Source organism: Miscanthus floridulus, chromosome 11 (assembly GCF_019320115.1).
Source record: "Miscanthus floridulus cultivar M001 chromosome 11, ASM1932011v1, whole genome shotgun sequence".
NCBI lineage: Eukaryota > Viridiplantae > Streptophyta > Magnoliopsida > Poales > Poaceae > Miscanthus > Miscanthus floridulus.
Genome location: NC_089590.1, coordinates 55,165,813 through 55,223,751, shown reverse-complemented (window position 1 = coordinate 55,223,751; position 57,939 = coordinate 55,165,813). Strand labels below are relative to the sequence as shown.

At 45.5% G+C, this 57,939-nt stretch overlaps 3 protein-coding genes and 2 pseudogenes across 6 annotated transcripts; 1 reads left to right on the top strand and 4 right to left on the bottom strand.

The window, feature by feature from the left end:
- The first annotated feature begins 14,065 nt into the window (after positions 1-14,065).
- On the top strand, positions 14,066-18,679 carry LOC136490791 (protein JOKA2-like). Of its 3 annotated transcripts, XM_066486983.1 has the most exons (8): positions 14,067-14,373; positions 15,394-16,522; positions 16,604-16,742; positions 16,814-16,904; positions 17,016-17,231; positions 17,328-17,480; positions 17,568-18,215; positions 18,290-18,679. In XM_066486983.1, exons 1-8 carry the CDS (start codon positions 14,293-14,295, stop codon positions 18,389-18,391), a joined length of 2,559 nt encoding a protein of 852 aa, XP_066343080.1. In that variant the 5' UTR covers positions 14,067-14,292; the 3' UTR covers positions 18,392-18,679. The 3 variants fall into 3 exon arrangements, with proteins under 3 accessions (XP_066343081.1, XP_066343080.1, XP_066343079.1); XM_066486984.1 differs by having other exon boundaries at positions 14,066-14,373; positions 15,394-16,742; positions 18,306-18,679; XM_066486982.1 differs by having other exon boundaries at positions 15,394-16,742.
- Positions 18,680-22,230: 3,551 nt separating this feature from the next.
- On the bottom strand, positions 22,231-25,393 carry LOC136493138 (plant intracellular Ras-group-related LRR protein 3-like). Its single transcript, XM_066489187.1, has 3 exons — positions 24,540-25,393; positions 23,204-23,370; positions 22,231-23,132 (listed from the first exon to the last, which is right to left on the bottom strand). Exons 1-3 carry the CDS (start codon positions 25,260-25,262, stop codon positions 22,490-22,492), a joined length of 1,533 nt encoding a protein of 510 aa, XP_066345284.1. The 5' UTR covers positions 25,263-25,393; the 3' UTR covers positions 22,231-22,489.
- A 2,499-nt stretch (positions 25,394-27,892) lies between these two features.
- LOC136490790 (PI-PLC X domain-containing protein At5g67130-like) lies at positions 27,893-36,990 on the bottom strand. Of its 2 annotated transcripts, XM_066486980.1 has the most exons (8): positions 36,834-36,984; positions 36,633-36,734; positions 36,290-36,412; positions 36,064-36,201; positions 30,175-30,478; positions 28,766-28,986; positions 28,599-28,685; positions 27,893-28,401 (listed from the first exon to the last, which is right to left on the bottom strand). In XM_066486980.1, exons 1-8 carry the CDS (start codon positions 36,915-36,917, stop codon positions 28,189-28,191), a joined length of 1,272 nt encoding a protein of 423 aa, XP_066343077.1. In that variant the 5' UTR covers positions 36,918-36,984; the 3' UTR covers positions 27,893-28,188. The 2 variants fall into 2 exon arrangements, with proteins under 2 accessions (XP_066343077.1, XP_066343078.1); XM_066486981.1 differs by lacking the exon at positions 36,633-36,734 and having other exon boundaries at positions 27,901-28,401; positions 36,834-36,990.
- Positions 36,991-39,644: 2,654 nt separating this feature from the next.
- Positions 39,645-45,450, bottom strand: LOC136490789 (C2 and GRAM domain-containing protein At5g50170-like; annotated as a pseudogene).
- Positions 45,451-45,572: 122 nt separating this feature from the next.
- LOC136490788 (protein FAR1-RELATED SEQUENCE 6-like) lies at positions 45,573-51,201 on the bottom strand (annotated as a pseudogene).
- Positions 51,202-57,939: the final 6,738 nt, after the last annotated feature.

The window sequence follows — 57,939 nt, the reverse complement described above, 5'->3', positions numbered from 1 at the left end:
TGTAGGATTGAATGCACAGTGCTGTGTTTTTAGGCAATTTTCTTGCAGTACTTCAAAAGCTCCTTTATAATGTGGGAATCGAAGGATCGGATGTTTGCATGTAATTGGGTTAGTTTAGGAAGGAGGGATGGAGAGCAAAATTTACCACTAGCACTTGTGGTAGGTTCTCTTACATGGCTCATTATATTCAAACTTTGCTAGGATATGTTTTTTACATTGTTCTTGATGCATTCAAGTATAACTAAAAGCTATTGGTTGCTTAGGAGATACTCCTTTTATCTGATTGTCGTGGAGTGAATAAATTTGCCACCTAAAAAAACTATTGTTGCCAACCAGGCAAAGTATTGTTTGTCCATAGGCAAAGAAATGTATAGTGTTTCATTTTAACAAAAAGAAAAATACTAGACATGCTGTATAGTTTTCAGTTAAAGGAAATTTACTATTTTTAGTCAAGCAGGTGGAGGGCGTGCATGACCGGAGGGCTGGGTGCTCTGTTAATCTTCTTGTCGGGTACCATAAAATGGGGTACCCCGAGCATATACCAAAAGAGTCACTTAAATCACATCAACAACGAAGCCAGAAGGTAATCCATGGGTTCATCACCAGGCCCCATTCGAGCCCACCGCCTCTTCGCCTCACCTTAGGCCTCGCACGGGAGGTCTCGACACCCTGACAAAATCTCCACCTCATGTAAGGCCTCTCACGGGAGGCCTCGTCAAGAAGCCAATCTCCGTCTCGCCCGAGGCCCCCGTGCGTCCAGCCTCAAATGAGACAGCTATTCTCCGTATCGCTCAAGGCTGGCTTGTCAATAACCCGTCGCTCCCGCCTCGACCAGTCTTCCCGACAGCATGTCACGTCCTATTAATACGTCAACCACTCCTGCAATCTAGCCAGATGACGGCTCGACACCACAGAGCAGGCCAATGAGACAAGGAGTCACATCAACGCCATACCGGCTGGGATAAGGCGCAGCGAGGATTACCGGCCACTGTGTTCTAGGCGCTGTGCCCACGATCAGTGCCTGAACTGCACTGTGCCTCGTAACCCCCGCCTCAAAGACAACGTAGCATGGGAAATCTGGCCCGGGTCATCATCGCCTTCCGAACCAGCGCACCAGGTCAACCGCTCCCTCCGGGCCTCGGCACTCTACGCCAAGGTCTTAGCTATCTCGGGATTCACATCTGCCGAGGCCCCCCACCATGGTTTAGCCTCGGCACCAACCGAGTCTCGGCTTCACGCGCCGACAATCTATAGTGACCCGCACATCGACCTGCCGCGCCCGCTTCGAGGTAGCCCTAGAGCTCCCATGACGCACAGGATCAGATGTGACCAGCACATCACCCTAGCGCTTCAAGGACAGACCACTCCAGCGATCACACCGCCATAGGAACAGGCTACAGGGCACGGACACACCACCTCTGTTCGCACGACGCCGTATAGTTAGCACATGTACTATCCTTGTCCTCCCTTCAACTATAAAAGGAAAGGACTTGGGCCATTTCTAGGGGAGGGACACACATGCGCACAAGCAACACCCTATAATACACACATTCCCCCACTGCCTGAGAGCAACGTCTCAAGCAACCCGCATCGCTCCACGTCGAGACCTGGATTAGCTCCCTCTCTCACCAGCTTGTACCCCCTGCTACAAGCACCCCAGTGCAAGGAATACAAGATTGATTTCTCAGACTAGACGTAGGGCACCAATTGCCTGAACCAGTATAAGCCTTGTGTCTCTTTGCATCACCATCCGGAATCGGGAACATGCAGTACAAATTTACTAGTTGGTTGAGGATCCCCCGGTCCGAAACACCGACACTTCTCTAGATACATTGCTTTCCCTTAGGTTGTGCATGCTTCCTTCACCAGGTCTTAGCCAGATCAAGGACGGCCGAGAGGTCACCAAGTATCTCATTAACTAATAAAATGTGTGCGCAGCTACAAGCCTACAACTCCTCATCTACAGGTCAGTTTACTCTTGCATATCCTAGATATTGGATGATATGCCTCTTTTTAGTGTGTTAGTATACTTTGCCTAGACTCAGTTTTGCCTGTTCCCAATGTGCTACTTAATGGCCCTCATCCACAGTTAATGATGGTTCTAGATTGATTCAACTAGGTTAGGCATTTGGTGTGGGATAAATAGATAGTTCATGTTTTTTAAAAAAAGAAATTGGCTTTGGCTGCTTATAACTTTTAGAGCAATATGATTAGTAATCGATTAGCAATGGCCAACATATATGGTGTTCTGGTAGGCACTTCATTCATTTGGCCATCATAATATAGGATGTTGCTCTCTACTCTTCATTGTCAGGTTCCTGATTAGGGCCATCTTCTTATGAAAAGAGGCAAGGCCATCTACTTATGAAAAGAGTCAATAGACTCTCTCAAAAAAATCAAGATCATTATACCCCATTATACCCTACAATTATTAGTCATAGTTGCAGTCATTAATAGCAACAGGATGGGTTGATGTATATGCCTTGGTTAAGTGTTGCTACTGATAAGGGATGTACAAGAGTTGGGTTGATGTACATTGCTTGCAATAGGAATTTACACCAAATACACATTAAGGTTTTTCAGTCCATTTGTATGTTTAGTAGACTGACAGCACCATGGCATTGCTTTCATATGCATGTTGTTTTTTGGCCCGAGTAACAGAATGCTATTGTCACCCATTATGACATATCAACAGCTAGGGCATCATCAAGGCAAACACTGGAGGCCTTATCCAGCAAGGTGCATCTAACAGTGTCACTTCACCTTCTGCACCTTAGGTATTCTCCTCAACCCTGCTTAAAGATGGCAACGGGGCCTCGATACCCGATACCCGACGGGTATTTGATCCATTACGGGATGGGGATGGGATCATATCTTTACCCACGGGCATCTAAATGGGCAAGAATCCATCCCTGACGGGTATAGCGGGTACGAGAATGTTCCCTGTTTACCCGTCCCCGTTACCCATTGGGGAACCCGACTATTTGAGCTGTCATACGAGTATTAGGCCCAAAGAAGCTTAACATAGGTATTTTGGCCCAAATATGAACAATCATATATATAGTTTGTGTGTTCTAGGAACCCTAGTTCAATTTTTCCTCACTATCTCCGCCAGCAGCACAAGCACGCCTGCCTCACGAGCGCTCGTGCCCCTCGCTTCCTTAGTTCGGTCTCTCTGCCACCTTTGCTCGTCCTCCTCGTAACCTCGCTCCTTCTCCTTAGCATCTTCAAGACTCCGACACTTATACCCAGGTGAAAAGAAACATCTCCGATTGCAAAGCTGCGCCCCCAAGTGTCCTTGTTTATCAGGTATGCAGTACCCGTTGGGTATCTGTTACCCTGACCGATGCTCGACGGGTACGGGGATGGGCAAGAATCTATACCCGAGATAGTTAACGGGGACGGGGATGGGATGAATTCTCCATAGCGGGGAAGAGAACGTTCTGACGATACTCGACGGGTATATCCTCGTTGCCATCCTTAACCCTGCTCACTGTCTCCAACAACGGTTACCCAAAATACAAGACTCATTCCACATTTGGATAGCGCTACAGGCAAAAGGTTTAATACCCATTTTCGGTCTTCTTCAACAACAAGACCCAAAAGAGAATCCTTTCTACAAATGGGTCTCCAGGAGAGAGAATACTCAGATTTGGGTTATATCTCTTCTGACACCCAAAATGAGTCTTCTATATAGGCACTTTGTTGGAGGCTATAGGTATTCTGTTGGAGACCTATTTTGGGTTTGGGTCTCCTGTTGGAGACAGCCTTTATGATTTTGTATAAAGACCTGCCAGCTATTGTGTCAACCAAATATCTAATCCTATTTTGATTGCGCTAGGAAAAAAGTCCAAAAAGAATTGCACGATAGGACTTTTGGAGAGGACTCCAAAACAAATATATGGTTCTACTAAACTATATATCATTGGCTAAGCACAGTCACACAGTCACACATTTTGAAGTTAATTTGCTACAGTTTCATCACATTAACAAGGTTTTGATTCAGTTACAATCCTCTAAACTAATGCCCTAATAGCCCTAAAAATTTTGATGACACATACAAGGTTATAGTGCACACCCATAGCATGTTCTAGGTTGGGAATTTTGTGTCTATAAACCTGCACTTCTGTTTTTCAGTAGAGATTCATACGGTATTAGGAGGACCATGAGCTTTGAACTAGAAAATAATCTTCTACTTTTTTCAAGCCCTTACATGTATGTGTGTCTTATCAAAGTGTTTCTTCCTTGTACGATGGTTCGATTTCATTGGCCCATTTAAAGAAAGTCTCAGTGATGCCCTCTCAAATTTGCATGTATGTAGATGTCCTTTGCTGGCTGTAGAGTGCAAATAAAAAAGCAATGGAAATATGAAAAGGAAGGTTGAATGAGCATGTTCCAAATGTAAATTGCTACAGTTCAAGAAAAAGTTTCCCCTTACATGGGTTCCTATTGAATTTACCGAACCATATTTTGAATAAGCCAATTGCTTTTAGTAGATTTAGTTATAGAGATTGATCATGGCCCTGGTAAAAGATCCTAGCTTACAGATTGGATTTGACCATGTATGTTTATGGTAGTGCATCATAGATTTCCTCATATATTGCACTATTAGTTTGAAGGTGGATCCGAAAGGCTTGCAATTCACAAAGGTCATATCTCCACTGCAATCTAAACAGCTTAGGTATTGATGGTGGACAATCATCGAAGTGAAATACAAGTTGTTCTTGCAAGACGTTTGACCATACAAAGTCTCTCGGTTACCTATGCATGTACTCAAATCAAAACCATGGTGCACATGAGACATTTCTTTCATATATGTATTAGCTGGAAAATATATAGGATCATGTGAATTTAAAAACCTATAGCAACACATGCACACGAACCTATCCACTTGCAATCTAAATAGCTTAGGTATTGATGGTGGACAATCATTGAAGTGAACTACAAGCTGTTCTTGCAAGACGTTTGACCATACAAAGTGTTTCGGTTATCTATGTATGTAGTCAAATGGAAACCATGGTGCACATAAGACATTTCTTTCATATATGTATTAGCTGAAAAATTTATAGGATTGTTAGAATTTGATATGTATTAGCTAAAAAATTTGACCATACAAAGTGTTTCGGTTATCTATGCATGTAGTCAAATGGAAACCATGGTGCACATAAGACATTTCTTTCATATATGTATTAGCTGAAAAATTTATAGGATCATTAGAATTTGATATGTATTAGCTAAAAAATTTATAGGATTGTTGAATTTGATATGTATTAGCTGAAAATTTATAGGATCGTTCAATTTGAAAACCCGTAGCAACCACGAGCACGAACCTATTATTTAAAATATGAAGAAGGGTGACCTTGGTTTACCAGTCCTGTATGAATGCATACATTGATGATTGCAAACCATCAATGAGAATTTTAGCCATGCCAAAAATTCAATTTGTAATATTCATAATCCGAACATCACGCTCGCATTATCGTTTTTTGTAACATTTTCCTCCTTAACCGATGACCAATGGCTCTCAATGTCGCTGCATCAAACCTGTCCTCCCCTAATCGTACCGTTGTGGTACTACCATGGTTGCTCCGCCGCGCCCATCACTCAAAATCCTCCCCTAATCCCATCGCTTAGGCACTACTACCGCTGCTCCATCTATCACTCAGTATGGGTTGAATCATGAATGCTCCAGCACCCTCCTAAAAACATTTAGCTCAAAATTCTTGCAAAATTCTCCATTTCTCCTCAATTGTCGACAGAATAAATATACTGCATTAATAGCTATATCTAAATGAGAAATGATCATCATCGGTTAAGGTGTCCTGATATAACTCCTTCATTTAAAATCATAAATGTCTATTAATAGAAAATACAATTCCCATTCTAGCAAAACTGAAGAGTATCCCATGAAACAGAATTATGGGCTTAAAGGCAAGGTGTCCTAAGGCAGATGTGGACCATTTCCATAGCTTGCTTGCTAGGATTTTGTGGCATGGATTGACGAAAAAACAGATTGCTTCTCTATAAGTAGTGCTTATAGGCTGGGGATGGTGCTTCGTGACCTTGTTGAGCAGGGTATTTAGAATTGAAACTAATCTAGTTCTTTGTTGCCTGTCGCGGGGCATGTGATTCTGTACTTGCCAATGTATGCCATGTTTGTCACTGTCTCCTCAAGACATCTATGTACTCTGGTTAGTCCTGTCGACTTAGTGTCATATTTGTTGCTTCTTGGAAATGCTCGGTTGTTGTGGTTATCTTGTCAATTGTTTGATTGCTGTCGAGGTACATCCAATTTAAGTCCTTCCTGATGTTTGAATTAAATATTTGTTGAGATTGTGATTACTTGAGTTCACTCAAAAATCAATATAACATGTTTTTCAAAATGGTTAGGTTCTGCAGTAGAATAATGGTTAGATGATGGCATGATGCTCTAGGCGGGGAGGGGAGGAGGAGTTGAAGGGTTGGTGGGCGCCGTTGTGGGGGTGCTGCGGAGTCGCTGGTGATGTGCAGCACCGGCGCCGTGGGTGTTGATGACGACGATCACAAGGAGGACAGCGATGAGGAGCAGATCGAGATTGGGCAGCCCACGAACGTGCCACACGTCTCGCACATCACCTACGACCGTTTCGACGGCTTCCTCGGCCTCCCCGCCGACCTCGAACCAGACGTACCACGGCGCACGCCTAGTGCCAGGTGAGCTCGCCACTGTCGTGCCGTGCGAATGATTAAGCGTTGATTACCTTTTTTGTCTCTTGGATTTTTCCCTTGATTTGTAGTTTTGTGTGCCTTGTTTTTTCGATTGCTTCCGTGACTGAATTGTAGCTTTCTGATGAAGTGGGCATTGGCCAAACATGCTGCGTGAAAAATGGTGTGTTCCTAAATTTAGTTTGAGTGGCGCACTACACTTTATAGAAGTTTTCAGGGGGACATTTCTAAGCAAGCTGATGGAAGTGAGCTGTATTTTGTTTTCAGGTTGACTTCATATATTGTCTTCAAATTTGTAGACTGGATAGCTCTTGGATAGTTGGATCTTGGTCCAATTAATGAATTATATTAAGGTGCTTCACTAGACTGCTATATCATCGTCTTTTTTTGTAGGAATGAAATGTTCAGTGATCATATCGAGCTTTGAGGACGGCGCGATGAGGACAAGCTCGGCAAGGGCGGTCCGGGCGTCGTGCGACTGCACGCATAGGTGGTGAACGTGGATCCTTAAGGCGTGAAAAAATAAGAAAAATATTATATAGAGAATTTTTTAGCCTTAGATATTAACTGATATCAACAGCACAATACTTAGATATCAACTGATATCAACAGCAGGAACGAAACGTCAATTGCTTTTGAGTTTAGCTGTATGTTCTGAGCATCAACATAACCCCTTTTTTCTAACACTGATTGGGTGATAAGCAGATTCTACTAGAATATCATTTTTGAATGTAGGGATTATAAATCATGTACTGCATATTAGCATATTTTTTAGTGCTACTTGTGTATAAAAGTATAGAAGTAAAATACTTTCTCATTCACTATCTATCTATTTTGGTTGTGCAGGTGCTCTTCCTATCCGTGTATTGGGTCATTGGCTTCTATAGTTGCACATTTCAGAAGGTGTAGAACACTTCAATATAGTACAGTTCAGTTTATTCAGTCAGCACGAGAGGATGGGTTATCTACTCAATACTTCAGTAGTTAGAATATCATCCATGGAATCTGCTGACACGCTTGTTTTTGTTAGTGTTTTATAGGCATACCATCTGTAGTTGAAGACGAAGGAAAGGGAAGCACCATCAATGCGGTTTGGGCTTTGCGAACGATTCAACCTGGCCAAAGAGGCGTCGAAACTACTGATCATCTGGTGTCCAACGAGAAGGTCCTACCTTGGATGAAGGGACAATATGTTTAGTGTCCGCTCGTAACTGAGAGAGGCTGACGGTAGTTTTTACAAAAGTTATAGCTCCTCAACCAAACACACCCAAAAGCAGGGCTGATGGTGCCGTGAAATTTAAACACGCTAAAAGCTGCTTTTGGTTATACAATATATAAGACATCAATCTTAATAAATCTGATTTTTTGTTTTATTTTTTATATAAATTTTCACTTCTTATTTTACAGTATATGTTTGTGTGGAATAGATCTAAAGCAGCATATATTTACACGGTAAGTATAATATACTTTGTTTTAAGGTTTTATGAGAGATTTTTCAAGACACGTAGTATTAACCATGTGACAGGCACTAATATTTACATATATACTCCAACTTGTGTATAGGATGGCATGGAGTTTGTGGATTTATTGGCGCACGAAAGAAACAGATATCAGAGATTTATTCCCGCTAATATAAAACATTATCGTAGCCGCATCATGGAAATGTCTACACTATAGAGTTTGTGAGCATGCGACGCCGTGCTCTTCGTAACTGTGTTAATTTTATGAACTTTGCTTCTTGGATTAAATATCATTTTAATGTCTGTATTTAATTTCACAGTATTATTATCTTATCGTGCGATCCGTGTGTTTTTAGTACAAAAGTTTAGTTGTCCCATAGCAACGCACGGGCACGCTACCTAATAAACGTTATAAAAATACCTTTTGCCATATTTAGTTAACTCGCCATTTATTTTGCACAGATCGGAATGAGCCCTTGTTTAGTTGAGGGGAAAGTTGGAATTTGGCTACTGTAGCACTTTCGTTTTTATTTGGCAATTAGTGTTCAATCATGAACTAAATAGACTCAAAACGTTCGTCTCACAATTTCTCACCAAACTGTGTAATTAGTTTTTTTCATCTACATTTAATGCTCCATGCATGTATCGCAAGATTCGATGTGATGGATATTGTAGCACTTTTTTGAAACTTTTTTTGCAACTAAACACGGGCTGAATTAGTTCTAGTGGTGCCAAGTCTCTCGCCACAGCAGCCTTGTGAGGCTTGCGAGGTTGTTTCGATTCAACACATACTTGGCATTTAGAACCTTTGATCAAATCAAATTTTAAGATTAAATTTAAACCAGCTAAGCGAGTCATACAACCAAAATTAATATGACATAAACGCGAATGCCAAACATTTATCTTATTATCACATACATCAGTTAAAGACAAGTGGAACAAGCCTCTGCTCTCATAGCATTTTCCCACAAATGTTTCATACTCAGAAAGTACGCACTTATTCGATTCAAACACAAGTTTATAATCATCACGACAAAACAGAGAACCACTAATCAAATTCTTCCTTATTGAGGGGACATGCTGCACATTCTTTAGCTGCACAGTCTTCCCTGAAATAAGCTTCAGATCGACTGTACCAACACCACATACAGCCGCATACGTCTCGTTCCCCATCAACAAGGAGGAAGTCCGCCCGACCTGATAAGAAGAAAACAAAGATATATCAGCACACACATGAATATTAGCTCATGTGTCAACCCACCAATCAAGTGAATGACAAACTAAAAGAACCGTAGATAATAAATTATCATACCCCGATGTTCCTCCATCAGCCTCAATCATGTTTGCAGATTTCTTCTTGGGCTTACACTTGCCATCCGGGCAATTCTTAACATAATGCCCAGGCTTGCCACAAGTGAAACAATTCCCTTTTTTCTTGTTCTTGTTCTTCTTCTTAAAAGGTGTAGTGTTCTTTTGTTTGAGTTCTTGCTGGAATTTCTTCTTGTGGGAGTGTTGAGGATTTTTCTGCACCACATGGACACTAGAACCTCCCTCAACAGTTTTCTTGCCAAGGACGTCCTTTGCTCTCGCCTTCTCTTCAACATCCAAAGAGTCAATGAGGTCGGCAATGCCAAACTCCGTCTCTTATATTTTAGATAAGTAGCAAAATTTGTCCAAGCCTGTGGTAGCTTTGTAATAATACAGCCTGCCACAAACTTATCTGGCAATACACAACAAAAAATTTTGAGCTCTTTTACCAGTGTTTGTATCTCATAAGCTTGTTCTACTATAGAATGATCATCAACCATCCTGTAGTCATGAAACTGCTCCATGAAATACAACTTACTACCAGTATTAGAAACTCCATATTTGACCTCAAGTGTATCCCACATCCCTTTATCAGCCTGTAGCGGCACATATGCATCAACTATGGAGTCTCCTAGCACGCTCAAAATTACAAGCCTTAAACGTAGTATCGTCTTGTTTGAACGCACCGTCCTCATTAGGAGTATGCGGCCCAACAACCCTAGGTTCAACGACAAAATAGCAGTGCATAGCAGTCAACTATAGAATGCACCTCTGCCGCCACCTCTTGTAATTAGTCCTCTTAAAGACATTTGGTTTCAGCATACTCGCAAAGCCAACTATCGAGAATTACCTATCAGGTTTTGGATTGTTAGAATTTTAGACAATTTTAGTAATAATTTAATCCATAAAATAGCAATAATCAAAAGGTTTGTGACATCGTGTATGTGCTTGTATGATCTTAGTGACATGAACATGTAGATGATACTAATAATCATGATTTTAATCGTTGACGATAGGGGATAAATTAGAACATACCCAGTGGCACCAAAGCAGGTTGCGCTAGTCGATATAGCGCATGTTGGAGTAGTCGTCCCGCTCGATGCAGTACAGAGAGGTTACAGTGTCGATCTCCCGTCACCGCCACGAACGCTGGGAAGAAAATGAAGTTGCCGAACGATGGAGCAGTGGCGTGATCTCTCCAAAAAAAACCTGATGGCCACCCTTCACCCGAGTAGATGAACACGAAGACGACCCGGTTTCAGAGGCCTGCTCTCCCTATTCCCGTGCTTGTAGGAACCAGGACGGAGAAGCCTTGGATGCAGTGCAAGTGTGGAGACTTGTGTGTATTAGAGACTAAGCCAACTGAATGTTGAAGTGCGTCTTTCTTTTATCTCGGGCCAGCAGGGAGCGGAGAGGGTGCGACACCAGCGGGAGAGGAAGCGTAGGAACTAGGACGGAGAAGCCTTGGATGCAGTGGAAGTGTGGAGACTTATGTGTATTAGAGACTAAGCCAACTGAATGTTGAAGTGTGTCTTTCTTTTATCTCGGGCCAGCAGGGAGCGGAGAGGGCGCGACACCAGCGGGAGAGGAAGCGAAGGAGGCGCGACGCTACGGGAGCCCGTTATTACCGCATTAACTTTCTCAATTGGGGGCAGAAACTCCCGTCACTTGGTAACTCCTGCCCATAAATGGCTTGAGTGGGAAAACTTTTCATGTTCTGCACCGCTTGCGTCGCATCGGCCATGGCACGGCATGGCCACGCCTCCACTCAACCATACAATGTAGGCAGACAGAGCCCGCACATATAAGTCGAGTCGACGTCCAGTCAATATCCCTTATGAGACTAAATAATACTCCCTCTGTTCCTTAATATAAGACATATAGATTTGTAAAGAAAATTCTAAAATATAGGTATGTATCAGCTCCCATGCCGATTAGTTTGGAAACCTTTCCACCGTACATAGCACATGCCCCAACTAATTCCTTAGATTTAGGAAGCAATCTGATTAGGAGAGAGAAGATGGTCTGATTTTTCTTTTTTTCCTCGGTCTCACATCCTTTCCCAAGCCGTGCGTTAATATTGATGCTAAAAACTATATGGCTTATATTAAGGAACGGAGGGAGTATTACGCACATTATTTAATACGGGCCTTAGAATTTATTTGATTTAATTAGATAATATATGGGTCTGGCCCACATTAAATCTAACATGGTTCCCTTCCAAAATTTGTCATACCAATGATTTGACAAACCATGATTTTAGCTAGTATTTAGTTTGCTATCAAAATTTGTCAAACTCTCATATTTGGTTTGCCAAATATATGACAATGTTTTTATCTCACTTTTGACTTGCTAAATCTTGACATGACAGATTTTGGATACCAGTCGAGCAGGCCCAATAACCCACTCGAAGCACCTACATCGGCGTATCGCTTGTCGGCCTGTTCGGTTGGCTGGTTCGTATCGTTGCTGGTTCGTGAAGAAGTACTACTGGCTGGTTTGTGTGAGAGAAAAATACTATTCCGACTGGAAATTTACGATCGTTTACGACAAGCCACAGCCAAACAAACGGGTTGTGTAGGCCTAAATGCCTAATCGCTTGCAGGAGCAGCTGCAATCACCAACAGACACTCAAACACAACTTATAAAAATGCTGCAGTTGTTATCATGAATGAGCATTACTCTGCCCATACCACATCTAACTCGTTGTCATCCCTGACCCTGATTACCTGAACATGCGAACCCCCTTCACAGGAATCAGACACACGAAAAAAGTGTTTGGATCGTATCCCTGATCCCTGTACTTATCTGCTCCTCGAGTTGGTACTTTTTTTTAAACCCGTAGACAAGCTTTATTGATCGAGAATAGTAACATCACTGATAAGAAATGAACAATAAAACTAGGGGAATCATTATCTCGAATACAGTTTTCTTTTGTGAACGTAGCTTGCCTAGCTAATTCATATGCCACCTGATTAGCTTCCCTGCATGAATGCTCAATAGAAATCTTCTGGAATCCGTTCCAAACAATGTTACATTCATCATATATTGCGGCAGCTGAATTAGCCGTAAACATTCCTCATAATTTCAACCACTTTTATACAATCGGATTGAACAATCAGCGATTACCTTCAATATGTTGGGCTAACATCAACTCTTCCTTTAGAGCATACGCTTCCGCCATTGGGGCATCTACCAGGTGAGGAATATAGGCCCCGTTCGCTTCGCTGAAAAAACAAGCTGAAATATTGTTCCGGCTGATTTGTTGTGAGAGAAAACAACTGAAAAAAAACAAGCTAAAAAAGATAGATTATAAAAGAAGCGAACATGGTCATTAATGTTTGTCGCCGCAATCATTCCTCTAGAACTATCTCTGATTATCGCGCCTGTACTTCCGCACCCATTCATCATCATAGGATACATCAATATTTAATATAATATAATCTTTTGGAGGTTTCCTCAAACTTTAGCGTATCTTCGGCCGCGTTTAGTTCATCAGCCGTTTCGGCGCCGCCCAAAACACAGGTACACTGTAGCTACAGTACAATTTGTTTTTGTTTGGTAATAATTGTCCAATCGTTAACTAATTAGGCTCAAAACGTTCGTCTCGCAGAGTACAACCAAACTGTGTAATTAGTTTTTGATTTCATCAACATTTAGTACTCCATGTATCATAAGTTTGATGTGACAGGGAATCTTCTTTTTGTATAGTGCCAAATTCTGGAAATGGGGGAACTAAACATGGTCTTCTTCGTTCTTTTTCCTACTGCCAACTTGAAGTTCTTTGTTAGAGATACAATAGAGAGACCTGAACTTAATGGGCGCTGAATATTTTCCCCGTGCACTAGCTGCCTTCTTTCCCACCACAAGAACCAGCCTCCCGTTAACGCTGACACAAAAAGAAGCCATGCAGTCAGTTCGTTTCATCGTAAATGATTGTTGATTATTTATAGCTGGCTGGTTTGATGTGAGAAAAAAAAATACTATTTCAACTTATAATCTACACTCGTAAACGAGCAAGCGAACAGGCTGACGCATATTTCCAGTCCCGGTCCCTATCCGCGTCCCACCGTCTGACCGTTGGGTGCACGCTTCGACAAGAGTGGGATATTTATTGTAAATCAAAACTACTACCTCACCCAGGAGAACTCCAAAATCACACGGCACACAACCAGAGCACTGTCCAATAGGGATGAAAACGGATCGGATACGGACGGATATCACCGATATTACATTTGTTTTCATATTTCTGTCCGGATTCAGATTCGAATACGGATAGTGTCTCGGATAGGATACGATTGGATATCGACATTATAAATATGCAATTTGAGCATTCGGATACGGATACGAATACGGTATCGGATATTGGATATCCAGACTCGAATACGAACAGATCTCAACCCCTCTAAACAGATTCGGCCGTACACTGTCCAAGGCACCAAGCAATGCTGCAATAGCCACGCTTCTCCCACCGACGGGTGGGACCTAACATCCGACGAGGACCCAGTCGTGATACCCGAAAACTCCAGCGGCAAAACGGCGAAAATGTCACTCCGCCCCACGTCCTTCCCGTGGAAGGAAACTGAAAAAGGAAAAACGCCTCGGCCCCCCTTCTCCTCCTTTGCGGCTCTGCCTGCCTCGCCACACCCACACCCACAACTCCACCGCTTCCGCCCTCCGCTCGATTATCCAAGGTTTCCTCAACTGCCTCCGGCCTCCTCGTCGCGAGACGAGGGCCCGTCCCTCCCCACCCCCCCCCCCCCCCCCCCCCCCCCCTGCCTTCGCTGGGATCCGAGGGGGGTGGTCCGTCCGTTCCGCGATGGATGCTCGTAGGTACCACCAGCGATACCCACAACCCTACGGGTGGCCGCGCGTCGACGCGTGGGATCTCGTCGTCAAGGTGAGGTTTTGGGCTGCATTGTCCTCGCGCTACTGTTCCTGTGTGTGTCGTCTATGGTCGCGGGGGTGGTCGCGGAGGAAAGGAGGGGAATGCCGCGGGTAGGGTTTGGCGGTTCGTCGTGTAAAGCAGGGTTTTCCCCTCTCCGTAGATCGTAGTGTTGTTGTTTTGTTTTTTTTTTTTTGTTCCAACGATTTTTCTTTTTAGTTAATGGATGGATCCTAGTGATCTGAAACCCTCCCTGGATAGGGATGAAGGTGCGGCCTGGTTGGTATGATCAGATGAACTATTAATGTTCACCACGCTGGCAGAGTAGAGGTTTTGCGTCTCCAAGATCAGATTTTTTTTATTTAATCTTGATCCCGTTAATAAAAGAGGCCGGGAGGATTCTGGCTAATCTACACTGAGCACGGATCTTTTTTTTTTATCTGGGATTTGATATAGATAGATGAGTTGAATCATAGTAGTGTGAATGTTTTATCTTTGGGATTTTTTATGGTGAAGTTTCATTGTTAAGGGTGTGGCACAACGACAGATTACACAGCATCGCAGATGTTTGGTGGCAGATGAGGTCAATATACACTGGCATGTTCCAGTAAGCCCTTAATATTATTGTTTAAGACTCCTAACGCCTCTTGGAACATTCCATCTTTGTTCTGTGTAGCTAAATTTTGATAAATATATCTTAACTATTTCCTATGGTTAAGCGTGTAGTTATTCTTGATCAATCAATTTGGTAACAGTTGTTTCTTAGTGGTGTGATAATGTTTGATTAAAAGCAGTAGATTAGTTTATCTTATTTTAAGTGTTGGTCATCTGGTGTTCTTATTAACTTCACAAATATGTTGATTACAAGGTATTTATGTTTTTATTAATACATTAAGTTTAGCATTTGGATAGTGAATTGACTCAACCACAGTCCACCAGCTTTCATATCTGCCCACTCTAAAGTCTAAAGGAGTAATTGAATGTGCTACCCCATGTGTTTCTGTGAATCTCATTATAGTTTCAACTGGTTTTCAGGTCAAATATGGTGACACTTTGAAGCGTTTCAATGCTTCTGTGAATGGTTCACACTTTGATCATGATCTGCTTGCCCTTCGCTTGAAGATTGCAACTGCCTTTAAGTTCAGTCCTGACACTGAATTCATTCTCACCTATACTGATGAGGATGGAGATGATGTCATGCTGGATGATGATAATGATCTACGTGATGCTGTTGTTAATCAGAAACTAAACCCTCTTAGGATTATTGTTCAATTGAAGGGCAGCAATGTTGGGGCAGCTCAGACAAAACAGCACACCACAGATCTCAAATCTCCTAGGTCAACATCTCTCGAAGATCAACTAGCTCAGGTGAAATCAGCTATTGATGAAGCTTTAAAGTTTGTACCTGAGCAAATTCCTGCTGTCTTTGCAAAACTATCTCACGACTTGCGCTCTAGAGCTGCATTATCTGCACCTTCATTGGCTGAATTGCTGGACCGTTTTGCTAAACTGATAGCACGAAGCAGCAACATGCAGCCTTCTGCTGGCTCTGGAGTTGGTTCACAAAAATTGGGAAATTCAGAGGCTAAGCTTGAATCTGCACCTATGACAGTTTCAGCTTCCGAGCCCTCAGACATGCAAAATTCTGGGACACCTGAAAATGGTCTTAAGAGTGTGCTATTGGAGAATCCCACTGCTAAAATTGATCAGGTGTCATTATGTCCTTCAGTTGAGGATTCACTGGTTTTTACTAGCTTAGGTGGAATGAAATCTGAACTCAAGCGGAGTGCTGATAATGAAATAAAGATAAAAACCGATGCTCGCAGTAAGGGCAAATCTGTCATATCCTCTGTGCCACCTGCTTCCACCACATCTCATGGTGCTCCTACACAACGACCTGTTCCTGTGCCATCTATGCTTGAAAACAAACTAATATATGGAACAAACCCAACCTATACATCCTGCGGATCCAATGGAACAGCTAATGGTGGTTTGCGATCGCTATTCCCTCCTCCACCTGCAGTCTTCCATCCTCGCTCACCGGTTTCACCCCCTTACAATCCTATCTTTGGAACCAATGGAAAAACTAGTGGCGGTATGCTCTCAACTTTCTCCCCTCCACCCAACATCTATGGTCCTTTTGAGTACCCACCTTCGTCTGTTGGTACGTGCTTTCCTAACCTCTACCCTATTGGGAGTTCACATGATCATATGGCCTCTTTGCATCGTAATGTACCCAATCCAGAAGAGAAATCTTTTGGTAGTTCTTACAGAGGTCTTGGTGCCAATTACGGGAGCATCCCACAGCGCGAACAACATAGATGGGTACAATGTGATGGATGTGGAGTGACACCGATTGTTGGGCCTCGTTACAAGTCTAATGTGTAAGTTATTAACTTCAGTACTAGTCTTAAATATAGTTTCTATTTATTCTGACATGCTTCCTTGCTGACAGTAAAGAAGACTATGATCTGTGTGGGGCTTGTTTTTCTCACATTGGCAATGAGGCTGAATATACCAGAATGGACAGTCCTGCTTCAAGATGTGTAAGTTTGAGTGGCACTTAGTTGGCTCTATGAGTATCCATTACTGTATAGTATCTATGCAATAGTAAGAGTGATAGGATTCCACCTTACGTTGTTTGACGCTGTCATCAGAACATAAAGATTCTTGAGCGGGTTCCGGCGGCAAAAACAAACTCTCTCTTCATCAAGGATGTTACTGTCCCTGATGGAACACCAATGGCACCGTCACATCCATTTACCAAGATTTGGCGGGTACGTAACAATGGGTCTACTAGGTGGCCGTATGGCACCCAACTTGTCTGGGTTGGTGGAGATCACTTGGCATCCCCATGTTCAGTCAGACTAGCGGTATGTACTTGCTATATGAATTTAGCATCTGTGTAAACTGAGCGCAGGATGGGACGCAAATTCATTAAGTCTCACTTATATTTGATGTGCATGCAGATTTCGGTAAATGGGAGGATAAATCCGTGCGAAGAGACTGATGTAACCGTTGACTTCCTTGCCCCTGCAAGGCCTGGTAGGTACATATCTTACTGGAGATTGGCACTACCCTCAGGTCAGAGATTTGGTCAGCAAATTTGGGTTCATATTAAGGTTGTTACTCTACCATTGCCTGCTTTTGTCCTTGTCACATTGATGCTTACATTTATCTGATCATTGACATGTTAAATTTGAGGGCAGGTGGAGCAGCCTATTCAATCTAGTGGCCGCAAGCAGGCTGCTGCAATGAGCCTGAATCAGCTCCCAGAAGCCAACAGCACAAAATTAAAGCCTTTCACAATTGATCTTGAAACAAACAGTGTTTCCTCAGAACCTTTCTATGGATGCCCTGGAATCCCAGAAGCCAACAGCACAAAACTGAAGCCTTTCATACTTGATCTCGAGACAAACAGTGTGTCCTCTGAACCTTTGAGATGCCCTTTAAGCTTTCGGGAAACCATGAAACTCGAGGAATCTAGGCCTGCTCCTGGTGATATGTCCTCTGTCCCAACAATAGTTGAGCCGGTGCAAAATCCTGTCACTGATGTTTCTGCCAAATCTTTATTGGCTTCAATACCTGATGTTGTGCCTGCATCTGAAGCCTTTCCCCAGCCCAACCCTGTGCCTATGCTTCCTGTTAGCTCATCTGCTCCTGTTCCAGCAGCACCCTTGCCTGAACAGATCATCAACCACCTGGAGGAGAAGCTGATGACTGAGCTGGAGGGTCTGGGCTTCATGCAGGCTGACCTGAACAAGAAGATACTCCGGCAGAACAACTACGACCTGGAGCAGTCTGTTGCCCATCTCTGTGGCTATGATGAGTGGGATGCTCTTGAGTTATCTGAGCTGGTAAGACCATATATGTCCATCCTATATTGACACTATTGTGAATTTTCTGAACCTCGGTGTCTGATTGCCTCTAGGGATTTGGTGACGCAGAGATGAACAAGGAGGTGGTTGACAACAGCGACGAAGAAGGATTCATCGTGGCAGATCTTGTGACCAAGGCAGCAAATGATCATTAATGGATGATGGCTGTCTCGGTGTCTCCTGTCTGCTATTCCTAGTACAATATAGATGTAAATAAGTAGTGGTATGCTTGAATAAGCGAGGCATGTTGCCTGAACCTTGTGGGGGGGCATGCGATGTGGTTTAATGATCACGTATGCACTATGCACTATCTTAAAGCAGGATAAGTTACTAGGTGTGCTATTATGTTACCGTAATCCTTTTATTAAAGCATGTTAACTTAGTAGGTGAACTCCTGCTATTATGTTACCGTAGTTGCAGTTTTATTATGTGTTGCAGTTTCATTATGTGCCCTTATCGCGAATGTCTTTGATTTCTTCGTGCTGTTCTTAAATTCATTCAGTACCGACAGACAAATTACTATTTTTCCCCTTTCACCTTTTTTTCCTGAGATGGTTTCCGAAACGTTTTTTCAAAAAAAAAAAAAAAAGTTCGTTGAGAGTTGAGACTGCATTAAGAAACAGAAATAAGTTGATTTTGATGACGTCCATATGGTACATTGATACTAGGGGAGAATCAACTCATACACCTGTTAAAAAGTCAATCTACAAGGTTTGTTACGAGTAACTTAGATAATACCACTCCGTCTTGGCTTGGTTGTCCTTCGACTACCAATATCTATGAAATATTATTGTTTTAAATTTACATATTATAAGTATTTCATGGTAAAACTAGTACGTAATATGATTGATGTGTAGTCGGTCATGTAAAACTGTAAATATTTATGGACAATTAAAATAATTTGAATTAGAACAAATCTTAAAATGTCAAACATTTATGACTGTTGATACTCGAATGATATACAGATTATAAGTCGTTTTGATTTTTTTACATCCATTTTATTATATATGTAGACATACATCTATCTATATTATAAAAGAGCGAAGGAATTGAAAATAGCCTCTCACCCTAATACCTCCTACCCACATAAACTCTTGTCCCTTAGATCTACTTTAAAATTGGATCTAACGCATCTAAAATTTTCACCGTGATTTAACGAGTGAACCCAGCCGAAAAACTGATAAACGTCTACGCGTGTTTCTCTGTTGCGATCTCCTCTTGCCTCCATTTTTTTTCACCTACGAGAACTTTACCCACCCGTGTAGCCACGCCCGCCGCCTCCACAAAAATTGCCCAATCCCAATCACATCGCCTCTTCGATCTCCCTACCATCCAGAGCCGCCGGCCACGATGCCTCTTCCTTCTGTCTCCCTAGCGGAGAGAGAGCCGAGGTCTCCATCGCGCTTGCCTAAGAGGGCGCGGGCTTCGACGACGCCGATGCTGTGGACGCCTAGGATTGGTTGCCGCAGCCGTAGCAAAAGGAAACCTTACACAATTGGCGAAACACGCGTGCCAACAGGTTGATCGAGGGGGACGCCGCTCAACGCGGCTCTACGCCTCTACACGCCACCGGCCGCCGGGCAGCTGATCTGTGAGCGCGAATACAAGACGCAAGGAAGGGAGCTCATCGCCGATCGCTACGCACGCAGAGAGGAGGACGCCTAATCATGCCTAGCAAATCACATCGACATCCTGGGCGCAGGTGATGTTGCAGGCTAATCACATTCCTCCACATCTACAAGGAGGAGAGAGATGTCCAGCTGGTCAACTCCGTGCCCACGTCACCAGTGCCAGGAGCAGAAGGAGGCGCCTGAGCCAAACGGAGTAGCGTCTGATGATTGAAGAGCGCTTCATCAACGTGGAGGAGCACAACGACTCCATGTGCTGCGGTAACCTTCTTGCCATGCCGAGCTGCCTAACGGAGGCCATGACATCTACATCGACGAAGCCGACAAGGCAATTTGGCTAGGGGTGACCTTCAGGATGAAGGCAACATCGTTGTTTTCTTCAATCGCCCGTAAACTCTTTAGTTTGTTCAGTAAAAAATTTAAGTGTTCAACGCATCTACTACGTGCTTTGAGCATGCATAACAAGCTAGCGTGTTTTTCTTTTGTCCGTCTGGCTCCCCTCCCGTCGCATATTCATGTTTTTGCCTCATTGGCTGCCTATACTCCATATGTGGTGACGTCATGACTAATCTCTCCTGCAGCATTGCGGCCGAACGAGGGAAGCATCGAGGCATGCAATTTTTTGAACGAGTAATGTATTTGGAAAAAATATTTTGAGCTTTGTGATCTTGTTTTACCTTGATAATTTTATATCCAATGGTAAAAAAAAATTATAATGCTTGATCAGTATCTATTAACTAAATGCTAATAAATTTATAATAATTTTCATGAATCCAAAGGTAAGGTTGACGAGTACATGCTTGCCTATTGTCGAGGGCACAGAACTTGAATCCAAATGTAAGGTTGATGAGTCGCCATCAAACAACGAGTTTTTTTTTGTGACTTATCAAACAACGAGGTTCTGCACATGCTTGCCTGTTGTCAAGGTCACAGAACTTGCTGATAGACGGCACCCATGCCTCCGCTGAAGAAATAATCATTATAAAGGTTGGTTGGTGTCCGAGAAATCTTAGTTTTTTCTTCTTCTTCAGCTTAGGGCACCCGGAGCACTGTGGTTGTCCTCATTGCCTGTAGGCAATGGAGGATGGTATATGTATGCGATTTCCGTGATTCAAGCCTATTACACATGGTCACTGCACAAATATTAATCATTCGGAGGTGATTTCATAGAGTTTGCAGGTAGGTGGTTTCTTCAGACGCGAGTTGTCATTCAATCGGCTACCGGGAGGAGATCGTGATTTGGCTGAACCAACAAATACTACTGGTAGTCTTTATGTTCCTTGACCTGTGGTTTATAATACTTGATCGATTTCTATTAAATAAATGCTAATAAATTTGTATTGGTTTTCATGAATTCAAAGTTAAGGTTGATGAGTCGCCATAAAACAAATAAAGAGGTTCTGCACATGCTGGCCAATTATCGAGAACACGAAACTTGCTGATAGGCTGCACCATGCCCCCGCTAAGGTGGAACAGTGTTTTCATGTCCAAAAATTCTAAGGCTCTGTTCGCTTATCTTATAATCCGTCTTTTTCAGCTTTTTTTTTAGCCGGAACAGTATTTTTCTCTCACGACAAATCAGCCAGAACAGTATTTTAGTTTATTTTTTTAGCGAAGCGAACGGGGCATATGGTTGTCCTCGTAGTCTGTAGGCAATATAATGTATGATGACATGTATGCGATTTCTATCATTCGAGCCTATCACGCATGGACATTGCACACATGTTATTATTCAGAGGTGATTTCGTTGAATCTTTGCAGGCAGGTGGTTACTTCATATGTGAGTCGTCGTCTATTAGGCTACCGGGAGAAATCGTGATTTGGCTGAAGCAACAAATATATTGGTAACCTATATGTTTCGAACATATGGTTTATGTATTATTTTTAGCATTTGATTTTATGCAAGTCACGGCGTCTATTCGAAGCAATGATAATTTATACCGCACTGAATGTGCAAGGCTACATAGGAGAGACGACGTACAATTTATTAGGTTACTTGGAGAAGATAGTGAATTTTGACCAAGAGAAGATCGTGAATTTTGGCTGCTTATCATACCATGATTTGATAGATTAGGCTGTTAATAAATTTATGGCTTGGTAATTTTAATGTGTATGTATATTGATTACAAGCTCTAGGTCTAACATTGTTAGTCTTTAATCTTATACTGTATATATGACTTTTTTTTATAGACATGTGCGTGTCGCCTTGCATTTCCACTAGTTATATCTAAATACATAGTAAAATCGATGTAAAAAAAAAGTCAAAACAACTTCTAGTTCAGAACAGGAGGGAGTACATTGGATTAAGATGATTTCGACATCTGAACGACCAGAAAACATCAAATGGAACGGATGGGCGAGCTGAGTACATGGAACAAAAATTCACAGCGAGGGCGAAACCCAAATACCTGAATACAGGTTTATCTCTTCACACCGTTCATCTTGAGTGTACTCTCAAGTCCTATAAAACTTTTTATACTGTTATTTAATGGAGTAGAAACAGAGCAAAACCGTATGACAGACTCACCAGGAACACATCAATTTCCTAGTAATAAAGTTTTGGTAAAACATTAGTTGTATGTACATGACACGCATACACACACTAGGCGAAGGAAGCATCAGTTATCAAAACTGCTGGTCCAGGTATGCATCTTTCTCTGACTTGTTCCCACCAAGGTACCCTACCAAACTCCCAGAAACGCCCGTGACCCAGGAGACGCTGCGATCCAGCCAAGCCTTAGGAGTCGATGACGCTTGTGGGGTCTCTGCTGCAATGCGCTTCTGTTCTTCCTCGAGCAAGATGTCCAGCCACCTCTTTGACATGTACTCTTTCACTGCATCCACACCCTTGTTCACAATGGCCTCTGGTGGCATGGCCAGGGGGTTCTGCTCTAGGTTGAGCTTCTCCAGTTTATCCAGCCGACCAAATGTGTCAGGGAGAGCATGAATTTGGTTATTGCTCAGGTCAAGTTCACGCAGATTCAGCAAGTCACCAAACGAAGAGGGAAGCTCCTTCAAGTCACTGAAGTTGCTGCTAAGGTTGAGAATTTCAAGACTGCTAAGCTTCGCGAAGGCAGATGGCAGACCGCATAGTTCATTGAAATGGGCATCCAGGAGGTACAGTGACGTCATCTCACAGACAGATGATGGAAGAGAACGCAATTTGTTCATGTGGATCCAGAGCTTTCGCAGATTTACCAGCTCATAACCAATGTTTGTTGGCAGATAAGCGAGGCCATTGTAGCTCACATCAAGCTCAACTAGCAACCTGAAGTTTGATATCAATCGGTTGGATAGTATAATTTACAAGCCAAAGAAAAGAACCATAGTTTTATCTACCTGCACTTGGAGATGCTATCTGGCAATGCCCTGAGCCTATTACTTGACACATTCAGAATCTTCAGATTGGATAGCAGTCCAATGGTATCAGGAAGGGAAATCAATGCATTGGCAGCGAGACAAAGCCCTTCAAGATGATCAAGTCCTCCTATAGCATCTGGAATAACCTACAGTGACATTGAAACAGAAATTTATTAATCAATCAAGCATGGGAACAAAAACTGTAATTGACAGAATGTATACAAATCCTGTCGTGGAATTACAACTCAAAACCCTTCAGAACCTATTGGTTAATTAGTACTTGAGAAAGATGGTGAGCATTTTGTAGATAACGTTTGCTTGTCTTTTTTTTTAATGATGATATGTCAAAACAAATTACACAAGATATAAAGATCACATGCGCATACAGACAAGCAATATTGCAAAGTATAAAAAAGGAACAGAAGTTAGTTCTATTCCAAACTATGATTTACAAATTCTAAACTGAGCAAGAAATCCATGGATTTTATGATAGAATTAAACTAATATGTACAAAGATGGACACACTTTATAGTCAATCATATAAGCAAACCGTTTGCATTATGTATCAGTTTCATCAGGTATAATGCAGTTTCAGCCTGATACCACTTGATACTTTATTTTTGCAAGAATATTCAAATTCAGCTACTGTCACCCAAATATTACATGATTTCAATCTCAGTATTAACACCTGCATAGCCTAATTATTTTCACCCAAAATATACCTGCTCCTTGTCCTGAGGAAAAATATTCACTCAAACACATGAATATCCAATTTAGTATTTAATAATCAAATAAGAACTGTTGGGAAATATAAACAACTCATTCACTTCTTTTTGCAGTTAACAAAATGTAACTAGGAGTTTTTTCCGTATCATAAAATTTGTCAACTCATTCGCCCATTTTTTACAGTAAACAAAGTGTAACTAGCGCTCTAGCAGTTTGTTCCATGCGTGCACAGATCACAAAGGTAATATCAAATTTGGAAGTGGCTGCGTAGGCACTTATCCTACATACCTGGTCTTAAAACAGTAGCAATCAGGCATGCTGCATACCATACACATAATCACTATCATTCCGTTGTTATGCAAAAAAAAAAAAAAAAAAAAAAAAAAACAATCAGCCATCACATGGTCCGGTTCATCCATTTGCAGGCCATAAAAAAACAGTGGAATATAACAATGCTCATCCACAAGACCACGACTAACACCCGAAAAATAGCATTTCATGGTTCATAGACAGAAGGCACTGGCCTAGGTGCTCTAAACAAATAGTAGTAGATCGATCTTAACATACATGAAGATGCCCAGTTTGTTACCTCGAGCTGGTTGCGCGAGACGTCGAGCACACGGAGCCCCAGGATCCTCCCGAACGCCTCGGGCAGTTGGCAAAGCTGGCGGTCGACGAGGCGCACGCTCTCCACCGGCCTGCCCTCCTCGGCCTGCTTGAGCACCGCCACCACCTCCTCCTGCACCGCGGCGTCCCCGCCCTCAGGCCCCGCGGACGCCGGCACTTCACCCTTCCCGCTCCCCGCCGCCTCGTCGTCATCCAGGTCCGTCCCCTCCATCGCGGAGCGGTACACCCTCTCGAGCCTGGCCTCGGCCTCGTGCAGCAGGGCCTCGTAGGCGTCGTGGGTCTCCTCGAGGCGCACGACCGCGCGGCAGGCCTCGGCGTCTGCCTCGGGGATCCGCGCGTCCCCGGCCTCGGCGGCGGCCACGATGGCGCGGGAGGAGTCGACGAGCTCGTGGTCGGGGCGTGGGCCGAGCACCTGGAGCGCGGCGCGCGCGGCGGAGACGTCGGCGACAGCGCGCGTCATGGCGCGGAGCACGGACGGGTGGCGCAGCCCCGGCATGCGCTCGACGAGCTCGAACTCCCCCGCGGACGGGGAGGACGGCGTCGTCCGCGGGGACGGGGTGTGTACGGGCGCGGGCGGCTGCTCGATGTCGAACTCCGAGGTGGGGGCCCTGTTGGGCTTGGCGAGGGTGGGGATGCGGGAGAGCACGTAGGAGAGGATCGGGTGCGTCTGCGGCGCCGGATCCATGGCCGCCGGATCGGAGTGCGGAGCGGACGGGGGAGGCGGGCGGCGGAAGATGCTTTTGTGGAGCGATGCGAGCCTGTGGGGGGTTTGGGAAAGCGAAGTCGACGAGGACTGCCTGGAGGCTGAAGGGGGGAGGGCAGAGTCGATGACGGGGTGACCGGATGAGCCTGGCCTTTTAGCCCTTCGTTGATTTACCGTAACTGATCAAGCGAACGGGGCCAGACCGGCAGATTCGTGGGGTAGTTTCCAACTTTCGGCTATCCAGGGTCCCAAACTACAGTGCCTTGCTGCACAAGTTCAGTTTGAATGATATTTTACACTCTTTCGAGATTTCATGTCAAAGTTAGCTTTCCGCTAAAACCATGGCCCTTTTTTTTTCCTAGTACCACTGCACAAGCTAAAAGCCTCCAGATTTAGGATTCTGACTCTGTTTTCCAAGTCAGCGTTGACACCTCCCAGATCTAAATTTGGGATTCCCTGCTTGCTTGGCTTGGACTAGTAGTACTCAGGCAAACCTAGCCAAACTCCAGCAATTTAGGCTCTCTTCAGCTGATGGTTTGTACGGCTGATAAGACGACTGATGATGTTTTGTTGTGAGAGAAAAATACTGTACCATAGCTGATAAGCAGGACTGATAAGTTCAAACCTTTAAAAGTTCATTAAACGCCAATAGTTTAAAATTGTAAGTTATATGTGTAAATTGTATTACGAATACTTGCAAAATCTTGTAAATTCGAAAGATTTAAAGGTCATTTTTAGAAGAAAATAATGGTCAAGCAGTGCAACATTAAATAGTAAATATTTTGTAAATGGAGGAAGTATTCCGTAGTAGTCCTATGTAATGTCAAAGTTCACCAAGATTAGGCCATGCCGTTCATACCCGATTTTGGCTTAGATGAGTACGAGACAGTGAAACTGGAAAATAAAATTGCTTCACCAGTCCCTAGTTCATTTAGAGGAGAGAACGTGCTACAGATGAAATTGACAATAGGTTCTCAAGATGGAGAAGACGATAACGTTCTTCCGAGGCAACAAGCTCGAAACTGCCATAATGGTGACACGTGCCAACACGAGGGGAGAGGTGGCTCGTGCTGTGCGCACAATACTTTGCAGAAAATCAATTGGGGAGATTTCTGGCACCGCTCGCTCGGCGCGACCGAACAAGCACAGACGCACGAGGTTCCATATGCTGCCCACGTTCCACATGGCGTCGCCCTACATAGCCCACCGTGCCTCTGCCGGCGCGCACCGCGCAGCCCAACCGCTCCACCACGGGGATGCAGCCGACCGAGCAACCACGCCCATGTGTCGTGAATTCAGGAGGGCAGACGCCTCGACCGTCGGCTCGGCAGTCCTCTGTTCAGTTTGTTTCGTTTAGTTACAGACGTGTAGTTTCCTCCAAAGAAAATATTTGTTTCGTTTAGTTACAGAACTGAAGAGATATTTATGGTACTGCCGTCTGCAACAGGCGGGGGGAGGATGGAGAACAGAACAGTGCTAGCGTCCACACGTCCGCGCCTGCACTTCGTTTCGCATGCTCCGTGCAGCCCCTGCCGCCTCAAACGTTACCAGCATCGAGAAGAGGGGGCGGTGGCGCCGCCCACCTGCGCCTCTGGTTCGGATGCCCAGCCGGCGCGGGAGGAGGAGGAGACACCGAGATGAGGCAACAGAATGTGAGGATGGGGATGCAAACCCGATCTACTTTTAAAACGTCCAGATACAACACTTGCAACATACGTCCGAAGACAAATAAAACACTTGAAACATGCATCTGAAACACTTACAAAAACCCATAAAACCAAACATACGTAACATCCATATAAAACACATGCAACATATGTGTGAAACATATGCAACATCCACGTAAACATACTTGCATCATACGTGAAAAAACAGATGAAATATTGGGAATATAAATTTGCAACATACGTGTACAACCATTGCAACATCCATATAAAACAATTGCAACATACCTATGAAACATCTGAAACATAAGCTTACAACATACATTTTTTATCCTTGTTCTTCCGTACTACGTAGCGCAGACCGGGGGAACGACCGGTTCCGACCAGCTGGGGGCTGAGGATGGTGACGCAGCCTAGCAACGGTCAGCTGCGCCTGGCCTGGGCGCGGCGAAGGACAAGGCACGACATGGCGTGGCGGGGGATGGAGGCACCGTGTTGGATGGCGGCGGCAACACACCGGAGTGGGGCATGGCGCGGGATGGCCGTGGCACAGAATGGGACACGCGACGAGAGGTAGAGTGGAATGAGCGGACGGTTCAGGGTTTTTTTTTAGCGTGTCCGATCTAACGGACGTTCTCACCCTATCATTATCGAGAACAAAAGGGCCGGCTCATCCAGCTGCATGGTTATTGCTTCCTTTTTTTTTTGATCGGGTTATTGCTTCCACTTTGGCTGTACGTACAGGAGATGAGAGGCTGGACGATAAACGAAGGGCAGATATTACCGATCAGAATGAGACGGTTTGGATCACTTCATGACGTGTATGAAATAGACTTTTCAGTGAGGTTTTGCTTTATAAAAGATATAGATTTGTCACTATATGTCTGAAAAACAAAAAACCAGGATAAGTGAACTATAATCACATAAATTTGGCAATATTCTAGACAGTCTTTTCTTCCTAGTATTTCATAAAACCTTGCGACATGACACATTTGCATATGACACGGGCCAGCATGAACATCCACTCATCAGTTTGTTTGTACTCGTACTACTCCTGGGAGAACAGAGTAAGATATCTACTCATTCTTGCATTAACATTGATCCAACCTTAGTCTGCTCCCCCTCTCAACTATAGATTATAAAGCTAGCAAGGCACTAACCGCCAGAAGCAAGCTCACAACAAAAGCTGATTATACTTTCATCTATATATAGTAGGAGAAAAAAAAAACGTCCAAATATAAAAACTAAAGCCTGAAAGATAAGAAAAGCAGTAAAGTCAACTGCAGCCATTGCAGAAAAACAAAAGTACTCCGGATGGAGGTATTGCTGGCAGCACTAGTGGAATGTGTCTTGAATTCTATAGTTCCTGAATAGACATTTCCATTTACAGAGGAAGAGGACGACGTAGTCTGATTTGATGCCCCAGTGTCCTTGCATGCACCCATTGGTGCCCCAGCCTGCAGATATTCAACAAAAATCACCAATATGAAAAAAAAAAGATGATAGAATTCGTATGCTCCAAAAGAGAATGTTGGACGGTCTTCTCGAACAAATCAGCCCTGGTGCTAATAATCATAGAAAACAAATAGCATGCTAACTCAAAAGGGACAAAAAGTGTCCCAGCATTAAGAGTTAAAAAGCGCTTTGCAATTACGTGGCAAGCAGCAATGGTGTCACAACCACATAAGGTGCGGCCATTGATTCTGTCTTGAACATCAAAAACACCACCACCATCGCTTCGCTGCACATATCACAGTAAGAAAATTTCTATTCCATACAACAAAGGGTATCTTGTTTGTAACTGTGGGAATCAAATATTACCATGTAGAAATTCACAGCTATGAAGTTCGGGATTCTATTTCCAGCTGCAGCATAACAAGCTTGGGCCATTTGTGGTAGCCCAGAGCTCTCTTTACATGCTTCATTCTGCACAGGCATCGTGGGGAAGTAATTTTGCAGAAATAGAGATGCAGACCTTGAGTTCAGTGGCTGTGATTCCTTCCTGTTTGGACAAGAACCAGGCACAATCCCTGGATCTCCAGCTGCCATGATTATGAGAAATGAAATATGAATTTGGATACAGAAGAAACTCTTATGTTTGTCCTTGGTGTGTGGTAGGCAACAAAGTCAATTGTGGATGCATTATAGTTGGGTAATAGTTACCAGGGTAATTACCACTTCATTTTTCAGATGGCCACCAGGTCAATCTGAGGAATAATATAACCTCTTTGTTAGGAATGCAAATTCTAACCTTGAAGCTTGTCTGGCAATAAACAAAAGTCATAAACCAAACTCCTGGTGTCAAAACAAATTTACAGCTATTTTTAATCAAATTTTATCATGTGAAGTTTGTGCAAGGACACTTGCTACTTAATTTATTCTCTTCTTAAGCCATAAGATATTTCTATTACTAGTGTGCATAACATGATTACCAGTCAAAAGATTTCGAGCAAAGCTGATCCTATACTGCCTCTGTTATGGTGGGGAACGTCTACAAGAGGAGGGACAAATCTAGTGGCTGACGCATGCGCGAGAGTCGCCGTGCGCGGGAACCACGACGTCGGTTGGTCAAGTCCGAGTTTCAGGGAGTCTAGTTGAGTCAAGGAGATTTGGTTAGCTAAGTTTGTTAGGAAATCAAGGGGATTTGTTAGCAAGTAATAGTCGTCATATGTAAGGGCTATAAGAGTCCCAAACCAAGTTAATGAAAAGGAGCCCAGGATTGAGATTGCATCTCCCTTGGGCGCCTGGTGGTGTCTCTCTCGTCTCCCTGTTCCTCGTCTCCCCGTTGTCGCCGAGATCGATCTCGATCACGGCGCCGACTCGCCGCAAACCCACGCGCCCCCGCACAACCGTCGATCCTCCCTACTTCCTCCGCAGTAAGGCACGCCGTAACAGCCTCAGTTACCATAACTTGCATTCCTTAAATCCTTAACTCACAACAGGTGAAGAAAGAAGATCATAAAAAGAAAATTCTCAAATGTGAAGACTAACAAATAGTGAACTACAACATTTCTTGAACTGTTTTCGCTCTAAATTATGTGCCCAGATTAAACCAATGATTATATAAGAATCTCATGGCCTGTGAACAGGTCTATAGCCTAGTGGTCACAGGAGCGTTAGTAGCACCTCGCTGGGTTTGACTCACCGTGAGAGCGAATTTACATAGAACTGGGTTAAAAATGATTTGGTACATGGGCTGAGAGAGAATTTAAAAATGATTTGGTACTTACATTCATTCTCTACCAAGTAGCTCCATTGGTAAGCTATTCCTTCACTAGCCTCCTTTAAAGCATCAGAAGTAAACACCAGCAACCTGCGGTTTTTTGCAACCATATCTGTGACACTTGGCCAGTCCTTGCCACCAGTTGGCATTTCCGAGATGGGATACCAATACTTCATCAAGTCAGCAGCAGTAAAGACCTTGCTCAGTCCCATCGGTGATTGAACATAATCCTCAATAAATATTGTTATGATCCCTGTGGGATTCTCGGAGAGAAATGCTTCCACCTCTTTTAGTGTGTCAACTGCTGGTACCTAACATTATATTTAAGTTGAATATCTTAGTTTGGGGCATTTCGGAGCCCATGTAACATCTCTTGAAGTTTCGGATAAATTTAGGAACCAAGAAATAAACTATGGTTTGCTACATTTATTCACAGCAGTTGAGGTCTAGGTGCTATCATAAAAATTTGGGAGCTTCGAGCTCAAACATATAGTTACAGAATAATATACCTACATTGCATTCAAGATAGCCTACCAAATTCTGGGATAGGCCATAAACTGGTAAGTATCTGCAAAGAATAAACTTACGAAAGCGGTGAAGTTATATCATTGTGTCAAGGGCCTCGACGCCCAGGGTAGCCGGCCCTTGGCTACGGAGGTTGTAGCCGCGGTCCGTGTCGTCTCCGGTGAGGTTTTGCCCCTCCACCGTAGGTTTGGTTAGAGAGAAGAGGGAGATTAGGGATAATGATCTTTCTTAATTTGCAAAGTGCTGGATACAATAATAAATAGCCCATGGCTGGAACGGCCATGCCTACAATTTAGGAAAGCCAACAAACTAATAGGAAAGCCAAATAACTAATTGCTACTTGCTAAACTTAGCCACTAACGGTGGCCTTCCCAGCCGAGAGCTGGGCGCGCTCTGCAGCGCGGCGCACGTCACGCGCACGGCGTCTCACGTACGTGCGCCCCCACATGACATCTCCCCCTTCCTCGAGAGCCAGCGCGTCCTCGAGCTGGAAATCTGGGTACTTGGCGGAGAAAGCGTCGACGTCTTCCCAGGTTGCCGAGGCAGGCGACTCGCCCTTCCAGTGAATCAGCACCTGGCGCACACCGCGCGCTAGGCGCGTCTTGACGGCGCGTTCTGGCTCCGGAATGACAGCACCATGGCGGACAGCAGGGAGCGGTGGTGGTGCATCCGGCGGTGAGCCATGGAACGGCTTGAGTAGCCCAACATGAAACACGTCGTGCAGACGGGCACGCGGCGGCAGAGCGAGGCGAACCGCGACGTCGTTGATGAGCTCGGTGACGCGGTAGGGGCCGTAGAAGCGCGGGCGCAGCTTGCCGGTGACGGACTGGGGCATAGAGGCCGTCGGTCGATGGCGTAGGCGGAGCAGCACCCAGTCCCCCACCTTGTACAGCACTTGGCGGTGGTTCTTGTCGTATTGATGCTTCTGGACCAGCTGAGCTTGCTCCAGGCGGGCGCGGATGTCGGCGAGGAATTCATCCCGCTCTTCCAGGGACTGCGCGACAGCGGCCACCCTGGTCTCTCCCGGCGTGTAAGACCGGATGGATGGGGGATCCCGGCCGTAAACGACGCGGAATGGCGTATCCCGCAGCGAAGACTGGTAGGCGGTGTTGAAGACGTACTCCGCCCATGGCAGCCACTGGAGCCACTGCCTCGGCCGGTCCCCAGTGAGGCATCGCAGGAACATGATGATGACGCGGTTGGCCGACTCGGACTGCCCGTCGGACTAGGGGTGAAAGGCTGTCGTCATGTGGAGCTGGGTGCCCACCAGCCGCATCAACTCGCGCCAGAAGGTGGAGGTGAAGACAGTGTCCCTGTCCGACACGATGGACTGTGGCACGCCGTGGAGACGAACGATCTCGGCGAAGAAGACTTGGGCGACCGACTCCGCGGAGTATGGGTGGGACAGCGGGATGAAGTGGCAGTACTTGCTGAACCTGTCCACCACCGTCAAGATGACGGACTTCCCCCGGACCCGAGGCAGCGCCTCCACAAAGTCGAGGGCGATGTCAGACCACACGCCTTGGGGCACGAGCAGCGGAAGGAGGAGGCCTGCCGGATGGAGATGTTCCGACTTGTAGCGCTGACATGTAGGACACGCCCGCACCCAGTCCTGCACGAGCTGTTTCATGTTAGGAAAATGGAAATCTCGCCGCAGTCGGTGCAGCGTGCGTTGAACGCCTTCGTGTCCTTCCGCGTGAACGGCTGCCAGCAGCTCGGGCAGCAAGGGCGAGGCCGGTGGGATGTACAACCGCCCGCTGAACTGGACGAGCCCATCCACCAGCGCCCATGGTGAGCCTCTGGAGCCCGCGGCGAGCTCTTCCTGGAGGGCGACGAGGGCAGGGTCAGAGGCCTGTGCCTGGCGAAGCCTGTCGATGAAGTCAAAATGTGGAGCCGATAGCGCCAGGATAGAGCCCTCCGTTGGTGTATCACGGCGTGACAGCGCGTCGGCCACCGCATTCGCCTGGCCCGGCTTATATTCGACCGTGAAGTCGAAGCCAAGCAGCTTCCCCACCCAATGGTGTTGAGGTATTGTCGCGAGCCGCTGATCGAGCAGGTATTTAAGGCTGTAATGATCAGTCTTGATGGTGAAGCTCCGCCCCCAAAGGTACGGCCTCCAGTGCCGAACAGCGTGCACGAGGCCGATCAGTTCACGCTCGTAGGCCGCAAGCGCGCGATGGCGAGGTGCCACCGGTCGACTGAAGAAAGCCACAGGGTGGCTGTCCTGGACCAGCACGGCCCCGAACCCGTGGGAGGACGCGTCGCACTCGACGATGAAGGGCTTGGAGAAGTCCGGCATGGAGAGAACGGGGGCGGTGGTGACTGCTTCTTTGAGGGCGTCGAAGGCCGCCGAGGCCTCACTAGACCACAGGAAGCCTTCCTTCTTCAGCAGAGCGGTGAGCGGCGCGGCGATGGTGCCGTAATTATGCACGAACTTGCGGTAGTACCCCGCCAAGCCGAGGAAACCGCGAACAGCGCGGGCCGAGCGCGGTGTCGGCCAGTCCCGCACCGCCTGGACCTTGGCCGGGTCCATGGCAACGCCTGCCTCGGAGATGACGTGGCCCAGGTACGCGATGGAGGTACTGGCGAAGGCACACTTGGCGCGCTTGAGGAAGAGTTGTTGGCGCTGGAGCTCGCTGAGGACGGCGCGGATGTGTCGAAGGTGGTCCGCCCATGTCCTGCTGTAGATTAGGATGTCATCAAAAAACACAAGAACGAACCGGCGGAGGAACGGGCGGAGGACGTCGTTCATGAGCGCCTGGAACGTCGCCGGCGCGTTGCACAAGCCGAACGGCATGACCAGGAACTCGTAGAGGCCGTCGTGGGTGCGGAAGGCGGTCTTGTGGATGTCGGCAGGCCGCATCCGCACCTGGTGATACCCCGAGCGGAGATCCAGCTTGGTGAAGAAACGCGCCCCATGGAGCTCATCAAGGAGCTCGTCGACGACAGGAATTGGGAAGGCGTCCTTGACCGTAATTGCGTTGAGGGCGCGGTAGTCGACGCAGAAACGCCACGACCCGTCCTGCTTCTTGACGAGAAGGACAGGGGACGAGAACGCGGAGTCGCTGCGGCGGACAATGCCCTGGGCGATCATGGCGGCACACTGCCGCTCCAATTCATCCTTGTGGGCCGCCGGGTAGCGGTAGGGGCGAACGGCTACCGGCTGCACACCGGGTTTGAGGACGATGTTGTGGTCCCGGCCACGCTGTGGAGGTAGGCCAGAGGGCTCAGCGAAAACCCCCTGGAAGGAGTCCAACAGCTCGTCGAGGAGGTCCCCTGCGCCGGCTGTGGCTGCGAGAGACGGAGCCGGGCGCGCAGCCACATCTGACCAGCACACCAGTCGGTCCTGGCGAGCGAACGACAGGGTGCGTGCCTTGAAGTCCCACGTGATCGGCCCCAGGGTAACCAACCATTGAGTCCCCAGGACGACATCGTAGCCCGCCAGCGGCAAGACGAAGAGATCCACCTCGAACGCCTCGCCCTCGACGGAAATGGTCGCCTGGCGTAGGACGCCGGGGCACTGGAGCTTCTCACCGTTCGCCACAGTGGCAGTAAGGCGCGGCTTGGGCTGGATGGCCAGTTTGCAGAGGCGCGCCGCCTCCTCGGCGATGAAGTTATGAGAGGAGCCAGTGTCAAGGAGGGCGGTCAGCGTCACCGCGCCCACCCGCACCCGGACCTGCATCGTGTCGCAAGGCGGCACCCCGACCACGGCCTGCAGCGAGAAGACCGGAGCCTCCGTATCGGGGCCGTCCAGGGCGGCGTCTTCGTCGTCGTTGAGCGTGACCCCGGCTATGTAGAAGAGACGGCGGCAGACCCGATTATGGCCGCGGGAGTACTTCTCGTCGCAGTTATAACACAGCCCCAAGCGACGGCGTTCCGCCTGCTCCTCCGTCGAGAGGCGTCTCACCGGCTTGGGCTCCTGGCGGGCACCCCCGGCGGCCATTGGCGGTGGTGGCGGCGGTGCAGGAAGCGCGAGACGCGGAGCCGGTGCTGGGAGCAGGCCGCGGGGTGCCGGCCGGGCAGGAGCCGGCGCCAAGGCCTGCCTGTCAAGCTCCATCAGCTCCACCTGGCGGGCGAGGCTCATGGCGGCCGCGAGCGACTGCGGATTGTGGATCCGCACCGCATGGCTCAGCGGCGGCAGAAGACCCCCCGTGAAGAGCTAGACGCGCTGCGTTTCCTCCAGGGACCCGGCGCGGGGTAGGAGCGCCTGGAACCGGTTCTGGTACTCCTCCACGGTGCCTGTGCGCCGGCACTCCGCGAGCTCGAAGAGGGGTGCAGAGCGCAGGGGCGGACCGAAACGCAGCTGGAGAAGGTCCTTGAAACGGCTCCACCAAGGAACGCCCTCGTCATCCCGGAGCTGGAGGTACCACAGCTGGGCCACGTCCTCAAGATTATACGAGGCCATCCACACCTTCTCCTCTTCCATGATCCGCTGTTGATGGAAATAAGATTCACAGCGGCTGACGAAGATGAGCGGATCGACCGTACCATCATAGCGCGGAAAATCCATCTTCTGGAACCGCGGAGGGCGATCGTTGTGGTGCTGGCCGTCCATGCCCCCGCCCGGACCTGAGGACGATGAGGACTTGTCCTTGTCCTTCTTCAAGGCCGCGACGTCGGACTGCAGGGAGGCGATCGTGCCGGTGAGGCTCTCGATCATCTTGGCGATGTCGGCGTTGGAGGGATCCGCCATGGGAGATGTAGCGGAGGCGGCTGATGGTGGGGAGTCCGGTGCGCTGGGAATAGGCGCGACAGAGGTGGGCAGCGTGGCAGCGGAGGATGAAGCGGCGGCGGCGGCGGACGAACGGGATCGGTGTGACCGTGATACCAGGTTGTCAAGGGCCTCGACGCCCAGGGTAGCCGGCCCTTGGCTACGGAGGTTGTAGCCGCGGTCCGTGTCGTCTCCGGTGAGGTTTTGCCCCTCCACCGTAGGTTTGGTTAGAGAGAAGAGGGAGATTAGGGATAATGATCTTTCTTAATTTGCAAAGTGCCGGATACAATAATAAATAGCCCATGGCTGGAACGGCCATGCCTACAATTTAGGAAAGCCAACAAACTAATAGGAAAGCCAAATAACTAATTGCTACTTGCTAAACTTAGCCACTAACGGTGGCCTTCCCAGCCGAGAGCTGGGCGCGCTCTGCAGCGCGGCGCACGTCACGCGCACGGCGTCTCACGTACGTGCGCCCCCACATGACACATTGCCCTAGCAGGGAGTGGCAGAGCCATACATCATCGTTGAAGTCATACATATCAAGCATCAATCCCCTGACACCATTCTGCGAACAACACCATTATGAATTGCTTGATGACACACCTGAAATAAACAGAGTGGCCCGAGGAATAATTTGGTCATGGATCCAGAACCTACCCTCAATTGGTTGGTGACGGAGTCCTCCTGGTTGTAGAACGTGACCCTCTCAACCCCAGTGCGCGACTGCTCCCCGAGGATGGAAAAGGAATTGTGGGTGACGAGCCATGAGTACCTGTTGAAGGGCAGCCCCTTCACCTGGAGCAAGAAGCGAACCCTAGATCAACAACAAAGTGGTCACAGAGAAAGAAGGGGGAAATTACAAGAGGGGAATGCAGTGCACTACAATGGAGGTGGGCTGGATGGCTAGGTCCCTGATGCAGGAGAGCTTGGTCCTGCCTGCGGCGGGGCAGTTGCCGCAGTAGAGGCCCGTGCCGCAGTCGCTCACGGAGGAGCAGGAATCCCCTACCTACAAACGATAACCAACCGAATCATTAGTTCATTGACACCCAGCAAACGATAACCAACAGAATCATTCGTTCATTGACACCCAGCGTTGAAGTGAACTCTGGCTCCGAGAGCACGAGTTATGCACCCAGATTAACTACTCGGAAGGCAATTTTAGAATCAACAGAACTGTAGCAAGAACTGAGGCCAGATCCGGACAAAATTTTGATCCACATACTTACAGGCAGCCAGGTATATACATCCAGGAAGTGTCGAACACCGTAGCAAGAATCGGACCGCAAGCGGGGTGCCCTTAAATCCGGCTTAATTCGCTTCTTTTTCATCTGAAGCAGTATTTTTCTCTTCAAATTCCTTCCGATTGATTCAGACCTTTAAAATTCCTCTGAGCGAAGGGAGCACAGGAGGGAAAGAGGGACAGGTACCTGGCTGGAGCAGAGGATCAGCAGCAGCGCCATGTGGAGCGAGAGGAGCACGGAGACGGAAGGGGGGAGCAGCGGCGCCGCCATCCGCTGCTGCAAAATCAGTGGAGTACAGGCCAGGCCAGTAGTGATCAGTACAGTCGTCACTGTGAGAGCGAGTGATCTGCGGACAGCTATATACTGACTCTTTTTAAAGCATGATAGCCCCTGCTCTACTTTGGCTTCAGCCAAGGAAAAAACTCAAGCCCCTATATGGAACGTACTTTTTTTCAAGTTATTAAATGCATCCTAGGTAAGACTGGAAAATGGAAGTAGATGTCCGAATTATTCGATATTTTATATCCTCTAATACTTGTAATATGAATATCTATGTTCGTATCTGTTTCTAATGAATGCTAAATAGATGTATCCGAATTCGTTTTTCAGTATTTTTCTCTATCCGATTTTAGACCCCTATTGATAAAACCATGGAATATCTGACATTTATTTGTATCCGCAAAGAACAAAGGTATAAAAAATCTATTTAAAAGTTTTGTCTCATCACTAGTGACTAATTGTTTAATTTTAATATTTTTAGTGATGCATTGAAACTATTTAACAGTATATCTATAATAACTTTTAATATTAATTTAATATTTTAATGATACATAAAGATTAAGTTAATTTTAGTATTTTTCTAATTTGGTTTAAACCAAATATATTTTTTGTACTAAATTACTTTAATACTTTAATTTATTTATTTAGTTGTGTAAATTGTTTTATATAATTTATAACTTCATGAAAATATTATATAAATAATGATTGGTTAATTGATATATTTAATTAGAGAAGTTGGTGTTTCTGCTTCTGCTCCACACTCCAATGGTGATTTTACCCTCACTATTTTAACTTTGTAATTTTACCTCCGTAATTTTGAAATGAAACAGCCTTTTACCCTGCTTTGGGACACCGTGAGCACTGAGTGAATTAAATGGTAAAAAAAAAGAAAAAAGAAAAAGAAAAAGCACCCACACCAAAAGACAGGCATACCCCTCGCATTGTTTCATCCAGTCCCTTCTGCTCGACTTCCGCTCGACGGCTGGAGCACGCGACTGGGTTTGGTGGCCGCTCTCGCCGGCGTCCTTTGGGCGGCGCTCCACCCGGCGCCTGGTCCCGTGCCTCCCCTCCCTCTCCGCATCCTCCCCCTCACGACCGAGCAGAAGCAGAAGGCGGGCCTCGCGGGCACGCGCGCTCCCGGCCCGAGCGGGCGGGCGGCCGGCGGCCGGCGGCTAGCCCTCATCGCGGCTCCCCCGGCAGGCAGCGGCGGCCACCCTCCCCGGTGGGTGGCACCCCCACCCCCGCCCCTGCCTCCCCACCCCCGCAGTAGAGGGCGCGCGGCCCTGCTTCCCCTAGGCCCTAGCAGCCGAAGAGCGCCCCGTTCTCCTCCAGCAGAAGCTTTCCCATGGCTGAATCGAGCTTCTTGCTTGATTTGGTTTCTCCGGCGGAGCTGCGCAGGGTTGGTGGCTGTGTGCCGTGCGCTTGTCATGTCCTGAGAAGCAGATTTAGAAGAGAAGGGGGAGCTTGAGCTGTAGGCGGATTAGGACCTGCCTGATTTGGTTGTCGATGGGAAAAATTCATATAGGAGAAGAACTTCAGTTTACTTACTCAGGTGTTTATATAGGAGAAGAATTTCAGTTTTTATATAGGAGAAGAATTTCAGTTTACTTACTCAGTGTTTTACCATGCCCTGCTCTCTAAAATGTGTAGTCTCTGAAATCTAATTCTGAACTTTGAAGCCTATTGGAAACCTGTTAAGCAGTAGGTTTAAGTATTGAATTGAATTGAATTATGTTGTGAGATGCTGCTTATTCAGTCATAGAAAATATAACTCAAGTTTCTTTTCAAGACGTGAGATCATTATAATCTTTATTATGTGCAGGATGATTTAGTTCTTGCAATATCAACAGTTCTTTGTGTTGTTCTAATAGACTGTATAAACTACAGAGGACAAACAACTCTCTGTGATTTTCATGTTTATCTATCATTTTGTTTTCTGTCATCTGAACATCACCCTATCTGTTTGTACCTGCTGCTATCTGTCATCTGCTTGTATTGTATCTGTCGCACTTCGGAGAACAGAGCTTGTAGTGTGTTGCCATGTATGTGTAATTAGAATAGGGGTAAAAACACAAATATTCTAAATAAAATAGGGGTAAAAACGCATGGGCAAAGTTGTCCTCTGGTCCAAAAGTTAACACCGTTAGAGAAACTTCACAGAGCAGGGGTAAAGTCTGTCTTCGTTTTGACATCGCAGGGGTAAAGTTACAAAGTTTTAAAAAAACAAGGTCAAAATCACTATTTCGCTTCAAGGAGTAGAAACGCTTAAACCCCATTTAATTATGAAATATCTATTGTTAACTATATTATTTTTTATCAGATATCTTTGTCTATGTTATGTACCCACATACTTTAATCTCTAGTTGTAAATAATTTTGTAATTAAAAAACATTGAGAAAGCAAAATGGCTACTTATTACCTACCATTCTTATTTAATTTCTTCACTTAACCTACCATAAAGAACTCTGCTGTTGACCTACCAAGACGGTCAAGCATGTTTGCTTCCGTCTACTAAAATTTAGTCTCTCTCACATTAAATGTTTGACATTAATTTAAAATATTAAACGTAGACTAATTACAAAACTAATTGTACAGATTGAGACTAATTTACGAGACGAATCTATTAAGCCTAATTGAGCTCATGTTTAGTCTTTCTAATTAGTATCTAAATACCCGATATGTATCTAGTCCCGGATCATACACAGTTTCATTTCATCGGAAGAAAACTTTTGGCACTCGTTACAGTACCTCTCTTCTCCGTTCTATTTGAGATCTGACTATTTCTCGTGGGACTTTTCCTTTTAAGTGTTACAGTAACTATTATTGAGCAAAAAAACAGTGAGAAGTGACAAAGAACTGGAGAGATTTCTATGGTCCTGCCGGCTGCCGGCTGCCGGACAACCGGAGGACGGAGAAGTGGAGAACAAAAGCGGCAGCTCCTCCAGCTTGGAGTAGTCTCCTAGGCAACCCGCAACCCCTAGCCTAGACTGATACAGCCGAGGCTGTCTCCTTCCCGGCCACTTCGAGCACCTCCTTGGCCCTGTGCGCCAGCTTCTCGCAGATGTTCCTGGCGATCCTCTTCTGGAACTTGCTGCTCTTGAGCCACACGATGCCGACCAGTATCTCGCACCGGCTGCTCGGCGCCTCAGACGTGGCGCTCTGCACGTTGTACCTCAGTCCTCAGATGGACCTGTGCGCACAGCTAGTCACATCACTGTCCCACGTACGTGCTCGCTCGCCGATCTCTTCTAACATGGAATCAACAATGGCGCGCGCGCGTACCCGGAAGTAGTCACCGAAGGGGACGTTGTGGAGCGTGACGACATCGTGTATGGTCCACCCGCCGCCGTCCTCCGCCGGGAACTTGAGCTGGGTGCTGACCACCTCGCCGCCGAAGATGGACATGTACCGGTTGAACTTGTAGCTGACGTGCCGCTCCAGGACGCCCGGCCTCACGGCGTCCCACGGGGTGGCGGAGTAGTCGAGGCAACCGACCCAGCTCATCGTCCTCGTCTCCAGGGCTCCCCCGTCGAACACACCCATGAGCAGATCAGCCTGCGATAACCGAAGGTTCAGGTTTTCGGAAGCACATATACATAGCCGCATGCTGACAACTGAATTCGATTCTGCTTTTACATTGTCTATCTCATTATCTGGCGTAGTTACGTTAGTGAAAGCAACAGCTGTCCTATGTAGTCCTATGTATGGTAAGAGGAGCATTTCAACTGATGACGCGCAGGCTAAGCCAAACCAAAACTGATAAAATCCTGTCAGCAAAAGAGGCAGTCAAATAAGCATAAAGATCTAACGTACGTCAATCGGATGTTCCAAAGTATACTCCTTCGAGAGAGGCACGTCTCCAATGCTCAACACAGCTTGAACAGCATCAAGATCAACGGAGCTCGCATCTTCTTCACGATCTTCTTCCAGTTTGGACCTCTGTTCAATGGCCGACGATTTCGTTTTCCACAGACCAATTATTGTCCTGTGATAGACAAGAAAAAATACACAGTTTTTTCATCGGTCAGGGCGTCCCAGTACTGATACTGATGGCTAAACAAACAATTGAGAGATGACCACCTGCTAGCCTTGCTGAACGATGCAAAAAGAGTGGAACTGAAACTTCAGTCTCCTTTCCTTGTCTTGGGACTTTGCACCACTCTTTGCGTCGAGTCCCCGGCCACTCTTCAGAATAAACAGTAGCGATGGGGTGCCTACGGTTGTGAAAGATGGCTGTAGCACTTCGATCTCCTCCACGTCTTCCCACAGAAAGAAGAATTTTGTTTTGTGTCCAAACAAATTAGCATAGAAACCAACTATTCTGGCGGACACAAACAGCAGCAACCAATTACAATTTACAATTACAAAGTGAGCATTCATACACAAGTATGACTGTATGAGTGTATGACATGAAAACTAACAAATAAACTACTTGTGTGAGATGTCATGTTTTAGTTGTCCAAAGAGCACAGGGCAGTAGCTATGGTCCATCGCATCATCAATTAATTATTCTGTGCTTCTAGTAAAATGCTGATCTTGCAGAGTTCATAAAGCCAACCTTGACGGTAAAACCCAGCACTTGTAGAGAATTTACCTGCAAAGGCAGCTTTCTTTTCAAGGAGCATGCATAATCTGCTATAAGGAATTCTTCGTCTGGCAGATTAAAAAGGTTCAGGAATGTTGAATTTCTGTGAGGTGACCGAACATGCAACTGCAACACATGCAGGCACACTGTCAAGAGGGTTACTACACGTGAAGGGATCATGAGCACAAATTATCGGAAGTTACCTTTTTACCAACTTCCTTCTCCATCTTACTCAGGTATTCTCTCATTGATGTCTCTGGTCCTTTTGTGTTCTCTAGAAATACTCTCAAAATCTCAAATGTAACCGACTCTGACATGTCTGGGCAAGTTTTCCCTCCAGGGGCACCCATATGTCTGCCAGTTCTACTGATGTGTGTTTCAGGAAATTAATTTCAGCATGTCCAAGGGAAATAGCCAAATCGAGTGGACCATCGAAATTGAAAACTTCAACATCCATCACGGCAGGTGGTTCTTCCATGGCATCAAATTCCATTATCTCTGCAATGTTCTTTCAGTTTTGTTACAAACGGTAAATCAGATAAGACTACAAGTGGTGCTCTACAATAGCTAGCGCAATGTAAACCTTAACAAAAAACTTCAAATAAACTTCTGGCTATTTAAGAGCCAACCATCAATATATCATCCAGGTGGGGGACTCTCTCCCGCCCAGTCGACTTATCAAATCAAAAAAAAAAAAAAAGATAAGACTACAAGCTTAATCATAGGTCTGCAATGCAACGTGCTAGCAGGTGAAATCTACTCACCGTTCCATTGAGGTTCCTGAGTCTGAAGTTGAACAGAACTTGTTCTTGTTATGCCATTACAGCTGAACACAACATAAGGGTCAACTGATCCACATGAAACGGGTGGCATACCTCTCTGTAACCTTGCCTCTACAAAATGAGACACCATATTCAGTAAACGCTGTAATTGAAGGACTAGTATGCCAGCTGTGATCAGCTCTCCGAATGAGTCAGGTAGATCTAGACCATTGAACTCAAGGCCCATGATCGGGCCTGGTTTTGACAGAAAGATGTGCACAAGAACATATAGTGCAAATAGCACCGTTGAAATGGCAGTTAAATTGCAAAAATACTTGTAAGCAAGCCTGATATCTGACTGGTGTTCTACCTGCAATGGCGCCAGCAACTGATCTTTATCCATCCCTACAGAATCAGTCATTTTGACATGCCTAGACAATACTTCAGCAAAACCTTCGAAATTTTCTTTCAACCCGTCTCGAACACTCCCCTCAATCATGCTTCTCATCATGGTGCTCTGAAGGAACTCTACATTGTATGATACAGTCAGATGCGCGCTTTCTTCACCTCCTGTGATAACCCGGTGCTGTGGATTATCTTGTAGAGCAAATCAACTGCAAAACAGTTCCCAAAGGGCACTTCAGGAGTACGAACACGAGTCATAATGACAAAATTCTTGCCATCTGCTTTAAGATATGTCTGCTCCTCACTCGTCCTGACAGCTTTCATAAACTTTGATGCGCCTTTGGTGTATTGACATGTCCTAGTTAAGCTAGGAGGATCCATGCTCTTCCATGTCCACGGCTGCTCCTCATAGTCCATGGTACCTTGAAGCTCACGCAGATCTTTCAAGAACTGAGAATCAGGTTTGAACAGAAGATAGTTCAGTTCTTTTGACTCCACAAGGTAAGTGTGCTCAAATATGATGCCGCCGTCAAGATCTTCTGGCATTTCTGGTGTGCTTCTAGATTTCATGATCTCCATAGCTTGTTCAAAGCTAGCATCTGGAGCCATATGTTCGGTGTCACTCGCACCATTTGCTGTTGCCGTACTAGTCTCTGCTAGGTCATCAACTTCAGTAATTGAATTGGAATCTTCTTGTATGAAATGGTCAGTGTTATCTAGAGAAGTCCGCTCTGTGTCATGGCTCCTGGGAGAATCAACCACCCCACCATTAGAACTTGAATGTTCCATATCAAGTGATCTCTCCACTTCGGCATCGGTGTAGCTTCTGGAGCTCGAAGAAGGGGACATGTGGACGACAGAATTGTCATTGTTTTCTCCATAAAGTGAAAAGCTGAGGAGAATTTTCCCTGGTTGAAAGCAATACGAATAAAATCATTACGGATAGACCATTCGTGTGAAGTAATGGAAAGTGTAATCATCTTATAATCTGTATGGCTCTAAAGTGTGCCCAGTATAACCATGACTAAGCAGTCCTTAACCCTTTTTTTTAAAGAATCTGGCAGGGTAAGCAGTCCTTAACTGAAGAAAGAAATATAATAGCATATACTGAACATCTGAAACCTTTTTTTTTTTGCGACATCTGAAACCTAAAGTTGTCTTGAATTGGACGGGACCTGAAATTGGATCATATCTACGGTTCAGGTACATACTAATGCTGTTATAAAACTAAAACGTACCATCCGTCACTAGCATTTCGATCCCAAGTTAAAAGTGGTCAATCCTGGGCATGCTTTCCGACAGACACTAGTTTATCGCAGAAGCATCCCTACCCACAGGACTAGGATCAGCATTCCATCAGTTTACAGTCTGCTGTTCCGTAAGCATCTCGGTTAACTAATTATCACACACGGATGCGACCGACTCCGTACTTGCTAATGACTCACGGTTACGGAAGTTTACGCCTGACAGCGGCATGAGGGAATCCGAGCGCTACGCTGCACTTGCGTGCAGCAATTGGCAAAGACGCGCGGTGGCTTCGTCCAAAAGCCTGCCGCGCGCGCCGACCAGAACGATCGAACAACGCATAAGCATGGCAGAAATTAAACGTCAACCGTATCATGCTCGCGAAAGCAAACTTGTGCACCCACCGCAATCCGCCGCAGCTTCGTCGCCGCCGCCGCCGTCGACGACGACGCCGCCCTTCCGCCGTCCGCCTCCGCCCTCGGGCGGCAGCTGCAGCGTGAACCACGTCGGCGGCACGGACCGCCTCTCCCCCGGGGCAGCAGCAGCGGTGGCGGGCGGCACGGGCAGCCTGACCGTGCCCACCACCTCCCTCCCGCTCCCTCCCCGCCGCCGCCACGCCACGGCGACCTCGAACTCCTCCTCGTCCCTAGCAGCTCCGTCCGCCGCCCCCACCGCGAACACGAACTCCTCGTTCCACGCCGCCGCCGCAGCGCCGCCAGCTCCTCCGCCTCCACCGCCCGCGTCCGGAACCGCTGCTTTCCCACCGTCACCTTCGCGTAGAACAGCACGCCGCCGCCGCCGCCGCGGCGGCGCCGGGAGATCGCGCGCCTCGAGCACGTACACGTAGAGCCGCATGGCGATCGCGCGGTAGCTAGCTTAGCGCACGCCGTGGACGAGGGACCCGGCTCAGAATTAAGTAGTGGGAGCCGGGATAGTCCGGCGGGCTGGGGAGCGTGGTTGTAGTTTGGAGGTGGCGGTTGCGGGTCTGGCCGTCTGGGGGCCCTGACTGACGTGTGCCGAGCGCGCGGGCACGCGGCGGGAGGAGGAGCGCGACACGCGGCGCTGTGGATGATGGGGCGCGGGGCGGTTTGGGTTCGGCCTTCGGCGTCGGCGTCGGCGTCTTCACTCTTGACTGGGAAAGGAAGGAGGGTCGCGTTCGCGTCGCGACTTCGAATTCTTTGGGCCTTCGAGATGTCAGATGTCCGTGCCTGCTCGTCGTGCTGTCACTTGTGTAGCACATTTCACATTTGCCCATCTCCCTACGGATGACGTCGACGCCCGGAACAGAGGAATGGAACCACCGCCGGTCTCGTCTCTCCAGAAGTAGAAGCGGATAAAGGCAAGACAAAACCACCATGAACGCATGGCTTGCCAACAGCAACTCTTATCGGGCTTCGTCGAGGAGCGCCCAGTAGCGGTTCGCCAATCTTCACGACTTCACCGGCGCTGGGGAAAGGAAAAGCAGGCAGTAACACTACTCGATCGTAGCTACAGGTCCATACTTTCAAAGCATTTAGTTTATATGTGAGTCAAAAAATTTACAATGTATACTCCCTTATAATGTCTTCAATGGAGATAAAACATTGAGATATATTCTACCGAGACAATAGACAAAAATTGCCAAATGGAAGGAGTGTAATCCAATAGGACTGACCTTTTGAAAACTCAAACGACTGCAAATGCTTGTAATTCATAGTTCTCAATAAGATCCATATCCTTCCCCATAAATGCAATCCATAATCATAAACAGATCTTTACATTCATAAACTGGACTACATGTTAGATTACTTCCGGCACTGAGGACGATAATGTACACTACATGCAGTCTAATCTAGTAATCTACACTAATTGAGATCAGTATGCCCAGGCCAAATGCATGCCTGTTTGCTGCATCTTTTGAACGCAATATTACCGTAGACTGAACTGCCTCAGCCGCAGCAGCATCTAAGCTGAAGCCAACATCCCAGGAATATGCAGTAGGCAGTCTCATGGGCAGCACAACCCGCAGAGCAGATTTTCCTCGAAAGACCAATCCGCAGAAGTGATAAATCAATAGCTCACTCATGTCAAGGCCTGATGCGTAGTATGAGATCAAACTCTTTTTTGAACTTCACCGAGCATATCTTGTTTTAGATCTGGAACAACACATCTATATTAGGTATAAAAAATAACAAATTCCAGGAAGCATTAATCTTGACACAATACAATTGGAGCAATATGCAAAAGGCAGCTTACTCATCACTTCAACAGCAAGAAGATCAATTATTCCCCTTTCTTTTCTTTCGTTTCTTTGAGGTGTTGGGGGCAACATTGGTTGCTGGTGCAGCAGGTGGGGCTACAGGAGCTACTGCTGGTGGAACTGCAGGGGGGAAGGGCGGGAACACCAAGGGATGTGGGTGCATTGGTACTAAAAACATTCCTGGGGCCACAGCTGCTGAAGGTGGCGCCATAGCCATCACTGTTGGGGCTGCCACCATTGGAGCAGATGACACCACTGTGACTGAAGCCACTGCTGCCGTCGGAGTTGAAACTGATGTTCCATTGCCAACTTCTTCTGTGGATGGCTTCGAAAACTTTGCACCTTTTTTACCAGCAGAAACTGGACTCTCTCCAGGCCTTTTCTCTTTTCGAGACTCCTCAAACTTGCGCACTTTCTCCTTAGCTTCTTTCATCACAGAAAGGACGTACTCCATCGCATCAGGGTCAGTAGCTCCCATTTCCACAATGTCAGCAAAGTACTGGTGTCCATGCTTGTAGAGATTGTCCGCTTGATCTTCCCGAATGTTTTCTGGGTTTGAGCCCTTACCTGTATCTTTTGCAGCTTTCGGTGAAATGGGGGTTTCCTTAGGTTCCTCGGGGCATTTGTAGTCCTTCCGCCATCGATCAAGAACATATTTGGGAGGTATTAGCATCACAAGCTCTTGCTTCAAGACAGCAAGAGCATGACTACACAAAATACCTTTAAACTGGAATGACCTACAGATGCACCACACTTCTTTCTCAGCACTGTTATACATCACTCTGTAGTCAAACTTCCTCTCCTTTCCAATTACTGTTACCGTGTATGTCACTATTGAGCCATTCCTACTGACTTCAGTGCAATTCACATTCATCAGCTGCTTCAACTGATCCTGGAATTTCTGGAACATATTTATTGTATAAACATTTGCAAATTGCTCCTCAAACAGAAGACCAGACAGGACTTGTGGCCTTTGTTGAAATGAACGGAAATCATCATAGGCTTCTCGATCAGACCTGAGCTTCATAGCAGTATCGAATTGTTCAATGAACGTCCTTTATTGTGGTTTCTGGTGTAATATATCCATCAAAAAAGGCCTCCAATCGTTCACTACGACGAACAGTGGAGATACCAGCCCAGAAAGTATCCTTTACATATGCTGGTACCCATTTTGCCCTCTCTTCAAACAAGGTTGTAAGCCACTGGTTATCATGAAGATTATATTGATTGATCATTTCAACCCACTCCCTCTCAAAATCAGCTGATGTAATTGTATCATAGACTACTTTTTTCATTCTCAGACTGACTGCTTCTTTATCCTCAACTCTTCCAGACATTTCAGGAAGTTCTTTCATTATATGCCAAAGGTTGTATCTGTGCCGAGTATTTGGAAATACTTCACTGACAGCTTTGACTACTGGCCTTGAATGAGTCGTAACAACTGCTTCCGGTGCTTTATCATTCATACATTTTAGCCATTTTTTGAATAACCATGCAAAAGTCTCTGGAGACTCGTCTCCAAGTAGACCACATCCTAACAACACAAACTGCCCATGATGGTTGATTCCCAGAAACGCGACCAATGGAATGACAAACTGATATGTCAAATAGACAGTATCAAAGCAAATAACATCACAAAAGTGTTGATATGCAACTCTGGATCTAGCATCAACCCAGCAAACATTCTTGAGCCGACCTTCATCATCCATGTCCCAGTTGTAGAAGAAGTTGGAGTTTTGAGCTTGCATCTTATCAAAGAAAACTAAGAGTGCCTCAACATCACCCTCTGCAAACCTCAACTTTCCAGTCTTCCCTGCCCCATCAATGGAATAATTCGACTGGGAGAAGGATTTCACCATGAAATCTTTGTTTTGGTTGGGTGGCCTGCCTCTACCAGAGTGAATCTTCGGGTTCAATCGAGTTTTGGCATTGAATGGGCGGTGCTCCCTTTGCCAGTCAGGAAGATCTTTAAAGCACATCATGAATCTGACCATCTCAGGATTGCATGGGTGGTTATGTTCCAACTCAACAAAAACCACTTCCCAATGGTTCTCACTGGCATTAAACTTCACTACCATCATTGCTTTGCAACCAGTCTTTGCAACAAGCCTCCTTCGAGCTTTGAGGCCAGGCTTAATCCTAGCAATGCCACCTTTGTAACAAACAAATGTAGCACGGTATTTAACCCCATCAACACTGTGGGAAGTCCTCTTTGAGACCCCAAAGCCTGCCCGATAGCCATACTCTAGGTAGAATTGATATGCCAGATCAACCGTCTCAAAGGTCATGCCAACTCGAGGGCTGACAACCTCATGCTTATCCAAAACTGTGCTGTTGTTCTCAAAGGACATGGAGCCATCCCTAACTTGTAGTTGCAAGCTGCTCCTGGAATAAGGGTCGTTATGAAGGGTGTCCATTGTTTCAGGTTATCTCATCCTAGGTCAACATAACTGAAAAACCAAGAAGTCTGTAAGAAGAGGTTCAAATAGACCACAAAATAAATGCTTTAGTAAAGAAACCTATATTTTCTTAAGCATTTCAATTTAAACTAAACAAAACATTACTTGGACAACACAAAGAATAAGAAAATACTCCATCCGTTCCAAATTATAAGTCAGACTTTTTTGGTACATCCATTTTGCTATGCATCTAGACATATGTTATATCTAGATGCATAGAAAAATGGATGTACCAAAAAAGTCAAAGCGACTTATAATTTGGAATGGAGGGAGTAGCAATTGACTTATATGAGCAAATAGCACTACAAACTAAAATCCTACATAGACATTTGAATGGGATTATGTGAAAGCATAGTGCTCCTATTTTCCCTAGGATTCATTCCATTCCGAATGTCTCGATTCACAAAGAACAATAATCTAACGTATTGATTAATTGTGCACTAGGTATCATTCCTGATGATTTAGACGTCAAAGAACATTTACTCTCCTCTTTTTTTTTGGCAAAAAAAGAGAGATAGAAAGTGGGAAATTATGGGAGTAAACCCTTCATTGTCCATAACTCCCAAAACTGGAGCACAAACCCAATTTCATCCAATTGTTAATCTCTCTGAACAAAATGTGTGATGCAGTTGTGAGTAACGACCAAATGGAACACTAAGAATCAAACATCAATCCCAAATAAGAAAGAAAAGGCATTTAAGTGCTTTCAGATTCATTGGGATTTGGCAAAAGGTTGCTTGTTTAACAGCTAACCGTCGGCAGTGTCGTTTACCAATCACCATATCATGCTTGCCCTGGGCCTGGATAGGTCCAGATATTTGTAAAGCAAATAGCGAATGTCACGCTTTCACGCAGAGGCAGTTTTCATTTTCCAAATGAGAAGTTTGCTTTTATATGAACATAAAGCCTGAGAGCGTGCAGCATGGTATCTACTATGATACTATCCAACTGCTATAAAGGTGTTACATGCATAGCTGTCGTGCAAATACAAGTTGAATAGTTATGACGAAATTTCATTTATAGTGACAGAGAAATTTGATAGATAAGCTATTGCAACTAGAGGGCAGGGCTTGTTAAAAATGCATGAATACTAGAGCAATCCATGATCATGCTATCTTTTTGTACCAAAATCCTTACATATAAATGGGATAACACCGCAATGCTGGATTGTGTTTCATAGGTCAAGACAATACAAGCCTTGAACTTTCAATTAATATGTTCAGGAAAGGAAGAGCATTATAACAAGGAGAAAGTGATGGGAATATCACTATTCTTGTCATGGTGTATACATGGAATCTAAATTCCTAAATTTGAAAAAAATAACACCATGGAATATATATCAGCTTGCTGAAGAAGTTAAACTTCTCAGAGGATAGAACACGAGCACTAGAGTGGAAACAAAACTGTTGCCACAGCCTTATGGGGAACAGACAGAGGCGGGCCAAATTCGGGTCATGGGTAGTACAGTGCAGAGTGGCGGATCTGGTGAATTGGCACAGCCAGGTCACCAACTAGGACCTAAACCACCCACACCAGGGCACATACTGACAGGGGCAGACCTGGGCCTAAGGCCTTAGGGCCCAGGCCCTAGTCGTTGGCCTAGTAGCACTTTATACCCCATATAGTTTTAGGGCCCATAAACGAAGGCACAGTAAGAAAATGACTAGGGCATGCTTCCCAGCAACCAGGATTCGGCCTCCCGTTTCTCCTGACTGCGCCCGAAGTGCTGCAATATGGAGTCACAGACACAGGAGAAGCCGAGAACTCGAGAAGGGGAGTCAGCAACAGGCGACGGCAACCCAGGGGCCACGCTGCCACCGCGCCAGCCGCTGAGGTCGCCATGCCGGCATCCGCCACCAGCCACAGCATCACGCCGGCCACCGGGTCATCGGCCTCCGACTCTGCCTGGTTGCCGGCTGCTGGACGTGGAAGATGTATGCTCAATTAATCTTTGTTTTTTGTCACCTTTTCATTTACATTTCCATCTTTTGCATATCCAGGTCTTGATGCTGACATGGAAGATGCGGATGAACCACCTCACTACTCACTAGGTATTTATTTTTCATGCTTATTGTGCAATGTCCTTAACGGTTTCAGTTCAATCATCGTATCTATTAGAAATTTTACCTTCATTTTAGCTTAATGGGTAGTTTTCACTGCTAGGTAGAGACCCTAGTCATGAGCAAATCCTGGGTCCGCCACTACATACCGTCAGACAACAAAAGTAAATAAAGCATTTTCGCACACAGTTTATATGGTATTTCAGTTCCACACTTTATTGTACATGGAAACATGAAGCGAGAAGCGATAAAATAAACTAATAACGGTTTGGTTCATCCTCACCTCATATCTTCATCAACAATAGCACCAGGGGCAGATCAAGTAGAGGGGCATGGGCGTACACAAGTAGAGGGGCATGGGCGTACACAAGTAGACCCAATATTTTTTGCAAAAGTTAGAAGTTTAGCAGGCATCAATAGCTTGAGGTTAGAGTTTGAGAACTCGGTTTCGCACAGCAGACAGGGAAGAGGAGGAGGAGAGGTGCGTGTGTGTTGTTGTTGTTGTGGTGGTGGTGGTGGGTGGGTGGGTGGGGGGGGGGGGGGGGGGGGGGTGGGGGGTGGGCGGGGGTGACCCGATCTGGGAAAAGGGAGTGTCGACCTGGAGTGAGGCACTGTCGGCGGTGCGACTTGCGAGCCTGCCGGCGGCGGCGGCGGCGAACGGACGAGAGGAAAGCAAGGAGGGAGACGGGAACAAGGGAGGTGGTGGACGGTTGGCCTTGGGCTTCAGATAGATTTTTTTTTTTTTCTAATTTGCTTCTAGTTAAAGCCCACTGATATAGCTACCTCCGTTCTAGAAAAAAATATATAATTCTCGTTTTTCTTTGGAGAAGTCAACTGATTTTTTATATAAAAAACTACTAACATTTTTTATACAAAATAAGTATTATTAAATTAATTATATAATATATTTTCATAATCATAAAAAATATTGGAGATGTAAATGCTAAAACTATTTGCTATAAATTTGGTTAGATTTTAGCTAGTTTGACCGTCACGGATTTCATAATTGTATTTTTTTGTGGGGGTGGTCAGAGGGACTAAAGCAACTCCAATAGCTTGACTAAAATTAGCAGTCAAATTTCATAGTTTAGCTATTTTATAAAATAGAAAACTCCTAAAAAAGAAGAGGTCTACAACAGCCTTGCTATTTCTCATCTTCAAATAGTTAACGCCCATAATTGGCTTTATATGGCCACCTAAAATCAAGGGAGCTTCCTATTTTACAAAATAAGATAGCACATTTGTTGAAGTCTACTTTTTAATATACAAATTCTAAAATAGCCTCTAAAATAAGAATGGTCAAACTTTTAGAGTTGCCCTGAGAATACATGAGCCATATATATGCTTTCTATATATGTTTCAGATTATAAGATGTTTTAGCTTTTCTAGGTACATAGTTTTTACTATATATTATGTCTAGATACGTAGTGTTGGCATTTCTTAGTGCAATCATCAAGTGAGGAGGTTTTAAGTCCATCACCGGCAACGGCGGTAGAAATGTTTGTTAGTATTTCTTAACACCTTTACTAAGATTGAGTTAATGTTAGCAACGCCGCCAAGAAACACCAACTACGATAGTTCTTAACGATTACAGAGAATATCCACAAGCGCACGGATCTATCGTTGTAGCATTTCACCCGGAAGTATTCAGGATATCTATATTTATATTTTCCCAAAGGAGGACGAGGTATGAAGAGTCTAGCATGAGCATAAACATGATTACATACTTACATAGTGGATCATAGTGCATGACAGGGATAAAAACAGTATTTCATGGATAGTGGACACACATCTGGGCCAACCTCAAGGATAAAAGGAAAACAAAGAATAAAATAATGTTCCTACGTGAAGCCGGCATGTTCTAATATAGCCGTGCAAAGAACAGTTAATGATCATACAAGTTATATGACTAGAGTTAGAACTAAGTGTGAGATGAACGGGGAGATCTCCAAGCACTGGTCTGCCAGCAAGCGCGAGAGACTTTAAAACTCCTACACAATATCCAGACATGGGGGATTACAAGGGACGGACATGGCTGTCACCACCTGTCGCCTACCCCTCAACCATGGGATACCATCATATCCGAAGGTTCCCGTGTACTCGAGCACTATACCCGTGTACAAAGAAACTATCCATATCCCCCCGGGACTTTGACCCTACGGATCGACAAGTAAGAATATGGACAAACCTGAAGGAACGATGAACCGTCACCCCAACCCTAGCTCTACTTCTACTTATACAAATCATATGAATGATTAAGCATGAAGTTGAACATGTTAAGATCATGACACATAAACTATATGCTAGTTCATAAATCATGATTATAACAAGGCAACTATACTCTAGTTCATATGCACTACTATATAAATGATATGAGAGCAAGACTTTGGAAGAACTCTTCATAGTATTATTCATACCAAGATGTCACTCTTCTTCCAAGGAGCCAAGCCCTCCTTGATAGCTTTGCTAGCTCCAAATACTACTACTAAAGCTAAGACAGTACAAGTAGAGAGGTGAGGTGTGTAGCTCCAAATGTTGTGTTTTTTGAGAATGAGCTCTAGCCCTTTTTACATAGTGGAGTGATGACGGTCGTAGCACAGCGGCATGCAATCGTCGAAGAAGAGTGGGGCCGAGAGGAGGCAGTGGGGGTGCGGCCGCACCTAGGGTGCGCCCGTACCCTAGTGGGCCCACCTCGTGATCGCCTTCGCTAGGTCAGTTCCTGGATGGGCCTGGTGTGGCAGAACTGTCTAAAATAACACGCTTTCAGAGACACTCGTCTTCCACTAGACACTAAGGACCTCGAAAGTGAGCTACATTGGACAGTTCCATCGAGCACACCCCAAGGGAGAACTCGAAACAATCTATGTTTTACATCCAGAATCCAATAACGAGTATGAGCTTACAATACTTAGTCCATTTCATACAACAAGAGTTCTTAGAAATCATTTATTACAATACCAGAGTTCAAAGTGCGATAATTAAACAGCGGAATAAAAATAAGCATCTAGTGAAAACGATACAAGGATTTGTCTGTGCCCACCAGAAAAATCCTCCACACAAGAGCTACTCCTCAAGCTACACCTGCAACAGGGTAAAATAAACCCTGAGTACACAATGTACTCACAAGACTTACCCGACTAGTGGGAATAGTTTCCCGACTCCAAGGAATATGATAGGCAACATGGATAAGTTGTTTTTCTTTTTGTTTGCGAAAAGCATTACTAATAGTTCATCCTTACAGTCCAGTTTTATTGGCAGTCATGATTACCTCATTAGCTAACCATTATAGGTGAAAGCATCTAGGCCCCTAGTTGGGTTTTGGTGATTAATGACAATACGTGATTACTGTGACTAATGTGTGTTTTGCAGAAACAATTGAGTTAGGTCACGGTAATGGAGATCGATTGGGCAATCATGGTTGTCATGCCCCTACGATGGAAATCATTTCGGTTTTCAAATGATGGACGACAAGGTTAAGGATGGACTAGTTCTAAGTGTCGATTGGAGTTAGAGAGACACTTAGAGTAGTTTAGGACTTTGTTTTTTCCTTTGACTGTACTATTAAGGGGGTATGAACGGGTAGCTTGACCTAGGTGAGTCTAGTGAGTTAGGTGTGGTGCACACTTGTTAAAACTAGCACTAGGTAGCTCCACAACAGCCCTTTGATCCAATGGAGCAAACTTCATTCACATATATTCAAGAGTTGGAAGTGAATGGAGGGTCAAATACTGACCGGACGCTGGCTCCGGTGTGACCGAACGCTGGCTCAGGGTCCGGTCAGTTCATTTGACCAAGGTGAAAACGTCTAGAAGTGACTGGACGCTGCGAGGTCATATCACCGGACGCTGAGGGCCAGTGTCCGGTCGACTCCAGTAAGGTCCCAGAGAGGGAGAATCCTGATCGAACGCGTCCGGTCAATACTGACTGGATGCTGATCAGGTTCCGACTATTGACCGGACGCTGCTCAGCAAGTGACCGGACGCTGGTGGTCCAGAGTCTGGTCGACATCAGTAAGGTTCCAGTGAGGTGAAAACGTGACCAGACGCGTCCGATCAACTCTTAACCACTGGAGTTTGGGGTGTACTGACCGGTGCGTCCGGTCAATATGACCGGAGTGTCCAGTCACCCCGCAGAGGCACATAACGGTTCGTTTTTCAACCGGTGTTATAAATACCACCTCCACTCATGTGTGGAGGTACTTTTGCTCATTCCAACAGCTGAGAAACACATTAGAGAGTGCCAAGAAGAGCAAGGTCCTAGTGAGGTGATTGAGATTTGAGAATCCAAAAGAGAACCCTCATTAGTGAAGATCAAGAGTAGCAAAGTGTGCATCCACCTTCTCATTAGGCTTGTCATGGTCAAGTGAGAGTCCATGCTTGTTACTCTTGGTGATTGCCATCACCTAGATGGCTTGGTGGTGATTGGGAGCTTGGTGATCATCTGGAGAGCTTGTGGATGACCCAACTCAAGTTGTGAGTGGTTGTGGGTGATTCACCATGACAGAGTGTCAAAGAATAAACCCGTAGAGAGCACTTGATCCTTGCGTGGATCAAGGGGGAGCTACACCCTTGTGTGGGTGCTCCAACGAGGACTAGTGGGGAGTGGTGACTCTCTGATACCTCGGCAAAACATCGCCATGTTCCTCCCTCTCTATTTACTTTGAGCATTTACTTTGAGCAATTCAATTCTTATCTTTACATTCATAGAATTGACATACTAGAGTAGGATTGGAACTTAGGTTGCAAGTCTTTTATGCGGTAGAACAATTAGAAATATTTTCTAGGCATAAGGGGTTAATTGGGCTAACCATATGATTTAATTATTGCAAAGAAATTTAGAATTAGCCCAATTCACCCCCCCCCCTCTTAGGCATCTTGATCCTTTCAATTGGTATCAGAACCTCATGCTCATGTTTTTAGGCTTAACCACCTAGAGCAAGATGTCTCACGGAGATAGACCTCCTCCTATCTTTGAGGGAGATAATTTTCCTTATTAGAAAATTCGCATGGAGGAGTATCTAGAAGCTCTAGATGTTGGTATACTTAGAGCCACCTCACAAGGCTTTCCAAAACCTTGGGATGCTACTAACCTACAAGGCGATGAGGTGAATTATGAGAAGTGGAATGCAAAAGCTCGAAACACCATCTTTAGAGGCCTTTGCAAAGATATGTTCAATCGGGTGAGGAACCACAAAGATGCCCATGCACTATGGTCGGATGTTTGTGCACTCCATGAGGGAACTAAGAGTGAGCGTGAGGAATACTATCATCTTGTCATGAAAAAGCTCAACTCTTTTGAAATGCTTCCTAAAGAATATGCTAATGAAATGTATTCACATTTGAATGTTCTTATAGAGGAAGTCAATGGACTTGGACTCACTCAAATGCAATCATCCGATGTTGTAAGAAAGATCTTAAGTGTCCTCCCCATTGACAAATATGGGAATATTGTGATCGTGCTATATCAAGGTGATCTTTCCATCGCTACACCGACACAAATCTTGGAAAAGATCAATGCTCATGAGATGTACATGCACATCACGCCACAAGATGGCTCATCCTCTACCAAGAAGAAAGATAAGGACTTAGCATTCAAAGCTAGCCAAGAGAAGGGCAAAGCAAGACTTGAGTATGAGAGCTCAAGTGATGATGAAGTTGATGATGAAAGTCTTGCTCTCATGGTGAAGAAGACCGCCAAGATACTAAAGAAGCTCAATAAGAGTGGCCTCAAGTTTGATGGCAAGAAGAAAAAGTTCTTCACTAGCTTTAGAAGGAAGCCAATCTCCGAGATGGATTGCTTCAATTATGGAGAACTTGGTCATCTAGCACACCAATGCACTAAGCCCAAGAAAGATAAGTCCAAGAACAAATACAAGGGCAAGAAAGATGACTCAAGTAATGAAGAAGAAGAAGAAGAGAAGAAGAAGAACAAGCCATACAAGAAGAGAGTTGGTAAGAAGAGGGACTTCCATAAGAAGAAGAAAAGTGGAAAGGCATACATTGTCGGTGATTGGCTCACAGACATTGATTCATCTAGTGCTTCATCCGATGATGATAGTGACAACGAGAAGGTGGCCATAATTGTTATCAACTCTTTATCATCTTCATTGCCACCACCGCCATCATCCTCTACACACCTATGCCTTATGGCCAAGGGTGACCACAAGGTATCAAACAATGATGATAGTAGTGATGATGAGCATGCTAGTGATGATGATAGCGATAGTGATGATGATGAATATGAATCACCTACTTATGCTGATCTTGCTATATTGCTAAAACAATACACTAAGATCATTATAAAAACTAGAGCTAAAAATAAAAAGCTAGAGGCTAAAAATGATGCACGTTTAGCTAAATGTGATATAGCCAAAAAGGCTAGTGTTGAGCTTAGAAAAGCAAATGATGCTATATCATCCAAACTTAAGGAGCTCAAATCTTCTAAGAAAGAGCTTAAAGATAAACATGATAAACTTGAGAGGACACATAATGAGCTCATCACTAGCCACAACAAGTTAAGAGAAGAATATACCACTCTTAAGGTTAATCATGATACTCTTGTTATTGCTCAAGAATTCTTATCCAATGAGCCACATGATGCTACTAACGATGTTGTTAAAATTGATATAGCTACATCATGTGATGACTTAATTGTTGAGAGCATTAAGCAAAGTTCTAGTAGCAAGGGCAAGCAAGTGGTTGAAGCCAATGATTATGATGAGTTTGTCAAGCTCAAGAATGACAATGAAAAGCTCAAGAAAAATCTTAAAGAACTCAAAGCCACCAAGTCTATTGTGCTAGAAACTATTGTTCATGATGATGGCTTGATCCTTGAGAATGAGAAGCTCAAAGATGAGAACAAGAAGCTCAAGGAAGAAAAGAATAATGATGCTCTCAAGGAAGAAAACAAGAAACTCAAGTTAGAGAAAGAGCATCTTAAAATTGGATTAAGCAAGTTCACTAGAGGCAAGCATCTTTAAAGTGAGCTACTTATGAACACCATCATAAAGATGGATAGAAGTGGCATTGGGTACTTGGCAAATTAAGAGAAGAAGGCTCAAGCTCAACAACAACATAAGACCAAGCCAAAGCCAAAGAGATGTTTTGAGTGTGGACAAGAAGGCCACTTTGCTCATGAGTGCCAAACTCCACCACCACAACCCTTGCCCAAGCATGCTAGACCTTTTGCCTTCAATGCTCACTACATGCTTAGAAAGGATTTTAGTAGAAAGATGAAAGTGATGTTCTTAGGTCCTCCCA

Bases quoted from the DNA above. Each gene is read 5' to 3' on its own strand.
- LOC136490791 (XM_066486982.1), top strand. From the start codon at position 14,293: ATGGATGCTCGTAGGTACCACCAGCGATACCCACAACCCTACGGGTGG. The intron at 14,374-15,393 runs GTGAGGTTTTGG...ACTGGTTTTCAG, and splicing joins CGTGGGATCTCGTCGTCAAG to GTCAAATATGGTGACACTTT. The intron at 16,743-16,813 runs GTAAGTTATTAA...CCTTGCTGACAG, and splicing joins CCTCGTTACAAGTCTAATGT to TAAAGAAGACTATGATCTGT.
- LOC136493138 (XM_066489187.1), bottom strand. From the start codon at position 25,262: ATGGATCCGGCGCCGCAGACGCACCCGATCCTCTCCTACGTGCTCTCC. The intron at 23,371-24,539 runs GTAACAAACTGG...ATGTCACTGTAG, and splicing joins TCTCGCGCAACCAGCTCGAG to GTTATTCCAGATGCTATAGG. The intron at 23,133-23,203 runs GTAGATAAAACT...ATCAAACTTCAG, and splicing joins GATAGCATCTCCAAGTGCAG to GTTGCTAGTTGAGCTTGATG.
- LOC136490790 (XM_066486980.1), bottom strand. From the start codon at position 36,917: ATGGCGGCGCCGCTGCTCCCCCCTTCCGTCTCCGTGCTCCTCTCGCTC. The intron at 36,413-36,632 runs GTAAGTATGTGG...TATCGTTTGTAG, and splicing joins ATGTATATACCTGGCTGCCT to GTAGGGGATTCCTGCTCCTC. The intron at 36,202-36,289 runs GTAGTGCACTGC...TTCTTGCTCCAG, and splicing joins CCATCCAGCCCACCTCCATT to GTGAAGGGGCTGCCCTTCAA.